Source organism: Tamandua tetradactyla, chromosome 17, assembly GCF_023851605.1.
Source record: "Tamandua tetradactyla isolate mTamTet1 chromosome 17, mTamTet1.pri, whole genome shotgun sequence".
NCBI lineage: Eukaryota > Metazoa > Chordata > Mammalia > Pilosa > Myrmecophagidae > Tamandua > Tamandua tetradactyla.
This window is the reverse complement of record NC_135343.1, coordinates 75,538,793-75,610,092: the sequence shown is the minus strand read 5'-3', so window position 1 is coordinate 75,610,092 and position 71,300 is coordinate 75,538,793. Positions and strand designations below refer to the sequence as shown.

Genomic DNA, 71,300 nt, shown 5'->3' with positions numbered 1-71,300 from the left:
ATGTTAGAGACAGAAAAGCAGGAGGGGCAGAGTCCTGAAGGATGGAGACAAGGATGAAGAGGGCCACAAGAGCCAGGGCTGTTCTATCCCGTGAGGCAAAGAACAGGGTTCAGGGTTCAGGGCACAACATTTCTGTAATGGTTAGTCATTTTAGGCAATGTTTCTCCAAAGTTAGATTTTGGGATCCCACATCAAAGAACTCTCCCTAAAACCAGCTCCTCTTGACGAAGCATGGAAATTATCAGGTAAGTGATGGTAGCGTGGTCCAAAAGGATCAGAGTGACTCTCCCACATAGAGTTAGATAGATCTAGGATAGGTGAGGGTCCTCAGCTGGATGCCTTATTTCTCTCCCTCCCCCACTGTTTCTTCTAGAAAAGAGCACTTACCCCACAGGCCACCAGACAAGGACTCCAAAGTCACCTGAACATCTCAACTTCACCCAGAGTAGGCCTTAGCTGCCAAACAGACCTTCTGTCTGGAGCCTCCATTCTTTCACTTCTACCCCTCTACCTAGCTGCAAGAATTATCTTCCTATAAATCACAGCTCCTTGTCATCACAGAACAAAATCCATATTCTTCAGCTTAGATTGCTCCAGCAATCTTTATTTTTACCATAAATGACATGTATTTATATCTCTTTCCCTACTAGACTGCTTTAGCCTAGGTGGCCCAGAAAGTGGAGTCCAAGGTACAAGTTGATATGCTGCTGCTTAAATGGGACATACAATTCTTGGGGAGCAAGAGTGCATGGAAATGGGAGTGAGGTAGGAAGTCAGACGAGTCAATAGGAGGTATGCTACTGAGCTGGCCACCACTTAGATCGAATACAACTGATTGCTTGATATTGTGGGGCCATCTTCCAAGACACTATATGAGGAAGGGGAAAGAATATGTCAGTTGTCTCCTGTCCCCATAAGTCATGGGGAAGCCCCAAGGTGGGAAGAAGAGGTGGGCCATGTGAAGAAGAGATATGGGGAGTCCTAGTTTGCTAGCTGCCAGAATGCAGTATGGAATGCTGCATTCCATACCAGAAAAGGAATGGCTTTTTAAAAGGGAAATTTAATAAGTTGCCAGCTACAGTTCTAAGGCTGTGAAAATGTCCCAATTAAAGCAAGTCTATAAAAATGTCCAAGAGGTTACTTTCACTCAAGAAAGGCCAAGGAGGGCGGGCCGCGGTGGCTCAGCGGGCAAGAGTGCTTGCCTGCCGTGCCGGAGGACCCTGGTTCGATTCCCGGCCCCAGCCCATGTAAAAAACAAACAAACAAACAAAATATAATAAAACAAGAAAATGTTTAAAAATGTTTCCCTTTCTTCCTCACTTCCTTCCTTCCATCCTTCCTTCTTTCTCTGTCTTTAAAAAAAAAAAAAAAAAAAAAAAAAAAAGAAAGGCCAAGGAAGTTCAGGGTTTCTCTCTCAACTGGAAGCGCATATGGTGAACATGGCAATGTCTTCTAGCTTTCTCTCCAGGCCTCTTGCTTCATAAAGCTCCCCCAGAGGCATTCTCCATCATCTCCAAAGGTCGCTGGTTGGTGGACTCAGTAGTTCTTGTATCTCTGTTGCTCTTGTCATCCTCATGACTCTGCTCTGTTGCTCTCCTCTCACTCTTGTGGCTCTCTCATCATTCTGTCACTTTGTCTCCAAAATGCTTCCTTCTTAAAAGGATTTCAGTAAGCTGATCAACACCCACCTAGAATGGGTGGAGTCACATCTCCCTCTAGGAGAAGGTTAATATCCACAACTGGGTGAGTCACATCTCCATGGAGATAATCTAATCAAGTTTCCAACCTACATTATTGAATAGGGATTAAAAGAAAGGGTTGCTCCCAAAGATTGGATTGGATTTAAGCCATGGGTTTTCTAGGGTACATAAATCCTTTCAAACTGGCATACGGGGCTTGTTGGGTTGTATCTGCTGGAAGTCTTCCAGAGCTGCTGCTGAGATGTCCACCTGAGAGGCAGCTGGAGCAGTACAAGTGATCAAGGGCCCAGAAACCATGAGGCAGGAGGGTCTGAGGTGGGTCAGCAGGGGTGTCTCACATACATCTTAGTCATGTGTCCACCCCCTGTGAAGGGTTCTCAGAAAACATTTGAGGAGTTGTAGGGGAAATTGAGAGGCATGTATAGCTAGGTTCTTCAAGAGGACAATTTGGCTGGAGTGCTTGGCCTGGGATCAGGAGATGTTCAATAGATGTTAGCTTCCACTTTTACTATTATCACCCATGGTGTCAACCTGCCTCTATCTCTCTACCTGAAGAGGTGTTCCTTGCCCACCTGGCTCTGTTCCTGACACACAGCAGGGGGTTTGTTTCCATAACCCCATTCTCCACAGCCATGTCACCCATGTAAGTAAGGCAATGGAGTCTTGCAAGGGAAGAGAAAGTGAGCTCGCAGGCAGTCAGGGTGGAGCTGCACTGAGGGTGCCCTCAGCTGTATCGCCCCAGATGACTTCCTCCGGCTCTGCCCAGCCGTGCCCAGCTCTGCGAAGGCTCTGCTTCTGCTTCTCTCCACTTGGTCAGCAGACATGAACCACTGCAGCAGGCCTCCAGCCAAGCTGCCCAGGGCTAGGATCCACCAATACACAGGAGGCAGGCTGAGTGCCTCAGGCAGGAGAGAGCAGCTGCTCGCTGGGTTAGTGGCCAGCTCCAATCAGGTGTGGAAAATAACAGGGACTCCCATTTTATGGCAATTGACACCTGGCCATGAAGCCTCTCTTCCTCATTACCTCATTGCTGACACAGATCCTTCTGTTCTTTACTCCATCCTGGCCTTGGTTTTCACCCCCTGCCCCATCCTTCATGGAGTCTGGCACTAAGCCCTCCTGCCCTTGAACAATTCCATGGTTGTAAGTTGGGACCTAAAAGCAGAGTCAGGCTCCTCCAGGAGAACTGCTTTCCTGTAATTCAGCAGAGGAGTGGGCCTGGGAGACTGCACATTTCCCCCAGGAGCAGAGTTCTAAGATCCTACCCTCTCTAGAGTCCCTCCTGCATCAAAGGATGGCCCCTGACATGCCCAGAGAGATCCAAGAATAAAAACTAGAAAACTCTGGCCAGAGGAGGTGCAGCACAGAACTTTTTGTGTGACCCAAGAATTTAGTACATATGCCATGGGGCAATCCATTTGTACATTCATTAGTTTAGAGCTGCAGTTATGTGTAACGCAATTCCCATTAGCTGATTTATTTGTTCATTCATCCAGAAAGTAAATTTTCAACCCTGGAAAGAAGAGAGATGACCATGAGGTCCAGCTGCTGCTGAAAGAGTTGGGAGGGCTTCACCACGGGTGGGAAAAGGCTATGGGTTTGCCAAGAAGGTAAAACTAACTCTGTCTAATGGAACCAAGAAGGAATTGTAGAGAAGGGTCTGTTTAACTAGGCTATGAAGCACAAGTAGAAGTTTGCCAGGGGAAAATGGGGAGGGTTTGAACAGGGTTAATGCATTCCCAGCAGAAGGAAAAATGGGCCAAGTTGGGGTGAGTGAAGGAACCTATGTTTGTTCATTTATCATTCAGCAAAATGTTATTGAGTACCTGTTGGGTGCAGGTACAGGGATAAGTGCCAGGGATACAGGCAAGAGCAAGGCAGACATGATTTCTCTCTTTCGAAGGGGAAAACAGAAGTTAAAGAAACAAACAAATCACAAAGATAAGTGTTTAGTTAAGTTATGCCAAGTCTGTGAAGGGAAAGAGAAACGTGCTGTGGGAACATGAATGAGGTGGTGGTGGTTGGGGGCGGGGGGCATCTGGTCTGGGAAGTCAGGAATGGCCTCCCTGAGAAACAGACAGTTCAGCTGACTCCCGGAGGATGATTGGGATCAGTCAGGCAAGGAACACCAGGAAGAGGGAAACAGCAAGTGTGACAGCCCTGAAGTAGAAGGAGTACGGGGTACAGAACATCTGGAAAAGTGAGACGCTGCGTTACCCAAAGGCTGTGACCTTTGTCCTGAGAGCAAGGGGAGTGATGGATGAGATTTGCATTTTAAAAAAGACCTTTCTGAATGTTGTGTGGCAAATGGAATGGAACAATATGGGACATAGGAAGACCAGGTAGACTGGTGATTCTCAATCCTAGCTGAAAGTTAGCATTACCTGAGGAGCTTTTACAAGGATGATTGGTTTCCATTCCCTGTTTTATTTGATCTGATATAAGGTTGAGCCTTAGTAATTTTCTAAAGCTCTGCAGGTAATTCTAATGTGTAGCCAGCCAGGCTTGAGAACCCTTGAGTTAGAACAATAGTGCTTCTACTCCAGGCCATGGGAGAAGGTTCCTTTGCCTTGGGTAATGGTGTTGGAGATGGACAGCAAGTGGTGGATGCTTTTAGGAGGCAAAATAAATAGTAGGAACCAAGAACAGCTGTCAGATTTTGGTTTGGGAAATTTGCCAAGAAATAAAATACTGGAGAAGGACCAATTGTGAGGTTCATGGCATGAATTCAAATTTGGACATGCTGAGTGTAAGGTATCTGTGAGCCAAGTAAATGGGAAGCAGACAGTTGGATATATAGACCTGGAGCTCAGAGAAGTCTGGGATTGAGAGTTATAGATTTACAAATAATACTGGAGATGTAGACAGGATTGCCTAATAAGAGGGTAAAGTGTAGTGTGGGAGAGGGGGGAGAGAAGAGGGCCTAGGACCTAGCCTGAGATGCTCTAGCATTGGAGGGTGAGCAGAGGAGAAGGGGCTGCTGACAGAGACTATAAAGAAGAGGTTGGTGAGGGCCTTGAAAAGGCAAAGGTGAGTCAGAGACCCAGAGCATTCAATGGTTTCAAACATTACTGAAAGTCAAAAGAGATGAGATCTGAAAAACACGTATTGGCCTAAAGAACCTCTAGGTCATTAATGACTTTAGAGAGAGAGGTTTTCATGTAGGAGTTGGTGCAAAAGCCAGATCGAAGTGAATGGGTAGGGAAGGAAAGCAGAGGACACATTCAGACATTTGGTTGTATTTATAAGGTAGAAGCACATCAGTTGGTGCAGCTCATTCTCAAGGGGAAGCGATTACCCAAGGGCATGAGTCCCAGGAGGCAGGCATTGTTGGGGCCATTTCAGAAGCTGTCTTCTACACTGCATTACAGGAGATAAGGCTGGAGAAAGGTTTTGGCCAAACTGTGAAGGGCCATGCCTGTCAGACTGAAAAATTTAAGTTTTATCTGGTAGACTATTTGGAGTCATAGGTGATTTTTTAAGTACAAGGGTGGTTTATTTGTTTTCAGAAGGTTCACTCTGAAGACAGGGTGGATGATGGCTTGTTGTGAGGAAACAAAAGATGCTCGGGCAGAAGAGTTAGGAGACTGTGGTAGTAGTCTTGGGGAGAGGATCGTGACCTAAATTGGATCTGACATCAAAACAGAGGAGCAAATGGATTCAAGAGACAGCTGAGCAATGTTACGGTTCTCTCAGCTAGCCTCCTTGAGTGTGGGCCACTCCTCATGGGGAGTCCAGATGGAGTCTTGGGCATTTTAAACATTGGAAGGAAGGACAGTGTGGGGTTTCCAGGATATGAGATGGCAGCTGTTTCCATCTTTGTCACAGGGGTGAAGGAAACCCCTGAGAGGGAAGGAGGGGTTATAGATGGGCTAAGTCCTTCAGGGAAAGTACAGGTTTTTATAGAGCAAAGGAGCTTTTGGAAAAAATGCAGATTTGAGGGAAGCCAATGATGGGTGGGCTGATTCAGAGTAATCAGCCCTTTAGGAAAACTTGAAAGGTAAGAGAAGAGGGAAAAAGGAAGAAGAGAGCTGTTAGGTGGGACCAGGCTGGCAGACTGAGGTGGAGGGTGAGCCGCAGGCTAAGTGCCAGGGACACGGAGGCCAGGGAAGCCAGCTAAGTCATGGGCTTGTGGAAGAGGGGGTCAGTGTAGCAGCCACTTGCATTTGTATAGCATTTGACGACTTGTAGAACACTTCCAGAGAAGCTCTAGTGTTATCATTTCACCGCATCTTGGAGAGGCAGATAGGGTTGGGGTTGTAGTGCTTACTTCAGAGGAGAAGAAAGAGAGGCTCAAGGAATTCAAATGACTTATTCAACGTCACGAGGGTAACCCAGGCATCAGTCTCCAGATCCAGTACCATCTCCTTTCCCAATGCAGCCTAAAGTTGAGGGCATAAGCAATGAAGAAGCCATTTCTCTGGGAATGCAGACGGCCCAAAGGAAGAGCTTCATCTAGGTCTCCAGAAGGAGCTGCAAGAAGAATCTTGGGACTCAGTCTCTGGGACTCACTTAAGAGAAATAAGGGGGAGGTGTGTAAAGGGATATCCCATGGAACCTAAGGAAGGAACCCAGTGGGGCCTCGCAAGAGTGAAATGGGAACCGGAAACATGAAGCTATTAGGAACCCAAAAAAGAGGTCTCTCTCCCAATACTGTGCTCCCCCATCTCTTTCTTTTTGTGTCAGTCTCTCTGATCTCTCTGGCCTGTGTCTGCCTCTGCCTTTGTCTCGGGCCTTACCCCCTCCCCTCTGTATATCTCTTTGCCAATAGTTTTCTCAGTGGTGAATGAATAGGGACATCCCTTGGTGCTAGAGGCCGCAACACAGCTCTACTTGAGAACAGAACAGACCACGACAGAATCTCCTAAAAGACAGGATCAGATAGAAACACAACTGCCAGGCCCAGCACTCTTAGAAAAGTAATATACTATGAGCTAGGACCTGAGAACTAGAGTCCTCAGGAGGCAGTGGAAGAGATGTTTGGTGTTTGGGGCTTTCAGGAGGAATCAATAGGGACCCAATAGGGACTCATCTCAATCAAGCAAGTTCCAACCAGCCTCAGGGCCTTTGTACTCACCAAGAAGCACACTTTCCAGATTTCTGCATGGCTTGCTCTCTCACACCCTTCAGATCTTTGCTAAAATGTAACCTGCTCCATGAGAACTTCTCTGGCCACCAATTTAAAATTGGCTCACAAACTTTCTGTCCCCATTTGGTATTTCTTATCCCTGCTGTTTTTCTTTTAACACATTACTATCAGGCCCTCTCTATATATATAAATATATATATATTATATATATACATTAAATTATTAAAATTAAATTTTAATAATTTTTAAAATATTTAATAAAATATAAATTTAATAAAATATAAATTTAATAAAATATAATATAAATTTAATAAAATAAATTAAAATTTTATTTTAAAAATTTATTATAAATTTAATTAAACAATTTAATAAAATAATAAAATATTTAATAAAATATTAAATTTAATATATATTATAATATATAATATATAAAATTATATATAATATTTATTATAATATATAATATGTATAATTATATATATTAATATATATTATATATTATAAATTTAATATATATATTAAATTATCTGTCTCTCTCCCACCAGGATGTAAGCTCCACAAAGGCAGGGATTTTCTTTTTACTGTTTTGTTCATTTTTGTATTTGCAGCACCTAAGCATAGAGTAGGTGTTCAATGAAGCTTTGCTGAGTGAATTAATTAATAAGTAAATATCTTGTTTCCTCAGTGCCCTCCCACTGCAGGTCTGAATGTGCAGGAACTGGGCCCATGCTGGGAGGGGGTGGCAGGAGGGCTAGTGGGGTCCTCTGAAGTAGATGGAAAAATAAAGACTCTGAACCAAGAGGCAGAACTTTAGAAAGGAAATCTTTCTTCCTGTGGGTTTTAAGGATTGGCAGAATTAACCAATGGCTTGGGAATGAATACCAACAGAGTTTCTAGGTACAACAAGTGATAGATGTGCCTAACTCTATGAAATGTAATAAACGGTGTGTGTTCCTAGTGAGGGTTGCCGTGGGGTGGGGTCACCGTGGTCCCTCCAGTGACACCCCATGGACACATGTACTGGCTTCCCTCGGCCTGGCTCCGTCCCTTACTGACACATAGCTTGCTACCAAATAGGGGACTCTTGGCCCAAGGCTGTTCTGCCCATTGTACGAGGAGGAAGCAACCAGCTGGTCATGGTACAAGCCTGGGGTGAGGCGACCCAGGCAGCTAGCATGCAGGATTTAAGGAGGCACTCTCTCTCAGGTTCGTCTCACTGCAGGCTTGGCACTTGCTCAGACCTGAAAGTGAGAGCCTCCTTAAATCATGAGTCCCTGGGGCCTCACGCATAAGAGGGTGCTTTCTATTAGGGCAGGGACCTTGGCAACTCTGAGGGTGATGGGAAGGGGGGTGTCTCTAGGCACTTTGCCTTTGGGGGCACCTTCCTCAGGAAAGAATTAAAGGGCGGGCCACGAGGGCTCAGCAGGCAGAGTTCTCACCTGCCACGCCGGAGACCCGGGTGCCTGCCCATGCAAAAAAAAAAAAAAAAAAAGAATTAAAAATTATATTTTACAGCTGCATTGGTATAAATATGAATATAATCTAGGCTGAATTGTATTCATTTCTTTTCATCTGCTTTTATAATCAGTTAAAACTTTTTTCCCCTGAAAACGCCATGGGCCCCAGACACTGGGCCTGTGGTGCCTTGTTAGAGAAGTTGGCCCTGGCTGGACCTGAGACCAGAGCCTTCTTAAATTCTGCACCCTAGAAGCCTCGCTAGCCCAGCGCTGAGCATACGTATAGTTACAGTCCTGAAATTAGCAGCCTTCATTTACCAAATTCTCTCCCTTCACTTCTCTGAGCTTCAGCATCCTCATCCTGATAATAAAGTAGAACTGCTTTATTGCAATAAAATCAGAGAATATATGCGTAAGTACTTTACACAGAGTAGCATGTCAGTCGAATATAAGGAATTATGATCATTATTGATAATCATTGCACAGCAGTGGTGGCTGAGAATTCACAGGTGGGCAGGTAGGCAGAGAGCAGCTGTGGACCCATGTCCCCAGCTCCAGCCTGGCCCCTGCTCGCCGCCCACTGCAGCCCCCAGATCTGATGACTGTGTCCAAGAATCCTGGAGACCTGTCATTCCAATGGCAATCCCTCTTGGTCCCAGGGCCTTGAGGCTTGGCCAAGAGATCTAAGACAGCCCTTGCGCTGGGGGTGCAGGGTGTGACCGCAAGGGGCCAGCTTGCCAGCCAGGCCCCAGGGTGGGCGCCGTGGGCTGAGGTTGGCCCAGTCTGGTTTCCCAGCTTGGAAAGAATGTCCTGATATCTGCAGGAGCTGAGAAGGGGGCTCCAGGGCCAGTGTGCACCTGGACAGAGGCTCACCGTAGAGGAGCTGCCCCCTTTTTCCACAGCAAATCCTACCTGCGAAGATTAAACCTAACAAACACACATGGGGATGAGGTGGACGGGGGATTCCTGCCTCAGAAGGGTGTTTGCCAACAAAATCTGAAAACCATGGGCTTTCTTTCAGATGACAAGGCCATCTGGGGCAAAGTGAGCTCCAGGGATGCCCTGTCTCTCAGGGGTGGCTGTGGATTTCCTGGAATTTGTAAGAGACATATTGGTATTTGTGAGGAGAACGTGTGTCGCTTCCCTCAGATTCTCAAAGGGGTGCGTGACCCAAAAAAAGGCTTAAAACCACCATTCCCATGGACTGAAAACGTGATGTTAGAGATCAGAATTTCAGTTACTTTTGGCGTTTCTGCAGGGCACCCGTGGACAGGAGGCCTCATCTGGGGAGCTGCTGCCCAGCCCTCGTCTCCTCGTCTTCCAGGATTGCTATTCACCTCTGAACAAGCAGCAGTGACCGCAGGGCCACCACCTAGCCCGTGACAGCAGACGCTCCCTGATGACTGCAGCGTCTCTCATTCCTCTCACGTGTGTACGTGTGTGTAAGCGACATGCCCAAGTCCAGTCCAGAACACTGAGCAATTATCCATAAAAGAATGAGCCTTGAAAACCCCACCGATCCCTTTAATAATTCCCCATGGCCTATGGCAAGCCCCACACAGAGTCTTGGGCCGCCTGCAGGGTCCTTTGGCCGAGCTGGCATGCATCGGGCAGATGGCAGCGTGCAGGGCCCTGCTACTCTCCTGGGCAGGGGCGGGAAGCAGGAAGGAGAAGGGTCATAACGAATGGGTAATTTAAGGGCTCTGGAGAGTGACTCAGATATTCCAGCGGGGCTTTTATTTTTCCTTTTTGTTGATGTGTGAAATGTAGCCAGAGTCATTTTTTCCAACGAGTTGATAAACAGCGATTATCCATGGCAGCCTGGGAGCCAGGGCCATCTCGAACCAGTCCCTGTGCCAATATTTTTCTCTTTCCATCACCTGAGCCTGCGGTCAGAAGTTTCTGGATCCCAGGAGCTTTGACAAAGGGGCCGGCTGCAGCGCGTCAGAGAAGGCCGTCTGGAAAGGGGAGAAATAGTGGGGCTCTGGGAAGTAGTGGGGCTCTGGTCTGACCCCCAGCCTACCCCACACTCGTTTGTCACCTGGGATGAAGGGAGAGCAGAGAGGAGGCTTTTATTCTGTCTCAGAGAGATGGCCATCCAGGGAGGGAGAGAAGCTGCAGGTTCTCCAACCCCTTCCACGGAACCCTCCAGCAGTCTTGTTTAAGCCCAAGTGCGTACTGAATGCCACGCCTTATATAACCCTGATCTTGCAATAATGACCTAATGCAATATATATCCCTGATATATATATATATATATATATATATATATACCCCTAATATATATACCCCTAATGACCTAATGCAATAATGACCTAAATCGTTATTATCCCCCCAACACCAACTTACAGATGAGGAAACCAAAGTCCAGAGAGTGAAGCCACATGTCCAACTGATGAGCTGTGGAGGAAACAGGACTTGACCCCAGGTCTGCCTGACTGTAAAATCCTTGCTTTCATCACCATGCAAGTTCGTCTCCCGTCAGAGGTGCATGGGCAGGAAGGCCATCCCCTGTGCCCAGCTCTGAGGACGCAGGGAGCGCCTCCCAGGTATATCGGAGCCCACCCCGGGGGGCAGCCGCCAGTGAGAACGTGCTTTCGTCCCCTCCTGCTTGTCGGCCCTTGGACCTGCTGGTGGGCGCGACGAGCAGAGCTGGCCGGGAAACCCTGCAGGGTGTCACTGGTGCCTGTGTCATCTGCCCTTTCCTGGGCAAAGGGGCAGGTGGGCAGCTCCTCTGAGTGGCACTGCAGTTCCAAGGGTGGAGTCTTCACCTCTGCCGGGAAGTTCTCTTTTTCAGGAGCAGCGGTGGGCCAGCGTCCCCTAGCATGGCGGTGTTGGATCGAGGCTGTACAAGTGAGCCAGCCTGGGGTGGCTCTGGGTGGGGCTGTTCTAGGGGTGTTCTAGCCAGACGGCTCTTGCTCCCCCATCCTCGTGAGAACCACCCCATGTGCCAGGTGTGTGCTGATGGGGTGGGGGCCAGCCTGGGAAGGGGCCGCAGCAGCGGTGAGAGATGAAAGGAGCTTGGGGGAGGAGGTTTTGGTGAAGGGTTCGCCTGGGCAAGGCAAGGAATTAGGAGAATCAGAATTCCCTAATTCTCTAATTCAGCTCCTAACAGAAGTTAAGACAGAGAGATGAGAAAAATGGCAGAACCTTCTTCTAATTAAGTTCATAATAAAGGCTAGGAGGGGGTTAGACCTCCGAGCAAAAAACTTAATTAGATTCCAAAGCTTCACACTCACTATTTTTAAAATGGATGGGGTGGGGCGGGGCATGCGGTTTAGTGAAAAGAACGTTGCAGCCTTGGAGTGAAAATTTCCACTCCCTCCCGTGGACCCCTGATCCCCCAAATAGGAGTTCTCAGCCCTTGAAATTGTTGAAGATAATGTCAGGCACGTAGAAAGCCTGTGTTAAAGGCGGATAAGCGCATACTTCTCTGGGTGGGTGGAGAGACATGCGGAAAGACAAATTGAAAAAATTAAATCATTGCAAAATGAATTTCTAGGCAGATTTAGGGTGCAGAGGATGGGGTCAGAATAGTCTTCTCCACCCTGGCTTCTCCAAGTGGGGTCCAAGGCCCAGCAGTGCCGCAGCACCTGGCAGCTCAGCAGGCATGCAGAGGCCACTCCAGGCTCCTGAAACAGGCTCTACTTTCCCAGCAATGCCCCAGGGGATTCGCTTACACTTAAAGTTGCAGAAGCATTTTGGTTTTATGCAGCCCTGGCACTCAAGGCTAGATATGAGCACACTGGGATCGCCTAAGGAGTTTTCAAACCTCCGAGCACCTGAGTCTCACTCCCAGAGATAATGGTTTCCTTGGTACGGGGTGAGGGGCCGGCACAGTGACTGTTCAAAGCTCCCCAGGGACTCTAACATGCAGCGGGGGTTGAGAACTGGCGCTCGGCAGCACACTCCAGAAGATGCTCTGCCCTCTCAGCCTGTCCTGGGCACAAACCTCCCAGCCAGCAGAGTAGCTGGCTTTTGCCAAAAGGACCCTTTGAGGAGGGTTCAAAGCAAGGAGACGGCCCTGGGATTCTGGGTTCCAATCTCAATTCTGCTTCCCTCGCCGGCCATGGGGTCCCAGTGCACTGGGCCAATCTAAGTCTGTTGTCCCTCCTGGGCCCTCGATCTCCTCACTTGAAAACGAGGCTATTTATTCCCTGCAGCCATAACGTTCCACACTCCCCACCTTCTCTGCCTGCTTCATGGCCCCCCACCCCCAACCGCAGGCTGTCAGCACCTGAGCGCGTCCAGCGGCTGAGCAGGGCTCCCAAATGTCCACACTGCTCGATCCCATCCCATCTACCAGGCAGCAGAACTGACTTACAGTGACGGAGGTCAGAACGGGACTCACCTGGGTGGGGGTGGGGAGCGATTGACAGTGAAGGGGCTCGGGGAACCCCCTGAGGTGCCTTGGTCTGGAGGTGGTTTTATGGGAGGACGCATGCTCAAAGCTTCTCTGAGCTGTTCTCCTGGGACTTGTGCCTTTGGGGAAATTACACCTCAGTTATAAACAGAGCGAGTAGCTCAGTAGGCCTCCGGGGAAATAGGAGTCCTCAAACCAGCAGGAGCTAGAGCAGAATTTGGGGAGGGAGAGAGAGAAAGAGAGCGAGACCCAGGCAGACAGGCATGGACAGAGATGCTCAAATAGAGAAGGTGCTTCGGGAATAACTTGACCCAAGTTCCAGGCAGTCGAATTGGTCTTAGGGAAGTGGGGGGGCTGGGTTCCCGCGTAGGGTGGCCCACCCCACTGTGGGCCCGTGATGTCCCGGTTTTAGCCCTGAAAGTTCGGTGTCCCAGGAAGCGTGCACAATTCGTCATTCCACTCCCACGCCCCGGGCTGGGTCGGGGGACTGCTGGGGAGAAGCTGCGCCACCCAGAGCCCCAGCTCCTCCGGAGGAGCTCAGCTTGGTTTAGGTGGATGGACTCTCTCGTTTCCTGCCAGACGCTGGGCCGCTGAGAGGATAAAATGAGGCAGTGGCTGCCCATTTCTCTGCTCTCTGAATCCCACTGAAGCCCTCAGAGGCTCCCCCTACTCTGCCTTCTGTCCCTCAGATCTGCACACCCCCGCCCCCAGGGCACCCATCCCCTTGATTTGCAGTTGCCTATTTGCTTGCGGGTATTTCCATCCAGCTCTGAGCCCCTGGGGGTATGAGTGAGGCTTCCCTCACCTTGGGTCAGCCCCTCTGCTCTGGGCTGCCGCAGGTCTTTCTGACGGGGGTCTCGATCTTTTTGTGCCATGGAGCCCTTCCTTTAAAGCTTCAAGATTATTTTTCCTGCTTTTACTTCTAGTAGACTTTATTCATTAGAGCAGTTTTAGGTTTGCAAAATAATTGCGCAGAAAGTATAGAGAGTTCTCATATGCCCCTTATCCTCCGCCCCCATAATTTTCCCCTTATTAACACATTGCATGAGTGCATTGCATCTGTCACAACCGTTAACCAAATATCGATATGCTAATCTATCGATATAACTGAAGTCCGTCATTGCCGTAAGGGTTCACTTTTGTGTGGTATAGTTCTCTGGGTTTTGGCAAATGCTTAATGCCACGCATCCAGCATTACAGTGTCATGCAGCATAGTTTCACAACCCTAAATATCCCCTATCCACACCTGTTCATCCACCCCCTTTCCTGAGCCTATGGCAGCAGCTGATCCTTTGACTCTCCCTATCATTTTGCCCTTTCCAGAATGTCATCATTGGAATTATAGTATGTAGCCTTCTCAGACTGATTTTCTCCACTTAGCAAAAGGGATTTAAGGCTCATCCATGTCTTTTTGTGGCTTGATAGTGCATTTCTTTTTATCACTGAATAATATACTTCATTGCAAGGGTGTATTCCAGCTTGTCCATCCGTTCACCCATTGAAGGACATCTTGGTTGCTTCCAATGTGGGGTAATTATGAATAAAACTGTTATAAATGTTCATGTGCATATTTTTGTGCGGACGTCTTTTCAGCTCATATGGGCAGATACGGAAGAGCACGGTTGCTGGATGGTGTTGTAAACCTACGTTTAGCTTTGTAAGAAACTGCCAGTCTGTCTTCCAAAGCAGCTGTACCATTTTGCATTTCTTCCAGGAATGGATGAGAGTCCCTGTTGGTCCACCTCCTGCCAGCAATGAATGTTGTCAGTGTTTTGGATTTAGCCACTCTAACATGTACATAGTGATATCTGATTGTTGTTTTAATTTGCAGGTCTCTAATGCTCTATGATAGTGTGCATCTTCTCATGTGCTTATTTGCCATCTGCACATCTTCTTTGGTGAGTTGTCTGTTCAGATCTTTTGCCTAGTTTTTATTGGGTTGTTTGCTCTCCTACTGTTGACTTGTAAGACTTCTTCATATATTTTGGATAGAAGTCCTTTATAAGATATGTATTTTGCAAATATTTTCTCCTAGTCTGTGGCTTGCCTTTTCATTCTCTTAATAGAGTCTTTCACAGAGCAGAAGTTTTTCATTTTAATGATGCTCAATTTATCAATTTCTCTCGGTAGCTTGAACTTTTAATCCCCTTCTCAGATATTTAAAAAGATTTTGTTGTGGCAACATGTATACAACCTAAAATTTTCCATTTTAACTCCTTTCAAGTATACAGTCCAGTGATATTAGGGTGCATGGGTGGTTCAGTGGTAGAATGCTACTGTCCATGCGGGAGACCCAGGTTTGATTGCTGGACCATGCACCCCTCGCCAAAAAAAAAAAAAATCCAATGTTTTTTGCAATGCTGTGCTCCCATCATCACTATCCACTATCGAAGCTTTTCCATCACTCCACACAGAAACTCTGGACCCATTAAACATCAACTGACCATCAGACTAATGTTTTAAATGCATAAAGTAAAATCCGTATGGTTGGAAAGACAATTATAGTGAGATACAGTATTGAAATATATATATTTTTAATTGTGATAAAGTCCTAAATGCCCAGTTTTATTAATGCTTTGCAGATCAAGATCTTGTTGCTGGTGTAATTTCGAGGTGGCCATGACTAAAATGATATTTCATGATTCCTGCAACAAATGTATTGTGGAAACGAAAATACCTGTGATATCTATTGGTGAGAAATCACAGATCCCAGCTGATTTTCCTGTGATTTGTTGTCTATATTTATGATATCAATAAATGCTAAATAAAGGATCATTTTCTGCCATCCCACGTTTGCTTTCGTGGTCTATCCACGGCCTCTTGGGAGTCCGCAGACCCCACGGTAAGAAGCCTACATAAGGGAGTGAAAAGTCAGAAACGCATCTCGTAGAGCGTGGTGTTCTTGGGAATCTTGTGGGTCCTTGGGGGATGTGGATGCTCCTGGGATTGGCAGGGGAGATTGAGAAAGAGGCAAAACCTAGTTATTAGCCAGGGCACCATGAGTCCAGTAGCAAACGAAGGAACCCATCGCTGTGTTTCCGAGTGGGCTGCTGATCCCCATGGGCTTGGCTGTAGTCAAATAATATTGGGTGCGACTCTGGCCTCATCCCCCATCCATTGGCCCCCAGGCACGGCTCCAGCACTGAGGGGAACCCAGAGCCTGTCTCTTAGTCTGCAGAGAGGCCTTGGGGAAACAGCAGGAGGTGCCTTTGGGTGGGATCCAGTGGTAGCCAAGGGAGAGGCTTGGCGGGCTGCTGGGAGGTCTTCGCGCCCTCACAGTTCCTTGAAAATGCCCTGGTGGGAGGCAGCCTTTGGGTTAGCCCTGCTGGGGCCCCCTTTTACCACAAAAGTCCCTGTGGGAGAGACGGTGCCTAGGACCTTAAGAACTTAGCACGGGTGAATCTTTACACCACCCAAGAGCGTAGAGGAGCAGAGGTAGCCGAGCCCAGTGGCCTCATTACTGACCCTGGTCCAAACGACCCTGGAATGGGAAGCCATGACACGGAGGCCCCGCATGGGGTCAAGCAGAGTGACCCCAGACCTCGCCTGGTGACCTATTAGCCCTCAAGACAGCAGGTCTCTGCCCCTGCATGGCAAGGCTGCAGAGCTCATGGGTTATTTTGATCTGATGGTGCTATTGTTGGCCAGCTGGAAGCTGCTGCAGTGGGTTCCAGCAGCGGAGAGCATGCAGCGAGGGCTCCTGTGCAGCTTCTTCCTCCTTCCTCGTGCATGATGCCCGCTGCCTCCTGTGCTCTGTGGCAATCTGCAGTCTGCTCAGGGCCTCTGCCCAGGGCCTCTCCAGTCTGACCTTGGAGAAGGTCCAAGGGCGAAGTGACCTGCCCTAGCTTGTCCCCGAGACACCGGCAACCCAGGCCCTGCCCTTGGGTGTCCCAGCCCCATTTTTTCTGCAGAGAGCTGTATGGAGCTACTTTTTCTAGTTACCTCCTTCCCACTCCGTTTTCTAGAAAGCCAGATTCATCAGGTCAATGAATTTCAAACTCTTTATGCCTACAGCTCACAGCAAGAACAGTAAGTCCCTGCATGACTCAGTACATATTCATACACATGTGGGAGCGAAACAAAAGTTCCAGGGAACAACCCTCTCGCTCCCACTTGGATTTTTTCTGTTCTATTCATCTTTCTTATTTCTCTCTTTCCTCTTTTAGCGCTGGTTGTAATCCACACACAAATTGACTTCACAACCCAATAATGAGTCATGATTCCATTAGAAAAATCCCACACCAGATAACTCTTTCCGGAGCTATTTCTCTTTTCTAAACGAAGGAAGGACCCTGGAGTTCCTGGAGCCCCTCTGAACTAGGCGCTGTTCTGAGGGTTGAGTTTATATCCATTTTGCAGAAAAGGAAGCTGAGGCTCAGACAGGCTGAGTGTCTCAGCCACATTCTCATAGTTGGGAATTGGCGGAGCAGGGAGTCTAAAGCTGTAGTAGAGAGGATCTGACTGGCTTGCATCCTGCCTCTTTATCCAAACTTCAGAATCAGCCATGGCGGGAGCATTTAAACCATGGCAATTGGCAAACACTGCAGAACAAGTTTTTCTGAGAGTCGCTGTTACACATTTACCAGCACACCACTGATGTGAGCTCCACTGTTTCTGGTGCCAAAGTCAATATATCTCAAAGCTGTCTGACCTCAGCTTCCTCATTTGGAAACTAACAGTAAAAATGTGTACTTCATAGGAAAAAAAAATCATATTCATTGAGTATATTCTGGTAAGTATGAGGGCCAATGACTGAAAGGAAACAAAAATGCAAACAACTGATTTGCTACTGTGATGGAATTTGAAAGATAAGATTCCCAGATTACACCATCCTTTCTACTTTCCTTAATTGCAAAACATACTTTGTACAAAAAAAAAACAAAAGAATATTTTCTGTGCGTATGTGCATGGAACATGAAAACCTCACTTAGGCAAGTACTCTGTAAATAGCAGCCAATATTAGCAATGAGTGTATTCGTGTTTTTCTGATTGAAAACAGCAAAGGAAATATTGCAAATGACTGCACTTTGAATGAGAACGTCAATCCAGGTAAAGGGAGGGAAGGGAGAATTGTAATGAATATTCTGATTTATTGACTATACTGATTAACATATCACATGCAAATCATTAATATTCAGATTCTAGAATAAGGGCTTCACAGCCTCAAATTCATCCGGTCCTAACTCCTTCCCTGTGCATCCCCTCTGTCTGACAGATACCTCCAGCTGGTGACACCCAGAGGAGACTCTGGATCTTAAGAAGATCCGGGCTCCAATGCTGGAAGGTGACCTCAGCCTTTCCCCAACCCCCTCCTGTTCATTGTCCCCCTGCTCTCTGAGGCCACACAGGAAGAGTGCATCTTATCATCATCATCGTTATAATAATAATCGCATATTTATTTCTTATTGCATCTGTATTGTGTAATAATCGCCACAAATTTAGTGGCTTAAAACTATGCAAATGTATTATCTTACAGTTCAGGAGGGCGGAAGTCTGATGTGAATCTCACTGTGTAAATTATCAAGGTGCTGGGAGGGCTGTTTTCCTTCCATGGACTCACGGGGAGAACCTACTTCATTGCTTTTTCCACCTTCTAGAGAGGGGTCTGTCTTCCTTGACTTGTGACCCTTTTCATCTTCAAAGCCAGCAGCATCACATCTTCAAATCTCTCAGACTCTGGTACTCTTCTGCCTTCCTCTTCCATCTGTAAGCCCCTTTGCAATTACATTAGGCCCACCCAGATAATCTGGGAGAATCTCCCATCGCAAGTCCAGCTGATGAGCAACCTTAATTCCATTTGCAACCTTAATCCCCCTTTGCCATATAACATAACATAGTCACAAGTTCCTGGGATGAGGATATCTCTGGGGGGCACTATCCTGCCTATAACTATAATGACTAACATTTCTTGAGGACTTACTATGTGCATGTTACTTGCAATAATACATTTAAATCTCACCACAACCCTGTGAGATAGGTATTATTTTTATACCCAGTTTACAGACAAGAAAAGAGGCAGCACAGAGAAGGAAAGTAACTAACAAGAAGCAAGAAGCAAGAATTAGCAAGAAGCAAGGCTGAGCTGCAGACCCAGGAGTCTGGCATCCGAGCCCGTACTTTCAGCCACGACCACCCTTCGGGAATTCGAAGACGGATGTACAAACTGAATTCTGCCTAATTTAATCCTCTGATGATGATCCAGAAGCCTCTGCAGGATGTGAGAGTGCCTCAGGTCTCTTAATACCAGCCACCATTTGCCCCTGGCCAGACAGTTTTGGAGGACTTGACCAGTGGATTTCCAGGTACATTCCAGGCACTGGGATACCTGACAACACGCTTCCTTGTCCAAGGGCTTCTCACATGGGCAAGAGCAATTTAAGAACCCATCCATTGTAACTGTTGATGCTAAATTCTGAGCTACTTGGCTGCTTGTGTATAACATGGTCTTTCTCAGAAACTTCAGATATTTATGTGACACCTGAGTCTCAGAGTTAGAGCTCTGAAGCTGTGAGGATCAGCAGTACCCCATACAGGAACCATCTGAAGGGTTGAGGAAGTGGTCAGACATCGAGTAGAGATATGAATGAAGCTGATCTGGATAGGACTAAGGTATATCAGAGGACTGGGTAAAGAATGATATAGTCCATATTTTGAAATTTCAACTTCTGTGTGAGACTAAAAGGAGAGATGTTTATTTGGTGCAAAATTTATATTTTGGGTAGTGCATTTCCTAATTTAACTTGTATGGTCAGTTTAGTTGAACACCATAAGTACATGGAATCTTGAATAGGGCATGAGCTTTTGTTGGTTTGTCCAGGTTAGTGTGATGCCCCGATAAATCCCAGAGTGATTTCAGTGAACAAAGAAGCATTTGCAGAGTTCCTTTGGGGGAATGGGGAGAAAGGAGGAAATATTCAACTTCCCTATTTGGAGAATTTCTGATATTCTCGCACACAGTGGGGACAACAAAATTAATAGGCCAAGCCCTCGATCTTGGGGTTTGTTCATATGAAACTTATTCCTGCAAAGAATAGGCTAAGCCTACTTAAAATTAAGCCTGAGAGTCACCCCCAGAGAACCTCTTTTGTTGCTCAGACGTGGCCTCTCTCTCTGAGCCCACCTGGCAGGAGCACTCACTGCCCTCCCTCCTATGTGGGCATGACTCCCAGGGTTGTAAATCTCCTTGGCAACGTGGGACAGAAAGCCTGAGATAAGCCGGAACTCAGCATCAAGAGATAGAGAAAGCCTTCTTGACCAAAAGGGGGAGGAGAGAAATGAAACGAAGTAGTGTTTCAGTGGCTGAGAGATTTCAAACTGAGTCAAGAGGTTTCCCTGGAGGTTATTCTTATACATTATATAGATAACCCTTTTTAGTTTATGGTGTATTGGAGCGGCTAGAGGGAAGTACCTGAAACTGTTGAACTGTATTCCAGTAGCCTAGATTCTTGAAGATGATTGTATAAAGATATAATGTTTACAATGTGGCTGTGTGATTGGGAAAACCTTGTGTCTGATGCTCCTTATATCCATGGTATGGACAGATGAATAAAAACTATGGATAAAAATAAATAAATAAGTGGGGGGCAAAGGGTAAAATAAACCGAGTGGATGGAAACACTAGTGGTCATTGAAAGGGAGGGGTGAGGTGTATGGTATGCATGGGGTTTTTTTTTATTTCTTTTTCTGGAGTGATATAAATGTTCTAAAAAATGTTCATGGTGATGAATAGACAGCTATGTGGTGATATTGTGAGCCATCAATTGTACACCTTGTGTAGAATGTATTATGTGAAGATGCCTCAATAAAAAAACAAAAACAAAAACAAACAAAATAACATCCATACTAAGGCCACAAAGCACTGGCCTTCGGTATTGCTTTTTCTCTCTACTCTAGACATGCTAGTTTCAGAGACATTCCTCAAAAAGCCTGAGTCGATTTCCATCTCAGGGCTTTTGTACTTTCTCCCACACCTAGAATCTCTGCCCAATCTATGCAAAGCGCAACCATCATTTCAAACAGGTCTCTATCTAAATATCACCTCTTCAAAAAGATGTCAGGCAGAACCTAACTCCCATCTTCATGAAAGAACTCAGCTTCCTCTCCAATTTTTTTTGCTGGGCAGGTGTTAAAGTTCTCTTCTCCTTGTTTTCCCCTCAGGATGAAAAACAAAAGGGGGCAGATTACAGGAGTTGCACTTAGGGTGAAGGGCAATTTCATCTTGAAACCACTTTTGACTCTGGGGTACACAAAGGATGCAACACAAAAAGTAGGGGAGAGGGGTGTGAGGGTAGTTCAGTGGTAGAATTCTCACCTGCCATGCGGGAGACCTGGGTTCGATTCCCAGCACGTGCACTTCCTAAAACAAACAAACAAAAAAACCAACAAAACAAACAACCAAAAATTCAACAAATGGTGCTGCAATGACAGGATACTCACATGGAAAAGGACTGAAGTGTGACCCCCCCCCCATACAGCATACAAAAAAAAGTAGGGGACAGAAGGCAGGAGCTTGTTCCTCACCCACCAGATCTTCGAGGGAAGGAGAGAAAAACCCTAATTTGAGGAGTACCGACCGAGAGTTCAGTCCTTACAACCCTGTGCAGGAGGTACCAGAATCATTTCCATTTACTACACAAGAACACTGGGCATCCTGGAAATTAAGAAACTGGCCCCAAACTATATACGGAGGGCCAGCCAGGACTGGAATTCAAGTCTGCTTGGCTAACTCAGCAAAGTTCAGAGAGAAGGGGGGCAACTGGGAGTGACAAGGCAGAACGGAAATCATTGGTCAACCATGAAAAAGGATGGAGTTAGTTAAAGGTCTTTTTTTTTTTTTCTAAAAGAAGAATTATTCTGTTTAGAGGCCACCCAGAGCTAGTGGGAGACAGACATGGAGATTTGTGTTTCCATCCCCAGGAGATATTTGCATATGAAGATACATTTCCTTCCAGCACCATCCATTGAAAAGACTGTCCTTTCTCCATGGAATTGCCTTGGCACCTTTGTCAAAGCCAAACGGCCACACACGGCTGGTTCTATTTCTCTAATTCATTCATTAATCCATTTGTCTAATCTTGATCCTGTTTTGATTACTGTAGCTTTGCTATGAGTTTTGAAATTGGCAAGTGTGAATCTTCTGACTTCGTTCTTTTTTTTCAAAATTGTTTTGGCTAGTTTAGATCCCGTATATTGCCATTTGAATTTTAGAATCAGTCCGGTAGTTAGATTCAGTTGTCAACTTGGCCAGGTGAAGGCACCTAGTTCTGTTGCTGTGGACATGAGCCAATGGTACGTGAACCTCAACTGTTGCTGATTTACATCTGCAGTTGGCTAGGAGGCTTGCTGGCTGCAATGAATGACGTTTGACTTAACTGGCTGGTGCTTAAATGAGAGAGCGCAACTTAGCACAGCCCAAGCAGCTCGGCATACCTTATCTCAGCACTCCCAGCTCAGCCCAGGCCTTTGGAGATGCAGAAAGGAATCACCCCGGGGAAAGTTGTTGGAACCCAGAGGCCTGGAGAGGCCAGCAGAGATTACCCTGTGCCTTCCCAAGTAAGAAAGAACCTCAGTGGAAAGTTAGCTGCCTTTCCTCTGAAGAACTAACAAAATAAATCCCCTTTTATTAAAAGTCAATCTGTCTCTGGTGTGTTGTTGCATTCCGGCAGCTAGCAAACTAGAACAATCAGATTATAAATTCCCATGTGCAAAAAATTTGCTGAGATTTTGATTGAGATTACACTGTATCTATAGGTCAGTTTGGTGAGAATTGACATCTTAGCAACACTGAGTCTTCAGATCTATGAACACATTTCATCTCTTTAATTTTTCACAGCAGCATTTTGTGGTTTTCATTGAACAGGTATTACACAACTTTTGTCAGATTCATCCCTAAGTAGTCTATATTTTTGGTGCTAATGTAAATAGTATTTTAAATTTCAATTTCCCAATGCTCATTGCTAGTGCGATTGATTTTTGTATATTGATCTTGTATCCTGCAACCTTGCTAAACTCACGTATTAGTTCTAGTAGCTCTCTTTTGTAGACTTCATTGAATTTTCCACATAGATGAAGTCATCTGTGAACTAAGACAGTTTTCAAGGAGGCTGCATTTGAATAAATTCCATCCTCAGACCGTTGGACGGAAACTGAGAGTCAATATGGAGATTCTCAAGCCCTGAAAGTTACCCTCAGGTTGCATTCCAGGTTTCATAGGCCAAATGGTTTCACATGGACTTATGTTAAATGTTAAATGCACTGATGTTCTAACGCTGGCTGACACCCTCAGCACAGATCTCTGGATCAACTACAGTTGCCATGGTTAGAAGATGTGGACTGAGTAAAAGCAAAAACATCCAGCCTCCGGTTAGCAAAATGCCATGAAAATCCAATCCCAGACCCCCTTCTCCCCCCTTTCACCACAAGCCTTCCTCCTGGTCTCCGGCCTCCCACTTTGCCTCCTCCAATACCATGCCTGGAGCCAGAGATTGTCCGAAACTGTATGTCCTGTTGTGCCAGGTGCTGCCCCTCCCTTGACAGCCAAGCTGTTCTCTGCAGACTGTTCTCTACCAGGAGCATTGTCTCAGGCACCTCACTCTCCCCTGTCCCCACCACTCACTACCTAGCCGACTCTTGCTCCTCACTTCTTCAGAGGCCTCTCCTGACCCTCCCAACTGATATCTGCTCTTATGGCAGCAACCTGGTTTTTTCCTGCTTTGCACTCACCACACTTGTCATTTGGTTTTATCCTAAAGCAGGACTCTGGGGGCTGGAGGAACAACTGCTATTTTGTTTACCCCACCACCTTAGCAACGTTGGATGAGCAGGCGCTCAGTGTGAACGAGCTTCCTCTCTCTTTAGCTGTCTGCCCACCCCAGACTTTACACAAAAATAGTGAGTGGCTTTGTGAGCTGTGTTCAGTCTTTGGCTTTCTTTGCCCTTTGGAAGGTGGTTCAGAAACCTTGGCTGCAGTTCGAATTACCTGGGTATTATTTTTAAAAATAATACCACCGGGACCCCACTGCAGACCACATAAATCCACATCGCTAGGAGTAAGGCCTGGGTATCTGTTATCTTTTGAAGGCTCTCCAGGTGATTCTGATGTGCATTGAGATTCACCGACGTGGAGGCAAAGGCTGCCTTTTATTCAGCTCGGTATTAAAAACCATGGATGTGTGCCAGTTTGAAAGGATGAAGCGCCCTACAAAAGCCGTATTTTAATCCTGATCTGTCTTCTGGAGGCAGCTTTCCTTTTAATCCCTACTCAAAAATGTAGGTTGGAATCTTTTGATTAGATTCTCCCCATGGAGATGTGACACACCCAATTGTGGGTATTAACTTTTTGATTAGATGGAGCTATGACTCCACCCATTCCAGGTGGGGCTTGATTAGTTTACTGGCATCCTTTAAAAGAGGAAGCATTTTGGAGAAAGCCACGGAGCCATGAGACTGCCACAAGAACAGGAGAGCCCCTGCAGCCAGAGACCCTTCGAGATGAAGAAGGAAAACGCCCCCAGGGGAGCTTCATGAAACAAGAAGCCTGGAGAGAAAGCTAGCAGACGTCGCCATGTTCGCTATGTGCCCTTCCAGTTGAGAGAGAAACCTTGAACGTCATCAGCTTTCCTTGAGTGAAGATAACCTCTTGTTGGTGCCTTAATTTGGACACTTTTATAGACTTGTTTTAATTGGGACATTTTCACAGCCTTAGAACTGTAAACTTGCAACTTAATAAATTATCCCTTTTAAAAGCCCTTCTGTTTCTGGTATATTTCATTCTGACAGCATGCAAACTGAAACAGATGACGTGATGGTTAGTCCAATGGGTCAATGTAGCTCGGCTGTCGAACCCAGTTCTTCAGTCAAATACTAGCCGAGGTGTTGCCGTGAAAGCATTTTGCAGGTGTGGTCAGCATTTACAACCAGCTGACTTGAAGTCAAGGAGGTTACTCTCCATGCTGTGGGTGGGCCTCACCCAATCAGCTGGAGAGCCTTTAAAGCAAAACTTGAGGTTTCCCTGAAGCTGAAATTCTGCCTCGAGCCTGCAGCACCGGCTCCTGCCCAAGAATGTGTTACAGACTGGTGCAACCTAAAGGGCCAGCGGTGAGCTCTGTAGGGGACCTCATTCAACACAGGCGAGAGACTGGGGCTCACTCGGTGCAGGAAGAAAGAAGGAAACCAGTCCAGAGTGGAAAGCATTTTCAAACTTTATTTACAACTGTCACAGTGACAAAAAGTAGTTTGGAAAAAAAAAAAATGCTAGTTTCTCCCTGAGCCTCAAAAAAGAACAGATAGAAGTTACAGGAGGTTCATCTTACAACAGGCATTTTGACTGAAATACTAGGATTTTTTTTCCAATATGATCAGTTAGAAATACACACAAATTACATCAAAAAAAAAAAGAGGAGGCCAGACAGGAGCTCAGCCACTTGTCCAAGAGCAGCTGCGTACCCACCCCCAAGCTAAATGGCTGAGGGTCCCGACTTCAGTGTCAGCCCCTGGCCTCACATCACACACCAAATGGGCGTACAAAGTGGGCTGGCAGAAAAATAACGAACCACCGCCATGAACACACACAGACACGAAGCAGATTTTTTTAATCAGTTTGCAAGCACATTCCCATCACACGACAAGAGTGGGGCGGATGATGGAAGGTAGGAGATGAGAGGGAGACACCGAAACACAGATTTTAAAAGGCAAGACCCCAACTGCAATAGGAGGCGAGGGGCAAGAGACAGCAAGGACGCAAGGCTCTTCGCAGCCAAACCAGAATGCAGGGGGGAGAAAAGCCCTCGCTGTGGATGCTGCAGGCCTCTCCCCCTGCAGCAGGGAGCTGAAAGAAGTTATTGCCATTGGTGTGTATGTAATGCGAGCAGACAACATAGAAGGAGGAAGCAGAGAGGGAATGAGTCGGCTTCCCAGCGCCAAATCCTGCTGGCATATCACAAGCCCTCCCTGCCTCAATGTCCCCCCACCCCCACCCCCTGCAGAGGCACACTGGCCCTGTAGAAAATGCAACCAGACCAATGAGTCCCAAACCAGGGGGTCTGCCTGGACTGGGGACGAGCTGCGGGGCCACGGGGAGTGGCAGGCTGGCCAGGTGTGGCCAAGGAAAGCTCTGCGGTCCACCTCCCAGCCACGCTGTCCTGCTGGAGGAGTCTGGCCTGCAGCGTGCGGCTCCCAAAGGTTCTTGGCCTTCAGGGGACAGGCGGGAGGTGCTGAGGGACCAGGAGCGCAATTCATGGAAGGTCACCAGAGTCCCTCACCAGGCCCTCTGCCCACGTGCATCCAGCACAACTTGGGGAGGAGTCAGGGATCTCGGGACACACGACTCGATGCCAAGGCTGCTGCACAAAAGCCCCATCCGTTGATCCCCAAGCTTTACCAGCCCTTGGGTCTGGCATTAGGACCACACCTCCCCAAGGGGAAACAGAGAACTCTCCTCTGCTCCCTACTCCAGCTCCTACAGGCAAAACGGGCTGAGAGCCCACAACGGTGCATCTGCCCGACTAGACTCCCTGGGGACTGAGCGGGGCTGAGGAGGGAGGTACAAGGAGAAGGAAGGATGCATCTGGGAGAGCTGGCCTGCTGGGTGCCCAGCTCAGACCCTGAGCACAGCAAGCTGGGGTGGAGGGCAGCTGGAAAGGGAGGGACCTTTGTGCCCAGGTATCTGCCTCGAGGTCTCTGGCAAGGGGAGCCACTGTTTCTGCAACCACCAAGAGGGCTGGGAAGCACAAAGGGGCCCACCAGGGAAGAGAAGCTCAAAAGCACTGCCTCTCCATCACCTGGGGCAGGTGAGCCCTGGCATGGCTGGGAGCCGAGAAGCGGTGAAGGAACAGGCTACACACCTCTCCTTTCCCTCACATCACCTCCAGCTGACTTTGCAAGTAGCCAGTTTCTACTGCTCTCCTCTCCCCTCTTCCCACACTAGACCAGCACACCTGAAATAAAAGCAAAGGTGGGGGGTGAAAGCGGAGAGAGATGAAGGCTTTGTTTTCTGACACCCCCAGCAGCCAGAGAGAATGCTCCCCAAGTACTTCCTGGCTGCAGTTCTCTGCTCAGTGTTTTCTTAAAACATGTGTTTTCTCTTTCTTCTTAGGTTTTGTTTTCTCACCCCAGATGTTCCTTGCTCGCTCTGCACATCCCACTCTCTGCCCGCCGCCCTCTGCCCCCAGCGCCAGCGGCACCCCAGCCTGCTCGAGTTCAGACAGCAATCTGAGAAACAGCCCGGGCCTCCCCACTCCCGGAGCCCTGACCTAAGCAGCTTCCTTTTGCTCATTGTCACAGAGGGCTCCCGCCACTTGACGCATTTCAGAAAGAGAAAAGAAAAGGCAAGAAAACCAACTCGTGATTTGCAGGTGCAAGACGGAAGCCATCGTTTGACATTTTCCGAACTACGGTGGCTCGCGCCCTTCTTCCGTGGTGATGGGGAAAAGCACAGCTGAGGTCCAGAGGCTGGCTGGGAGGGCCCGGGGGCGCCGGCCGGGGCTCTACTGCTCCTCGGTTTCCTTCGCCGTCTCTTCACAGTTGTCCTGCTCATCCTCCTGGACCAAGAACTCCTCGGGGGGCCACCGGAGCTCCCCGCTCTCCACCTCCCCCTCCGTGGGCTCCACCACGATGGAGGGCAGGCGGTCCTTCAGCTTGCAGCAGCGGTCAAAGTCGGACGGGTCCGGGAAGATCTGCAACGAGAGCAGCGGGACTGCCGTCAGGTACCCACGTGGGCGCTCGCTCCACCTCCACGGCTCGCGGGCATGGGGTGTCCGGGGCCCCACCATGTGGGGGACGCCCTGGGGGTCCTAGAGGGCCAGGGGTGGGGGCTATAAGCCTAGGACAACCAAGGAAGCCATCCTCAGCTGGCCTTTGCTTCCACTCCTGAAGTGGAAAGTTGTGGGGGCAGGGCCGCAGAGTCTAAACGACAGCCCTGTTTTAACTCTTTCTATTTCCTTTCCAGGTAAAAGAATCCAAAATCATGGCAGCCGCGGTAAGCCGCGTCCTCAGTTGCAGGGAGCATCTTACCCGGGTGGTCCAAAGCACACAATGGGTACCCCACGGTGTTACATTCCTCCCAGAATAATCACTGGCTTCTAGGCTGGGTAAGGGCCCCAGGGGCTTTATATAGTTAGCTTAGAGCCAACACAGCCATGCTGGAAAACAGGTATTGCCAACACCGTCCTGTTCAGAGTCTCGGGCTCAGAGATGCCCTCAGGGGAGTGGTGGGATGAAATGCAAAGCCTCATCTGCCTGATGCCTTTGCCTGGGCCCGGGGGCCACCCTCCCACTCAAGGGGATGGGCCCTGCACCCCCCAGCAGCTCACCTGCCAAATCAAAGCCAGTTCGGGGTTGAGGGCCTGGCCCAAGCCACAGACAAGCTGGGAACAAAACCCAAGCTCCTTTCTCACCTGCGAACAAGTCGTGGCTCCTTGACAGCTCTGCAGTGAATGAGTCTACTTCCTCCCCAGAGCCCCAACCACAAGGCTTGGGTGTCTCTGCCTGCTGTGTGCCCTGCCCAGGGCTGGCAGGAACCCACAGGCCAGCTAACAAATCGAGGGCCAAGCCTGGCTCCACGGACCCCCTCAGCTCACAGTGCCCCGGGAGCACAGCTGACCCAATTCTCTGGGTCATTAAGCCCTTAATCCAACTGGTGCTGGGCCCCCTCCCACCCCGCTGCCCGGGGCACCGGGGCTCACAGGACTCCCAGGTGACGAGACCCCATGGCACCTTCCAGGTACTCCCAAATGCTCTGTTTGACAGATGGGAAAACAAGGCCCAGAGGGGTCAGGAGACCTGCTCAAGGTCACCCACTTGTTAAAGGCAAATGAAAGGAAAGTGGGGTGGGGGCAGGCACACACTGGAAGAGGCCAGGCGAGCAGAGGCCAGCAGATGCACGCCTCTGTCCCCAGGAGGGAGGAGAAATGCTCTCCTGGGATCTCAAGCCTTTTCGATGTTCCGTCGTGGCACCAGGATGCACAATCCTACTGCACCCCAACTCCGACTGCTGCCATCCCAGGCAAGCCACACTCTGCCCATGTTATGGACAACGTGGGGCCTCCGCAAACCACGGGCCCCGGAGGTGTGACTATTATCCCATAAAGACGGATGGCTGGGCACTGAGCCTGAAGCCGCACAACCAAGCGCCACCAAAGACTCAGCGGGCTCATTAAAGTTCCATAACAGCAGCCGGAGGAAAACAAGGCAGGGGAGGGGCCAGGCTCGCATGGGTCCTGGTTGGACGTGGAGATGCTGAGCCCCGCTCCTGGCTCTCTGAAGGGCGGCAGCCTGCGGGTACACTCGGTGACTTGGCTGGCCCCGAAATTTTGCCCGCCCCCCGACACTGCAGGGCACAGAGGGCCTGATGTGGCCCCTTGTCACTTCTCACTGGAGCTGGGGCCCCTCCCTGGGGGTGACAGAGGGGAACCGCAAGGAATGGAAAGCACACCATAGCTTACAAAGCATTTCTGGGCTCAAAGAGTCAGAATTCGAACCCAGAGCTGCTGCTGCAATCACCTGCACCTTCTGAAAATCAGACTAAGATGCCACCGGGTCAACATCCTCACCTCATGGATGGAAAACTGACGGGGTGGGATGCGGGACTGCGGGCTCTGCTCGCTCCCTCCACTGCTGGGGGGCTGCAGGCTGACCGTCTGGGCCACCAGAACCAGAAGATGAGCTGCCCGGTTCACACTATGTGGTTGTCCTAAACCTTGCGGTCCCTGGACAGGGCTGTGACAGTGGAGGTCAGACCCTGGGCCCCAGGCCACGACCCTCTGACCCTCCACGTGAAGCCCAGGGCTGTGTGTCCCCCATGACACGGCCATGACTCCCCACCCAAGGGAGGTGGCTACCTGGCTCTGATCACAGTCACCAAGACCAAGGACGAGCAAAGGTGACAAGGAGGGTGAGGACAGCACAAGAGTCGGGAGGACAAAGGGCCAGCGATGACCGTGTGCTTTTGTTTCAAGCTGGGAATAGGTCTGCAGCTGATGGATGATATGCCAGGCTCATCTGCTGAGAAGAATTTCAGTTTATCTCCATCATAACCCTAGGAGCTATGTAGTGGAATTATCCCTATTTTACAGATGAGGAAGCACAGAGAGGGCAAGTAACTTGCTTAAGGCCACACAGCAAGAATATGGCCAAACTGGGAACCCAGACCCAACGGAGTTCAAATGAGGGGGTTCATTTGGTACCAAACTGGGCCAAGCCACAGAACCCAGATTCTGATTATGTCCTGGATATAGCTTGTGTAATACCAATCGTGTCCTCTCAAACCCCATGTGCCTCAGTTTCTCCTTTGAGAAATAATGTGACCTTCTTGTCTCACTAGACGAGTATAAGCTCTTGGAAAGTACACAATGGTAAAATACTTTTGATGACATATGCTAAACTCAAACTCAAATTGCAGTGTCTTCTCTGGAGCAGTTTCTACAGGGCTACATTCAGTATCCAACCTCCAAGCAAGAGGCAGTAATACTAACACAGTAATTAAAATAATTCCAAACAATGCCTTTTATACCAGCAGCTACACAATTAAGTCTTTTAAGTCCTTGGGCAGTTTGAGCATTGAACTTCTGATACTGCTTCATTGCCAGAGAACTTTGCTCCCTGAATTGTCCAAAGCAGGCGCCGTAAAAAAATTTCTGTTTTAAAAGCAACAAAGCCTGTAAACCGCATTTGAAAAAAAAATCACTATAAAAATTAATCTAACCCTCTTATCAGAGATTTTATTTTATTATCAAACTATACCAATTTCTGCCTCTGAGAACTGCAGCTCTCTTCAAAAACAAACACCGCGGCTTCTCATTTCCTTACAGACAGAAAGTTATGCTGTGCAAAGTGCTGCTGAGTATTTTGCCAGCACAATCTTATCTCCGACAGCTGCTTAAGAGGCTGACCCCATGGAGGTCAAGATTTTTCCACTAAGTCATGCTTTTTAATCATCTAGGCTGCAAAAAAATTGAGGGGTTGCAACTGCAATTTGAAGGGGTGGGGAAGGCAGTGGAAAAAAGACTCAAGTCAGACTTGCCAAGCACATGACAGGTAGGGCTGGGGTGGCAGGCCAGCCTGGCACGATGTCTGCCTGCAGGAACTGGCAGAGGGTAAAGAGCTGCCCCGTTCCAAAAAGAATCTGCTTCTGGTTAAACTACTTACCAAAAGAGCCCCTTCTCTCCAGATTGGGAAAAGGCAAAAGTCCTTTTCCCTTTCCTCTGCAGCAGAGGCTCGTTTCAGAGAGGACCAGAAAGGAAGGTAAGGATGCTTGGAGAGGCATTTCCAAACCTCGCCCTCGCTGCAGATCTAGAAGCATCCATGCCCAGATGTGGTTCTCTTGCCTGCACCTTCCCTCCCTCTGCCAACACTAGACTCCACATCCAGCTGTCAGACCCACGTCCCAGTGCTGGGGCCTTGGGTGAAACCACACCTGCCCGTTCACTTCTTTGTAGGTGGCATGAGGTCTTAAAGCTCACACGCAGAATAGCCTGAGGCTGCCTAGAAGGGGGAGGAGGCATTCAGACTTGGGAGCAGTGAATTTTACAGGGGGCCCTCTGCAGAGCCACTTTCGCCAGGTGGCCTCCCATCCCAACAGACCCCAAGGCTCCAGGACTCACATGGATTCCCCTGAAAGGGCGCTGTAGCACCTTCTGGGGGGAAGAAGCGGCCTGGGAGATGTAGTTTGGATGTCAATATATTAGAATTTCTGGTTGTACAAGTCAAGACCGTGCAATGGAACTTTTCTTGATGATGCAAATGTGCTAATACGGTAGCCACTAACCACATGTGTGGCTGCCAAGCACTTGAAACATGGCTAAATTTTAAATTTTTATTAATATTTTAAACATATAATATAAATAAATATAAACTTCTTGTAAATTTAAATAGCCACATGAGGCTGGTGGCAACCGCTTTGGACGGTGCAGATATCGACAATTAAATATGAGGACAACAGAGCACAACTGTCCAGACAAATACAGGGCGTTTGGTTGATTGACCAACCTGGGAAGCCTCGGGGTAGGGGATTCTGAGTTTGAGGGTGTTCTGGAGGTGAGGGATTAGGTCAGCAAGCTCTTTGCTCATGTGTAAAAGTGGCCAGCCGGCCAGTTCCTTCTCACCCGTGGAAGAGAACTGAAAGGCAAAGCACCTTTTCCAAAGGCCCCAAATCTGGGGTCCCAGCTATCAACTGGCTGCCTGCAGGCCAGGTGACCTACACCTGGCTGTCTCTGGGGTGGTGAGAGGAGAGAGATGCTTGGCACCCAGAACGGAAAATGCGAGCGTGGCTGGCTGCAGCTGCCCCCGCGCGGGTGCCTGCCTCAGCCACCATCCCCAACAGGCCACCCGAGCTGGCCACAGAAGGGGGCCAGGGGGCTCAGCAGAGAGCTGAGATGCCGAGGGGGAAAGCGGACACCAGCAGGTGGAGGAGATGAAAGGTGGTCAACTGGACACAAAGGGCTCATTACCAGCTCTGCAAGCTGAGCCCCCGGAGGCTGGACGTCCTGCTAGGCTTTGCCGGGGTGGGGTGGAGAGCGGAGGGCGGGCAGCGGGTCTGAGAGAAACATCAGGCCGGCTGGTGGAGGCGAGGACGGAGATCTGCTCTCAGCGTACAAAACCACACAGTAAGCCACTCCCCTCTCTGGTCCCAGAAGGGGAAAAATGTTAGCCCCAAACCTGCAGTGGAAAATCACCACTCCCGCAGGCAGACCGGGGTTTTCAGAGCTCAAGCGTCTCCCTTGTCCTCGCCTCTTATGACCTCCGTGAGAGCCTCTCCAAGCCTTTGGTCAAGTCGTGTGAACTTCTCTGAGCCTCAGCTGCCTCCACTCTAAGGACTGTTGTGATGTCCACGGTGCCATATGTGGATTCCCCAGCCTAGAGCCCACTCAGAAGGCTTGAAGCCCACCCTCTGCTTCTGTAAGTTAGAAATAAGCAAATTCCTATCTCAGAGGGCTTTGGAGAGCATGAGACGCAGGCCTGTGTGAAGGCACACCAATAACTCTAAATTCTTATTCGGTAAAGTCGGGGGCCTTGAGGAGCATTTAGGGTGAGGGGCTGGAAAGGCGGGAAGTGTAGCCTGGGACAGGAGCACGTTAGCAGCCCTCCTGGGCATGTGCCCACACATCCTGGGCCAAGTTCTTTGGAGAAATGGTTGTGACTTTATCACTTGTCTCCCAGTGCCCTTGTTTCCCCAAGGCCTGGGCCAGGCGGGCCCAAATGGAAGCCACTGGGTTGTCCAGACGCTGGCCTCTTGGTGGGGGCCTCTGCGGCCAGAGGTGGTTCTGTTCCACAGCCCCTGCCTACTCCAGAGGCCTGCACGAGTAAGTTAGACCCCTCCTGCTCCCGCGCCCCAGGGTCCACATTTCTCATTTTTTCCTGGAGAACAACAATGGATCAGCCTGGTGTTCCTTCCTTCCTAGGAGGGGCTGGTTTATGACAATGGACAGATCTCTACCAGCGTCCTCACGGCTAAGGGCTGGATGAGCCAGGAGCAGCTAATTGAAATGACAAGCACACCCTGCCTTGTGCCCCCTAACAATATGCAGAGGCAAAAAAAAATGCTCTTTGAAATACTTGCATCCTGTTGGCATTACCATTTGCATTTTACTGACTTCTTAAAGTGAAATGTGGTGTTGAGAACCTATAAGAACCAAAAAGAAGGGCCCAAGGGGCTACCGAGGGCTTCAGGGAGAGAAGAACATTCTCAGGTCCTATTGGGATGCTTGTCACCTGATTCTCCATCCCTGAGACTCTCACCTCATGCAAATAACCCCTGGACTGAAATCTGAACTCTCCATCTCTTCCTCTCCTATCCTTCTCTGGTGCCTCGAATCTTGTAGGAGATGTGAGCGGAGATTTGGGGCTTTATAACAACTGCTGGGCCTCCTTCCTTTGGATCAAAGATGTTTAAGCCTCCAGGCTTGAAACTTAAAAGAAAAGGAAATCCTTTGGATAAACACCATCTTTCATAAACATCTCTCGAACACACACCCATCCTGCAAGTCAAAAGTGCCAAATCCAATTAATTAGCACTAATGGCTACTGATAAATCTAGGTCCAGTGAACTGACCAAGGGTTTTGCAATGGCAGAGAATTTTTCTCAAAGTTCTCTGGGGCTGTGAGGAAAGACTGCAGTACGCTGGCATATGTCAAATCCCAGCTGTCTTATCCATTGAGCTATCATTGCCCTCCTGAAAGTAAACAGGCCTTCCCATCACCTCCAGGCCTCTGGGGATGACAGAGCCCTCCCTCTAACTTCTTCCATTTGTGCTACCCAAATATCTCTCAAATGCTGTTTCCAACCATTCCCTCATTCTTCATTTTGGAGACAACATCCTTGAATGTGCGGCCTTCCCATCCTTGTCTGGAATTCCCTTCTTAACCCCTACCGTAAGGCTCCTAAACCCATCCCACTATTGACACTGCTCTTTGAAGCCTCTAAGACTTCCTCATAGTCATGTCCCAGGGCCTTTGCTCAGCCTTTGGTCACCCTTCCCTCTCTATAGCGCGCGGCAGGCCAAGCCTGCCTGCCTCAGATGTCATACTCTCTTGATTTTCACAGGCCTGCCCAGGTACACCTGAGCTGTCAAACCACATCTTCACTGTGCCCTCCTGGGACTCAAGCAGCTTGCTAAACTTGGCCTCTGGGTGGCCTTCTCTAGACTCAAGGCTCAGAGAGCTCAGGCAGCTTCCTGATTTCACCTGTCCCTCCTGGGCCAAGGACTCCCAACTCTGCGACTGCACTTCCATCTTCTCACCCATCCACTCAATGTCTCTGCTTGGACGACATCTGTCACCTGCAACTCACCTTGTCCCAAATGGAGGTGACCAGCTAATTACTGGCCTTTCTTTAAATTAAACGCTTTTTGGAGGAGGGAAGCCTTTCTTGACAGTAGGTCCTGTAAAAGAGGCCTAAAGATTTTAGTGGATCACAACTGCGATATTGAAGCTAAAACCAGGGCTACAGTCCCACAGGTAAACTCATGGAAGCCATCAACAGTAACAAGGGAGGTGACGTCCTACTGTGCTCTGATCACAACACATTCTATTTAGGCTAGAATGGCACATCTCAGAGATCAAATCCCAGCAGACTTTCAGGAGCAGGGAAAGCAGGGTCAATGGAGTCAAAATATTTTCAAAATTATGCTAAGATGTTATTTGTCTTTCTCACTGCACTGACACTTGCACTAAAGGTGTAAAATACAACAGTGGGGGCGAGCCACAGTGGCTCAGTGGCAGAGTTCTTGCCTGCCATGCCAGAGACCCGGGTTCGATTCCTGGTGCTGCCCATGCAAAAGAAAAAAAGCAATGCTGGGTAAAACCTGGCAGTTCAGCAAGAATTAAGACAGTGGCAGCAAAGTGCACTAGTAGTTATTAAATTCTTCACCACCACATGCACGCAATGAAAAAAAGTTTAAAAAAAAACTTCATGACCTTAATGAGACAGTAAAAATTAATTTTTATTGAATCTTGACTCTTAAAGACATGGTGTTTTAATATTCTGTGTGATGAAACGGGATGTACGCAGAAAGCCATTCTGCAGCATGCCACGATTTGAGTTCCAAGCTGAAGCAGTCACTTTTTCCATGGAACACCATTTTTACTTGAAAGAACAACCGATCAACAAACTATGGTCATTCAGTCTTGGGTATCTGGCAAATATTTTCTCAAAAATGAACAAAGTGAGCCATCACTTCGAGGAAAATAAATGATAGTATTTGTTACCAGTGATAAAAATTGAGCTCTCGAGCAAAAATGAGAATTTTGGAAAATTTCAGTCACTGTGCACTTGACAGCTTCCTGCTACTTTCTGATGAAGTCAGTGGAGATACTAACGAATGTGATTTTTTGATGTTATGCAATGAAATGTGTCAATATTTGGAAGATCTGCATAACTCAGTGAATCTGTATTTTCCAAACGACAAAGCATTACATTACAAAACCATGAACGGGTACAAAATTCATTCAGGGTGTAAGACAGACTAATGGAGTTTAACGTTAAGAATACAAAAAGTAATTACAAGGTTTCAGATTCTACACTGCCACTAAGCATTAAGAGTTTTGGTGATATGTCAAAGAAAAATATCTGAAAGGCCATTAAAATATGTTTTCTTTTTCCAAATTTTAAAGTGTAAAAGGGACCAAACCCAAAAAGTATAAGAAATCTCTGACCTAGAGAATGGTTGGGAAGATGACCATGTAAACCAAGGTTGAAGGACAGTGTATACTTTTAAACTAGAGAAGAGTTTAGGGGGAAACGAATAGAAGAGAGAGGAGATTTTTATTCTCTAGTGGGCAGATCTAGGATCAAGATGGAGGATTTCACCTCATTATATAGCTTTCTAGCAAAAACAAAAGACTCTGCTCTTTCACTTATAGAGGGGAAAAGCAAAACCCAAGAATTGATATGAATTGTCCTAGAAAACACAAATGTGGCAAAGTAGTTGTCTAAGTTCCTAGTCACTATATAATCCCGCCACCCTGAGAGGTTCTGAGCCCCCCATGACTGGCAATGTCCAAACAGGATCTAGGGGACCAAATGTCATTCGACTGCAGAGTGCATTTCCATATCTGAGATGAGACTGAACCAGGCAACTGAACCAGCCTCAAAGGTGCCCTCCCACCCGAGATGCTATCATGCTATGGTGGTTGTTTTTTTTTTTTTTCATGGGCAGGCACCAGAAATCGAACCCAGGTCTCTGGCACAGCAGGCGAGAACTCTGCCACTCGAGCCACCATTGCCCACCCCATGCTATGGTTTTGGGTTCCAAGGATCTCTACGTGTCAGCGGTCCCCAAACTTTCTGTCTGGATATTCCCTAAAAAAACCATATATGCTTTTGCATATTTTTAAAACTGACATCTAAACCTTCTGAGTTTTATAAATATTTATAAATATGAACATTTTAAAATAATACTTTCATACTACTCTTTTAGATGTATTCAATGGATTATAAATACTGTAGCGATTTGATATTAACCATCACCCTTTAAAAAACTCATCAAGTTCTTAAACAAAATCTTATCTATTATTTTCTTCTCTACCTGAAATTATATTCATATTCCACTCTTCCACAGAATTTTATCCTCATATAGTATTTTTACACTTGAAAGTTTTTAGTTATGAAAACTTCATATTTCTCTGCAATAAAAATATGCAAATAAATTGACATTTAATTTTCATGTCCTGTGCCCTAAAGGTTTTGTGGATTAAAATAAATTCTGATTGACTTATTGCAGTGATTACTACATAACTGATCAATAAAATACTGCAATTTTAAGCACAGAGGTGAAATTTTATTTGATTGCTAACTCTTAATGTGACAGATTGGTGGGTGCTATGGGTTTCCCGGATAGCGGCATTTTGAAGGTACATTTGTTTGATGCTCCTGGGGTTGCTATACCCTGGGGAAAGGTCCCTTACAAGATTCAAGAGGGGGAGAGGTAGGCCCTTTTCTTATAAAGGGCATAAGAGCAGTCTTCACAGGAAAGGTAGGAAAACTGGTGTAGCCTGTCTTCAGGAAATTCGGTTTCAGAAAAGCAACAGAAGGAAGCTGAAGACATGGAAGCTGATTTCCTGAAAATGCTTCCTACTAAGGGTTCTATGAACCCCAGGGACATATATATATATATATATAGTGTATATACATATACACAAAAGCATGTTTAAGACTAATTTGGGGTGAACACCTCCAATTTTAAGGTGCCAAAGAAAACAAGGAAGGGTTCTGATACTTCTTCAACTACCATAGGACAGTGGACAAATGCCCAAAGAAATACAGCTATCATAATTTAGTCATCATAAATTAGCTAAGAAGACTCACTAATTTCTTAAAAACAAAAAATAGCTTCCTTCCTGGTAACAATAGGGCCAGCTGTGCAAGTCCACCCTGACATGGGCCAGTGTCCCTCAGCTCCAGAATGCCGAGTGACCTTCGTCATTCCTGTCTGCTTCACATACACATTACAGCATGCCTCGACTTTCTCTTTACATTGGTCACTTATTCAGGACATATTTGCTTTAAAATGAAATGCTATCACTACTAAATGAGAAGACCAGTATTACCTGTCATAGGAAGTAACCCTCAAAACAAATCCAGGAACAGTTTTCTTAAGGTATTTGAATGAATGAATGAATGAACATGTTCATTAACGTAATTTAAATCTACTTCTTAGACCACCAGGAAAATGTGCACCAAAACTCAGAGCTGGCCTGGGCCATTTGCTGAGTGTAAGACCTCTGGAGCCTTGGGGTTCAGAGGTGCTGGGTAGGAGGCCCTTGGGCCCAGGGCACAGGACTTCCACAATGCTGAGACCCATGTCTGTGAAGTCTAGTCCATCCCTGACTCCAGGGAAGCAATATATCTAAACCATGAGTGTTTGAATCTCAGGAAAACCAAGATGGCACATGGGAATGAGGTCCGTTCCTGCCCAAACCTCATGGGTCCTCAGGCTAAGGCAATTTCACTGGCCTTCCCCAAGGCCACCTGGGGCTCCAGTGTTATTAATAGAATAAAGGGAATAAGCAGGGCCATCGCCAGCCCATGAACACTTAATAATCCAGGCAGCAGGTCAATATGCCCATGACGGGACAAGACAACGATCACCAGCTATTTGTCAATGCTCTAACTAAACGCTGCAAAGACACCATCAATTGTTATCACGTCTGCTCAAAATAAGTAATTCTAAACTAGAGGAAGATGGAGAACATCTCATAACACATTAAAATAACCAAACACCTTTCTGACTATCCAAAAAACTTTCTCCTTATCCCATCTCTACAGATTTTACCCAGAAAGCATACAAATAAAATACACCTCTGAGATTCTATTTCCTTGAGATGTCAATGCTGGAAGCTTATATTCTGATCAACTCTTTTATTATTATTTTTTGTTTGTAAGGTAACTTATAATCAAGAGGCTAAATGATGTGGAATCTCTTTGAATTAGTAATTCTACTTCCAGGAATTTATTCCAAAGAAGTAATCAGCCCTGTGCAGAGATGCATATGAAATGCTTTTCAGAGCAGTGTTCTTTGTAAGAGTAAAATATACCACAGTCTAAATGCCCAGTGATAGGAGATGGTACATAACAAAATGAAATACTATTTTACAAAGAAAGCTGGATAACAAGAACACAGTCACAATGTTATATTAAACCAAAGATCCACTACAGTATATTATCTTGATTTTTTTTAAAAAATATAAATGCATAGAAAAATACGGGGCATATATAAACCAAAATGTTTTGGTGATAGGAATATGGACAGTTTCTATTTTTTCCTATTTACTTCTCTGTGTTTTCCTAAATTTCTACAAAGAATGAACATTCCCTATAATGATAACACACACACACACACACACACACACACACACACACTCTTATACCTTTGACTCAGAAATTCTATTCCTAAGACTCTATTCTAAGGAAATAGTATTAATTATGGACAAAGATTTACATACAAAATTATAACATTATTTATAAGAGAACCTAAAAATTTCCAACAATTGAAGGATGGTAAAATAAATCGTGCTTTACCTTTAGGATATAATACTATGCAGTTAAAAAAAATGGTGGCTTCAAAGCATTTTTATGTTAAGTGGTAATGACATGGTGCTGATGACTTCCATATCGTTAGGTAAAAATGCAAAATAGCTATGTGTGATGTTGGTCACATAGAAATTGAAGTGCGATGGAAAAGAAGACAAAATATGCTAAATGTTAACTGTTATGATTAATACATGGTGAACCTATGGTTATTGGAAACAAAAAGTTTAAAGGAGAAGCTAACATTTCTTAATGGGCAGATGTTACCTTTATAATTTGAAAAATAAATAAAATGCAAAACATACTTTATTCATGAAAATCAGAACTACTAAAAAAAAAAAAAGGAAAAGGGGAAGAAAATTTGCCTAGGATTACAGCACTCTAATATAAAACAACCAGCATTACCATTTTGCAGTTGACCTTTTCGGTCATGAGTGTGTGAGTGTGTGCATCAGAGAGTGAGCATGTGCAAGCGTACGGAGTCTCGAGAGACATCATTCAACTCTGTCCACAGGGATCGGTGGTGACTTTAATGCCACCAACATATCTTGGGTTGAGGGTCACTAGCTAAATTAGATTTTGGATGTAGGGCTGTGTCTAGAGAAAGAGCTTAGGAATTTTTCTTTCTTTCTTTTTTTGCATGGGCAGCACTGGGAATCGAACCCGGGTCTCCGGCATGGCAGGTGTGAACTCTGCCACTAAGCCACCATGGCCTGCCCAACACTTAGGAATTTAAGAAAGCCATGCATGCCTCTCTCATGGAACCTAACAAGTGCTTCAGGCTCTCCAAAATAAAGAAATAAGGTGGATTCAAGCTATCCTAGTAACTTTATCTGGAACCACCCTGAAGCAAGTTGGGAGAAGTTCGGGACTAGAAACCAGCCAACTCTAGACCAAGTTTGTGAACCACCCCCTTGCCCAAACAACTTCTCCTCTGTGTGAAAGATCCAGGACCTTTCCTTCCCTCAGTGACAAAAGAAGCTCTGCCCTAGAAGCGAGTACTTGAAGCTGCTTCAGCCACATTCTCAGGGCCCTCTGGCTCTCAGTTTACCTGAAGGAGCCTCGGATAGTTCCAGGCAATTAAATCCCACAGGAAGGGGGGACATGAGTCCCCAAGCTCCCTTCACGTCAAAGTGCAAGCTGGACCACAGTTTGGAAAAACCTGAGCAAGTCTTAAGTTTTTTTCAAGGAGGATCCACGCAATGAGGGGCCAAGGCATGAAGCAGTGGAGCTGGGATTTGCTTTAATGGTGACAAACCCCGCCACCGCCCCCAGACAGGCTCGGGGACCAGGGAAAGGCAGGGCAAGAGCCAGAGAAGCAGCAGAGGCAGCACGGCGGCTCAGCAAACCCTGAGCACAGCTGGGATGCGCGCCTGTTGTCAGAGCCTCCGAGGGGCATCTCAGGACATTCACTAGACACCCAGAAATAGCTCTTGGCTACATTCACAAGATTTGCCACCCAAATGCATCCCCCTCCCAGATGGTATAATCCTCCTTTCTGTCCAATTTGGGAGACTGGACTAACTTGGAGAAAATGCTAAAAACAAAAAACAAAAACCCTAAGCCATAGGGTTGCCTAGGTGGCTGGATAACTCCCAGTGCAGGCAGGGGAGAGGGGCCCAGGCGCCCTACGTGCCTCCCTGGACAGTGGCCAGGGCTTTTGGGACAAAGAAGGGTCTAAGGCACAGACCCTGGCTCTGGGGCTGAGAGGCGTCAGGCTCACACAGGCCCTTTGAGAGGAGCCGGGGCTGTATGGTCTCAGTGTGTGAGGTGCTGGCTGGGAAAGCGAGGAAAGCTTGTTCTCTTCTCTGACTGGGCTATAGATGCACAGGAAATAACTCCAGCTCCCTGCAAGCCCAAACCCAGAGGCATTACAGACCAGTGAGTGAGCACTGTGCCGGGGCTTTGAGCATGGAAGGAAGGTTCTGGATACCCTGTTGCAAAGGAGACTTGATCTGCATGAGGCCAGCCTAAACTCAGAAAGAAGCAGTAATGCAGGCGCCGTCAGCGTGCCTCCCCTAGGTATGGGCTCCTGGTTCCTTTGAAACAGGTGGACCCAACAGCCTGTTTTGCATTGCATTATTATGATATTTTTACCAAGGAGGGAGTGGAGTGGAGGGGGTCAGGAGAGGAGAAAGAAAACTTGCAGCAATTCAAGTCACATGCTGTGTCCACTGCTGGACGTCTCCTGCCAAGTGTTCTGGAATTTTAGCTTAATATCTCTCCAGGGACCATAGAGGCTTTTTGAGTCTGATGTTGGGAAAGATGATTTCCTGGTGACCACGGGGCTTCGTGCGGCCACTCAGCAGAGCCTTCAAAATCCCAAGAGTATGTTGGGGACCTTGGCTGGGGGAACCAGTGAGACAGGAGAACGAGGGGTGCAGTCGAGCTGTTAAGACAACTTCAGTTGAAAAGTTATGCCCGGAACGGCCCTTTGGGCAGCACTTTGTGGTAGAGAGAGGGAGGGACACTGAACCAGAATCTTTTGGAGGGGAGTTCAGGGAAGAAGCTTAACGCAGGACTTCCGTCAGCACCCGTATTTTACCTGGGGTGGGGAAAAAGGCAGAGTCAAAACCAGGGCCAGGAAAGGCTGTGTAGACATGAGTGCGTTTTTGACCCGTGGCCTGACTGCAGTGAATAAACTGAGGCTGTTTAACGAGGGAGGGAGGACTTGCTGCCTCTGATGAAGTGTGGAGAACGGGGGAAGGAAAGGGATGGCTATTGTCGGGGCTCTGAGAGCAAAGAGACCAAGGGCTCCTGGCCAGTAAAAGGTGGGCTCTCGGCCAGAGCGAGTCCTCTGACCTCTCCTTAAGGCAGGGGCTAGAACTGAGGTTCTCCAGCTGCATGAAGGAAGCAGCAAGGCTGTGACCAGGAAAGCTCAGCCCACTGGCATACCTCTCCCAACAACACAGAGAGCCATGCTGCCACCCCCTTCTGTCCTGGGAAATGAAGAAGAAGATGCAGGGGAACTGGAGTTCTAGAGATCAAAGAGAGAGAGAGCACGGGGACTGGGGGCATTGCAGAGGGTGGGGAAAGAGTTCCTTCTGTCTTATGAGAATGCTTAGCTTCCCCGAGCAGAGGCGGTGTTGGGTTGGCCGGGAGGTAAATGCCAAAGGCCTTGGTGATCAAGAATAGCTGCAGAAGGGATACAGGCAGCAGCCAGGAAGAGACACGTGCAGATCAGAGAGGAATTCACAGAGCTTAGGGAAGGATGAAGCTATCAGCTCTTGGTCCGGATGCTTTAGAAGGGACCGTGTCTGATGACCACCAAGGAGCCACACTTGGTCGGACCTTTGCCAGCACAAGAGGAAACGGAGGAGGCCTCGGCACGCTGCGCTGGGAGAGCGCGGAGGCCTGGTGGGCCCTGGGGTTGTGTGTGGTAGCTTGAGTGCCCCCAGGCTGATGCCCACAACCCGTCCCCAGACGGGACCCAGGCCAACGCGGGTGGGCGCAGTCAGGGGACATTCCAGAAACTTCATGATCTTAGAGCCCCTGGAGCCAAGGAGGTGGCGGGCGCCATCAAGCACCACTGACTTGCCTCCCCGGATAGGGAAAAGCAGGTGCCAGGCAGCTGACGTCCCTGTGCCCCTGGGAGAACGTGAGACCCACAGACACTGACGGGGCCGCACCCATCGCGGACAAAACATCCTCGCAGACCCTTCCGCTCTCCCCAGCCGGCTGGCTGCCTCCCAAGCCCGCCCCAAACGCCCTCAGACTTTCTAGTAACCACTTACTCGCCTACCCCGCAGGGTGTAGTAATTCACGCCAAGCGAGTATGCAGGCATGGATTTCATTCATTCAGTTTCCATTCTAAATAAATGTTAAGAGAAAACAGGGCACCAGGCTGTTGATTTTTTTTTTTTTTTTGGTATGGGCAGGCACCGGGAATCGAACCCGGGTCTCCAGCATGGCGGGTGAGAACTCTGCCTGCTGAGCCACCGTGGCCCACCCCAGGCTGTTGATTTTTATACAGTATCACAAAATGGCACTAACTTCCTAAAAGCAACAGCGAGGCGCATCCCCCCTCCAAGTCTTCAAGGAGATAAAAAGGCATCGATCGGAAGGTTTTATAAAGCACAGTCTTATAAAGGGGGCCCTTTAAAGATTTTAAAGCCAAAACAAATGTGGCCAGTTTTAGAAGCAGGAGGCTCAAATGTATTCAAACCGCCACCATTCATTTAGCACCTGCTCTGTGAAGGCTCTGAGCATCTGGTGAGGACAGTGTGGAGGCTGGTGGGTACAGAGATGACAGTAAGTCACCCCTGCCCTCACAGACCTGGGAGATGCGAAGGAAAGAGGATCTGTGCCCTCAAAGCCCAGTGCAATATCCTTTGAAAGTCCAACCTGATACAGGTGGTGAGAGAAGCCAGCGGTCACATCTGGTGTGAGGAAATCAGGGAAGGTTGGCTCTCGGGAGGGCAGAGGGCGGAGCTGACTGACCAAGCCCACGCTGCCTATTAATTTCCCGACCTTGTTTCAAGGTCCTATCGCAGGCCTGTGATTTGATTTCATCTGCCAAGTCAGGACTGATGTCTCCTTTCCACTTTCAGTTCCTTGGAAAAGCAGGTTTCGGTAAAAGCCATGTACTATTATTATCCTTGGGAGGGATGCCAAGGACAGAGCCGGGAGAGACCCCACCCCCAGCTCTGAGCCTGAGCATGCATGGCGGGGGGACGGGCCTCGGCCAAGTGCCAGGCCCCATCGATCCCAACAGCTCCGGTGGGAGTTTGTTTAATTGGATGGCACCAGCTTTGCATGGGCCCAGAGCAGGCCAGACACACAAAACTTTTCAGATCAGCTCACTGCAGAGCCCTGCACCTGGCATAAACAGGAGAGAGCCAAGGGGTATCTGAATTAGATTAGAGATGGAGTAGCCCTCTCAAAATCCCAATTTTCTTTCAGTCTGAACTTCCTCTTCTGGCAGCATCAGATTTCATCACTGCTGCCCCATCCCTAATGGGCGGTAGCTTTGGTAACCTTGTGCCACGCTGCCTTGGGCTACAGTTGTCACAAACATGCTGGTTTCCCACACTAGCCCTCAGTCCTCCTAGCAGGACCCAGCACAGTACTCAGTGCACAGTACTTAGCCCACAGCAAGTGCTCAATCAATGGTGCTTGGTTAACTCGTATGACTTCCCTTCTTTCTCTGCAGCAGGCAACCAGGAGACTTTTCAGAAACCATCTTATGACAAGAGTTCTTTGAAGTTCCAAGTAGAAGATTCTGGAATGAAGCTGTAGCTCCAACCCAGGCAGCAGGGGCAGATTCCCCAAGGGGCTCTGAGAACGGGGCCCTCGGTCACAAGGGGTCATCTGAGGGTCCTTTCCTCAGGTAGCACTGAGCTACCTCGGGAGCTCAGAGACAAATTTTATTTTCCTCCTGCCGTTCTCGGCACAGGTCAGGCCTCTTCGCCCAGCGCTGCTGTCCCTTTCCACCATCACCTGCCCTGACCCTCAGATACAGGAGAACGGCCTGAACAACTCTAGGCTGCTGTGGGGCCTGGTCCTTTCACCTGGTGCATGTTTAAAGGGAGAATGTTAAAACCACATGCAAGACAGACCGATGACTGTATCTGGGAAGGTTCTGTGATGGAAATTCAAAACCCAGAACTGAAAGAAAACCTCACCTGCAACCACAAAAAGATTCAGTCTGACTCAGTAGCTTGGAAACTGGTATCCAAAAACACCCCAGCCGGTGGGCTAGGAAACTTCTCCCCTAGGCTGTGGGGCCCTCAATTGTCTTCCTTTGACCCACTTGGGGGTGGCGAGGGAAAGCAGAGAGTATAAAATCAGCCCAGGAACGAGCATTCCACTTCCCCACACACACACCTGCAATGGCTGACTGAATACCTATTTCCAGCCAGCAAAAGGGGCCTGGCGATGTAGCACAAAACCAAGGGACCTTCTGGAACCCCCCAGGTACGTCTGAAGAGATTCTGCTTTCCCCTGCCAACTTCTGTTACCCAACCTTAGCTTTCATCTCAGCTCCCAGAGCTGCACCTCCCTCCACCTCCCGCAGCCTTCTGTCTGTTTCTTCCTCCACTAAATCAGCGCCTCTGCAGCTGTTCTAAGGAACACGAGCCACAGAAAGGTAAGACCAGCTCTCGCCCCCTCCAGTGCAGACACATGGCACAATCAAAGAACAAGGTCTGGAAGTCGAGAACCCCAGAGGGGCTCAGACTCAGCCAGAGCCAGTTTCCTCCCCTGGGAAACAGGGTTCTCAGGGCATGGCGAAGAGTGACTGAGACGAGACCTGTAAAGAGCTTGGTACATAGTGGCACTCAATTAATGTCTATCTCGCCACCATCTGTCTTCATCGGGCCAGCCACCCTACACAATTTCCCTGGCCCCGAGGTCCCCCTTAGGGGCAAACACGGCCCTCCTCCAAACTCCAGAACAGCCTGCGGCCCCAAAGGCAACTTAAGGCTCACCAGGGGCAGAGGACAAGCAGCCCAGCAAGGCAGAAAGGTCAGAAGCCCAGGGCGTCACCGAACCCATCGCTAGCTTTTCTGGGTCATGATGCATTCTGGATCCACCAGACAGGATATTCTCCCAGCGAGCTTCAGCAGGGGGACGCTCCACTATCACTACATACTAGGTCCCTGAGAGAGCTTCTCTGTGGGGGGCCCTTCTCCTCAGCTCTAAGCAGTTCGCACATTCGCTCTCAATCAGCTGCTCAAACGTTAACCTAAAGCGTTGGACACAGCGCTCCTCCCACCGGCACCCCCTCCCCAGAAGCCACCCCTCCCAGCAGTGTCTCTACTGCCCAAGGCATGGCTGGGAGGGGAAGTTGTCATCTGAGTTGTCCACAAAAATCACCTGTCCCTTTGGGAGTGGGAGAGTTGACAACGGCAGGCATGGCCAACCAGTACCAATGGCTACCATCTTTGGAACCAGGTCTTCTCCTCATCCTCTCACCGCCCTCTACGGTAAAGACCGCTGTCATCCCCATCTTACAGATGAGGAAACCAAGGCTTCCTGGCTTAGGGGGCTTCCCCGAGGTCACTCTGCTCTTATAAGCGGCACCGGGACTCAAAGCCAAGTCTGCCCCCAGCCCCAGGGACCCCTCAAGAGCCGGGGCTCTTGACCTCTCCAGGACTTGACTCACCTGATAGGAAAGGCCATCCTTCCGGGGGCTGAGCCCCATTTCCTCCATGGACGGTGTGTTCATCATCACCTCAGTCATCTCAGCCAAGCTCAGACGGTCAGGGCTGCCAAGAAACCCGGGAAAAGTCAGCACGCATGCATGCACGCCTTCTGGCTCCCGCCCTCGGGGTGCCTGCTGCTGTCACATCAGAGGGCTGTCTGGGGGCAGGATGAGAGGTGTTCAAAACAGAACTCACGGAAAAACAAGCTCCCGCCCCGAGAAGCACCTCACCAGCCCGCAGCATCGGGGCCCGCCACTGCCACCAGCCAAGCCCATTGTCTGGAAAATTCTCTGGCAAACTCCCCTCCCCTTCTCTCCGGGTCACCAGTCCCTATTGGCACAGAGGAACTTGGGATTTTCTTTTAAATGACAGAACTAGACAAAACAAACGGTAGGCAGCTGAGCCCATCTGTCTATATTAAAAGCAATACAACCCGGTCTCCTCACCTTTCCAACCAAGAACAAAAATGCCCCTCGCGTGAATCTTGTTCCAAGGGGATCTGTGCATTATTATCACATAATAACAATAACAGCCCCTCTCAGAAACAAAGTCCAATCGTACTGTCTTCTTTGCAAAATGTCCCGTTTACAGCCCCAAGGGGTCAGCTTCTCTGCAAGCTTCACATCTGCCATCCAACCCCCTTCTTCGGCCCCAGCCACAGCAGCTGCAAGCTCACAGCTTGAAAAACATCCTCTGGATTAAAAGCCTTAAGGACGCCTGGACTCTGATTGCAAAGGAAATTTCCAGAGGGGCCAAGCTGGCCCACCAATAGCTGACATGTGAAAGTGCTTTGTACTCTACAAGCAGGATACAAATGTTCCATTATCCTCCCACGTTCTTACACAAGCTATGGTCACACACAGGGTCCCCTATGCATAATGGCAAACAGTATACACCAAGGTCCACGACTCCCCATACAACACCCAATATTTCCACCATCATGTGTTTACATCTGAGGAGTGGGGGGGAGAGAAAGGGGGGCAGGCTTAGAGGGAATATATGTGAGGAAAAGGGGATACCAAACGCCTCTGCATTTTATGGTCACTATATAGAGTAGAGATTGCACTGGATGTGGAAGCAGAAGCAAAGGGGCTCTGGCTGAAGTCCTGCCGCTGGAGGGCTCTGTGATCTGCAGTAAGGCACACAACCTCTCTGAGCCACAGGTGCCCCGTTTGTCACTGTGATGCTAATAACTGTTACGTGCAACGGTTAATGTTTGGGAAAAAAGCTTCGCCAGCTATGGAGTGCTAACCAACCAGAAAATAATCCTAAACCTTAATTTCTTGGGGACATAATGACATCTCCAACAGTCTCCAGAGTGTTGCCATAAGGCACCAGGGGGCTCCCACAAGACAGGCCTGGGAGGAAAGGGGAGCCCTGGAGAGGGGTACACAAGCCTCGGGGGGTGGGGGGTGTTCACTTTCTTCTGAGAGTCTGGTGCCCACTCTAACCAGGGCCAGGCTGGGAGGGCCGGGGGAGAGAGGCGAAGGTGCTGGGCGAGAGGCCCCGCAGGTTTAGGGTCAGGAACCCGGACTTCCAAAGGGAGTTTCCTCTCGAGTCATGGAACGGCTGCTGCTGACCCCCAAAGAAGAAGGCCCACGGCAGTCTCGCCAGGCCCCTGGCCTGGAGTGGGGGCGCGCTGTCCTCGCGCGGGGTTGGTGCGCGGGCCCGAAAAGTTGAGGCTAGAGGAAGGGAACTTCGTGGTTTGGGGGCTGGGAGGAACCGGGCCGAGGCTCCGGCCGGCTTCTCCCTCGCTGGGCACCTGTCCCTCCGGCCGGGGCTGGGCAGTGGGCGCCCGCACCCAGGGGCGCTCCGGGGCTGTTCCTCCGGTGCCCCAGGGCAGGAAGGAAGAAGCTGCGGGCGCGCACGTCCTGGCCGCCGAGGGCTCGCTCCGCATCCAGCTCCGAGCCCGCCGCGCAGCCCCTCCGGGCCCCCGAGCCCCGCGGGGTGCAGACCTCCACCGGTCCCAGCGCCGCCCCGGCGCCCTCCAGCCCAGCCGCGGCCCCGCATGGGCGTGCTGGTTTTTAAGGGCTCGGAAGGGAGAAGGGGTCGAGAAGGCGCAGCGTGTGGGCCGCTGCGCGTGGCTGTAGGTGCGAGGCGCCGCGGCCTTCCCCACGTCCCCGAGGTCTGCCCAACGCCGCGGCTGCACCAGCTCAGCTCCGCTGCCGCGGGCCTCGACGCCGAGCTTTGCATGCAAACAAAAAGGAAAAGGGGAGGGGCCCAGGGAGAGCAGGAGTGTCCCCCCGACACACACACCCGGCACCGGACAGGATGCGCGCCCCCAGCAGCCCTCCGCAGTGGGGGGACTTATCGGGGAGTTTCAAGCGTGACCTCTGGTTTCCCGAACCTTCCCCCCGTCCCCGCCCCCGCCCAGACGCACTCTCCAGCCGTCGCTGGGGTGAGGGCTCCGAGTTCACTTCCTTTGTCTCCAGCACCACCTTCCCCCGCCCCCTCCTTTGCAACCTTGACGCTGACTCCTGCACCGGCTGGGGCGGGGAGCGGGGGCGGGTGCGCCGGGGACCCGCACCCCGAGCCCGCACGAGCAGCCACGGGCGCTAGACCGACGCCCGCCGAGGGCGCAGAATACTCACCAGTGAATGGGGAAATATATAGACATGAAGTCCTAGGGGAGGCTGACCCACGCCCTTGGGATTTAAAAACGGTCACCGCGTCGCGAGCAAGGAGGACCCGGGCGCAGCCAGGCTGGCGGGGCGGGTGCTGGGCGTCCGCGGGTCCGCCTTCCCGAGACAGCCCCACGGCCGGCTGCGAAGAACAGAACCGACAGCGCTAGCCACTCTCCACCCAGTTCCCGGCCCCACAAAGAGCCCAGGAAGCCGTATTTATAGGGGCGGGGGGGCGGGGCTCCGGGAGGCCCCGCCTCCCCGCGCCCACTCCTGGAATAACGTCACCAAAATCATGAATGGCTTCGGCGCTCGCAGCCCAGTGCGGGCGGCGGCTCGGGGGCGCGCTCTGCACCGCTCCCCGGAGGGCTGCGTTCTGCGGCGGCTCCTGGCCCGGCCCCCTCCCCACGGTTCTTACACGCGCACACACGCGCGTGCTCCCCCGCGCGCACACGTAGCGCAAGTCCCCGGGCTCGAGCTCAATGTCACCGCCGCTTCCCGCTCACCAACCGCAGTCGCTCCCTGTGCTTGGCCCCGGGGACTTCGGGGCCGAGGGGGTGGGCGTGAGGAGGGGGCTGCGGCCGGGTCCGGACGTGACCGCTCCGGCGGCCAGTCCGCGACCCTGCTCGCCCGGCGTCAGCGCCCCACTTCGCGCTCGGCTCCCTGTCCCCAGCCCACAGCTCTGGACCCCCTCGTCAGCGCTCATCACTCCGGGACCTCCACCCCAATCTGGGCCTTTCCCTGGAATCCTCACCCGGATCCCCTCGATCGCGGCGTCCGAGGCACGGCCCTTCTAACCCCAGCCCGAACGACAGCCCGGCTCGAAAAGAAGCGGTGGGAAGGTGGGAGGAGACGCGGAACTGGGGGCCCGGGCGCCCGTGGATGCGGGGTGGCTTGCGAGGGCCTCGGCTGCAGCCCTGAGATCCGTAGGAGGCTTTATTTGTGGGAGAAGGGATGTGGTGTCGTGCTAGGGTTTTCCATTGAGCGCAGAACGCGCACGCCAGCGGCGGGGACGGGGTGCGGGTGGGCAGCTGGCAAGCGCAACCCACCGGCTTTGGCTCGCAAATCTGCTTGAAGGAGTGGATCCAGGACAGAAGAAACAAAGAGCTGGCAATTTAGCTGACGCCCCCTCTCCCGCCCGGGAACTGCGGCTCGGGGGGTCTGTCCCGGTGGTCAGGCTGCGCAGCCCCCGGAGCCCGGACGCGAGTCTGACTCCGCACCCAGCGCTGCCCCTCAGTGGCTGGAGCGCGTTGCTTCACTTCTCGGCTTCAGTGATTCCTGTGTGTGAATAACCCCGATCTATAGGTGAATGGGGAACGGGCAGCGAGGAAAGCAATCAAAAACGAAGCAAAATTAATGTGCTATAAAGTCCGCCAGCTCTTTGGATGAAAGGCCGTGATGCATTGAATGCATGCATATGTACCTAAAAATGGAAATGCATCAACATATCTCAGGTAAAAGGGTGATGGGATTGATGGCGCTGGTTTAACCGCTGGCCCATGAGGCTGGGAGAGGGCCCTTAAAACTCATAATTTTCATCAACCCTCCCCAAACGAATCCAAATAAAAATGATCGATAAAAGTTTATGTAAATGACTAAATTAAAAAAACAACTTTGCTGTTTTAAATCATTCATATATACGTCTTGAGTAAAAACCATGTGCTTCCTATGAAAATGCAGCTTCTAGAAAAGTTTGCTAGCTGCCCCCTCCAACCAGACCGCACTCCTAAATGCCTCCTTTAGAGAAATTACAGTGCCTTTCCCCACCCTTTATCCAGTCCCCCCACCCCCCCCAAGATAAATGAGAAACTGATTCATGCTGCAAAGCGCCACCTCCATTCTGCCCCTCTTGGGGTGGTGTCCTGGCAGAGGGCCAAGCTTCTATGGCCAGGTGCTTACAGAGGGGTGATGACTATAGAGCAGTCACTGCTCCCAGCGGCAGTTGGCACCTTCGCCATAGGGCACAATGGCTTCTCAGTCGCTGGCTGTCATCCTTATGGCCAAAAAAGTCCATGCTTGGAGAGCGGGTGACCAGGCTGGAACTTCATGAGACACTCAGAAGGGGAAATTTGAGCTACGCCCAGTGGAGCAGGACATTTTGCCACTTCTCCCAGAGTGCTGCTTCCTCGGGTGCCTAAGAACCAACTCACACAGTTGCAGAACAATAGCCATGCTTTACAGTATTTGTGAACAATTGCCTTGTGAACCTTTGAAAACTCTCAGAAAGTTCAAGTCCGCCCTTATCCCACCCTGATGATCCAGAAGCCCTCTTTTGGAGTGGAGGGAGAAATAAGGCTTTCACACGCAGGTATCTGGCCTCTAGAAAAATCCCCTAGATTGGGGAACACTGAAATAATTATCTGGTGCCTGCTCTTTTTTTTAAATGCCAATTTAAATTAAACTTCACCTCTTTCAGTATGTTGGAGTGAAAAGTAAGCCTTGGCTTGTGACTCCCAATCTATACTTTTTCTGTTTCCCCTCTGGGACCTCAATTCACTCATGTGAAAAATATGGGAGAGACATGGTGCTAAACTTTAATACAACTGTAACAAGTAAATTATTTGCATCCGTTTCTCAACAATAATACTTTATATAGTGCCTTGTAGTTTTTCAAAGCATTTTTATTATCTCGGCCTTCAAAAGAAAGTGATTAAGATTATCAAAGCACAGTTTACAGCTCCCAGTTTACAGATATGCAAACAGAGGCTGATATAAACTAGGGGACTTGGCAAAGATCACACAATTAAAAAGTGGTTGGGTTGGGCCTGGAACTCAAGTATGAAGGTCCACGCTCATCTTTCCACTGTGGTGCATGGCTCCTTCTTATCTCTAGAGACACAGCGTGTTGGAACATGCAGACTATTTCCTTCTAATACCCTATGAGAGAGGTTTGTAACCCTGCTGCCTTGGAATGAATGAAGGAAACAGAAACACAAGCAAATGAAGTTACTTAGAGCCCCAGAATCTTAGAGCTGCAAGGAATCTTTTAAGTCACCTAGTCCAGTCTCCTCAATTTACAGGTGAGAAGACACTTAAAAGATTAAGTGGCATGTCCAAGGTTTCCAGGGTATTAGGTGGTGTAGATGGAACCTGAATGCAGCCTTCAGACGGCTGGTCAAATGTTCTTTCCACTACAATGCTATGCCTGGGACCACATTTGCCAAGAAGTCAAGAGAAAAGGTCAAACACAAGACCTGGACTCTGTCCATCTCCAGCTCTTACAGAGCAGGTATTATATGCAGATCAGTAAAAACACCCTGTGAGATCCACCCACACTCACTCCCTCCCTGTTCCTGCCTTTTGACTCCAGGAATTGAGGGTCTGAATTGCAATTCTGCTTCCATAAAAATTCAGGTATTTAATTCAGGTAACCAGATCATCTTGCTTTCCAATGTTAAGTCCAGTTTCCCAGCTCCTTTTCTCCCCCATCTAAAATATGTTTTTAAAAAGTTAACGAACAGGCGTGCAGGGGTCGTTCAGTGGTAGAATGCGTGCCTGCCCTTGCAGGAAGCCTGGGTTCACTTCTTAGCCTACGCATCCCCTAAAAGTTAATGAATTAGATCCTGGTAGAGTGACCTCAGTTGCAAGATATCATGACTTTAAGCACTCATGACGAGTGATAAAGGATCTCCATCTTAAACTCATTTAGCAACATATTCCCACAATTTTTCTCTCTTCTGGCTTGCAAAAAACAGTGTTTGCACTCAATTTGCCTGGCCATGGTGACACTGGTCCCTTGGTTAGCTATAAGGGACTTCAATGAAGGAACAGTCTGTCCTTGAACAAAGGAAGTGTCAACATGTGTTGAGATACACTTAAATCTCTTCCCACATTTATTCCTTACAACAACCTTAAGACATAAGGGCTATTTTCCCCATTTTACAGATGAAAACACAGAGGCTCCGAGGGGCTAAATAACTTGGACAAGTCCATATGGTACTCAAGTGATGGATGCAGACTCCAAAACCTGTATTTTCCCCACAATCCTATACTTAGCATGGCCCCTGCGGCCTCGTTTGTTTGAATAGCTTAACTATAAACTAAACACAGCACAGAAGCACTGATTGGTTCCAATAGCAAAAAACAGAGCTACTGGTGTCCATCCAGTAGGGCAGAATAAACAAATATCCCACCTTGGGAATCTGGGAATTTCTTAAAGGATGTTAGTCAAAGGCTTGGGGTAAAAAAGGAAAAAATGAGTGGGAGAAGGGGAGTTTCTAGCCAATTTTTTGGTGAAACTCATTTGAGTACATAACAAATCTGCAAGGCAAGAATGTGTGGGCTGATGTGAGGATGAAATGAGATAATGTTATGAAAACACTTGGTAAATTGGAAAGCACTGAGCAGACACAGGGCTTGTTTTCACAGTGTTTGGGGGAAAGAGGGGGTTAAGCAGAGCTGAAAGCATCTGCTTCAGTTCTTTACTCATTTCACCCACAGGCCACCCCATTTTCCTCCTTGAGCTCCTACATTGGAGTTTCCAGCTTCTTTAGGGCAGGCATCTAGCTAAGTGGTAAAGCTAGGGTACCAGTCCAAACCTCTCCCCTCACATCTCAGTGTCTCCCGTGCCCGTCCAAAAGAGCCCAGTGTGGCACTGAACCCAAGGGGAACAAATGAGACCTTCCGAGGGGGAGCTCGTCTCCCCACAGTGGCCACTGCAGAATTGACAATAAACAGCACAATGCTAACCTCAGACCAAACCCTCCAGATTTTGACCTAGATTTTGACTTAGTTTGCTGTGAGTCCTTGGGTAAATTGCTTGCCCTCTCTGTGTTTCAGGCTCCTAAGTAATTTAAAGCAGTCAATAAAGTCTCTTTTTACTTCACAGGGCTAAAACAATTGTTTCTCTAAATGCTCAAGAGAAAAGCCAGTGTTGTCACCAGGGCTCTGAGACTCAATACGAAGGGTGTGGGGACCTTGCCATGTGCCATCACTGGAGGAGCCTCCCTTCTCTTTCCATCCAGAGCCCTCTCCCCACCAAAAGAAACCTGGGGTCCGCCAGCCCATGAACTCTTACCTTTCTAAATATCAAAGGGATTCAGGCCTGGCTTTTTCTTTATTTCTATCAAGGGGCCTTTGAACCAAAAGGGATTATGATTATTATTTTTTGTTGTTCTGCGAAGAAAAACTCTATGGAATCTTTAGGATCCAAGCCCTAAAAGAAAACACTGAAACTGGAACCAGTTCAAGGCTCTCATATCCAATTAAGTTTCCTTACATTCCCGTCCTAGCTCGGTGTGTAGCGTGCTCTCTCTCTTTCCAAATATACTCAGGAATGCACGTTAGCAGCCAGAAAAGAGAGGTTACTATCACCCAGACGTGCATCATAGAGTAAGTACAGTGTTCCCTGCAGCCTGCTCGGGCAAGCTGACACCTTCCCCGTGGTAGACAAGGAGCCCCAACCATGGAACAATCCAAGCTCCCTTCAGGCCCACCCCCACCCCCCAACACACACACGCGTGCACACCTTTCCCTATTTCACCCACAGTTCTGGACCAGAGACTCCGTGGTAAATGGGGGGTTACAAAGAGAGGGCAACACTTACGGTCGTTTCTTGCAAAGGAAAGCACTTTCAGTTTTCTTTTCAAGTATACAGGATGCCAGTCTGCTCCCCCCAGGGGCAGCTGTGTCCCTGCTGGTTTCACACCCACCGCCCCTCCTTGGAGGAGCTAACCGTGAGCTACCAGGGAGCAGCTCCTTCGGAAAGCAACCCCCCCTCACCCCAACTCTGTAACCCGAACTAACTCAAGCCCCGCTGGAGTCCCTGGTGTACTTCACAGTCACAGGGTGCCCAGCCGTGAGATCAGATAACCGGGTTCATAGCACACTTAGCTGCCCTTTCCAGCACAATTCTACCAGCAGGCAGTAAGCACCTACTATGTGCCAGGCAGTTGGAGGAGTTCTAAAGAATCGCCTAGAGAACTTCAGCCCTCCTCCATTCACATCACGCTCAAAACCATCCCTAATGAACACATATTCTAAGCAAACATAGTGTGCCTGCCGGGAAAATGCAGATTTAGACAAATGCCTTGAATGGCATTAGTGAGCCCTCCACAAATGAGGAAGCTAAGTAAAGACAGCACGCATGCTATGCAAATGCATTTTCCAGAAAAGTCCCCTAGGCGTCCCCCTTCCTACCATTTGCTGTCCCTGAGATGCTCTCATAAAGAAAGTAGGGGCTGCCTCTGGTGCTGGGCACAGTGTTGTCACTGGAAGAATGAGAGGTCGGGGTGCCAGCTCCTTCTCATACCATACGGCACCCGCTGCAGCAGAGACTTGGGACCAAGGAAGGTGATAAGATTGATTTTTGTCTTGGGGAGGGGGCCAGAGAGTTGAGTGCTGACTACCAGAACACACGCTCTGTGCAGACAGGGATTGTTCTCGTTTGTTTACTGCTGGGCCTCTGCCACCTGGAAACGTCCAGGGCCCACAGTTAGTTATTCAAGCAGTACTTGTAGGGCGAATGAATGAATGACACCACAAAAAGCCAAGGGGAAAGGATGGCCGCTGAGTTGGCTTGAGGGCTGGGTAGAAACCAGGGATGGGCTGTCCTAGTAATAAGAGCAGCAGAAGCAGAGTTGCAGAGGGGACAAAGGCTGGGTGTGTGCTGGGAGCCAGGAGAGAGCCGAGGAAGTGCCTGGAAAGAGGGAGGGGGCTTGGGGTGGGGGTGGGGGGACCCTGGGGCCTCCCTCCAAGTCTTCATGCTAAATGGAATAATTATTCGTTCGTAAAAGGGCTTGTGCCCTGCAGAAAGAGAGACTGCTGTGCACAGAATTTCTAACAGGAAAAAGCTCATCGCTTCTCAGAGCCAAATCAATCCAGTTTCCCTGAGCTTTTACGTTATTTGAACTCGTGTTAGCATTTCTCTTTCCACTTAGGTGGGGCCTAAGCAGAAGTGTTAAGTAGGTCAAATGTAGTCTATGCGAAGATATCTCCTGAGACTTCCCCTCTCCATCCCCTCTTGTTTCACACCTCTCTTCCCCGCCCCACCCTCCCCAGCCCCAAGCACCCTTGGAGCTCAGAAAGCTCAGCGCCCTCTTCATTCCAGCCTCTCAAGCTCCAAAACCACCCTTTTCTTTTTCCATTGGAATTTCCACCCTTCAGTCTCTAATCCCAGGCACCTGCCGGCAAGAGACCTGATCTGACAAATAAATTCACACTTACTGTGGGAATGCCATGCTTGCAATATTTCAAAGGATTCAGTCAAATGGTGGCATTTCGGGCCGGCTCAGTGGGTCAGAGGAAAGATGCCTCCTGTTTAGGGGGCTTATTGATTGCTGATGGTAGAGACCAGGCCATGATGGGGCAGAGAGAGAGAGAAGTGAATCACTCAGAAGGGCCCAGAAGGGCGAAATCGTGGATAAACCATATATAAAATGACACTTCTTGTTGGTCACAGCCCATCTGGGGCGATCTGATCGAATCCTTGAGCCTAGCTTCAGTGACATTTTCAGGGATTGAGCTGTGCTCCCCCAGAGAAGCAAGTAAAGGCCTGGGCAGATCAGTAGGGCATCCTGCCTTCCTCCCGGAAGGGACAGACATTGGGGCAGAAGGGGTTCCTGCCAGCAGGCCAGGCCGTGCCACATAGCTGTGCACGGGCAGGATGCCCCATCTCACTGCCAGTGCCACGTGTGAGCCAGAGGGACAGATGGCGACAAGTCAGGACAGCAAGGACAGGCCAGGTGCCTTTGAAAACACTTAATGAAGCCCTCAGGGACGGAGAGTTTCAAAGCCTTCTGAGCAGGTGCAGTGGCACTTTTTGGGCTCTGGCAGAGCCCACGACACTGCTGCGTGCCAGCCACTGCAGCCAGTGGGGCAGCTCTGACTTGGGAGGCTGCTCCCATGGACAGGTGCTGTGGGCGCATCCTGAGGCACGGCCACCGAGGGACACAGGCCTTGCCCTTTCCAGTTGCCCTGCCCATGAACGTCTGATTTTTCTCCTTCCTCATCCAGCTGGCCTCTTAGGAAAAGAAAACTGTAAAAGTGGAAGGCCATTTTCCCGAGGCTGTTTTCTGACCTCACTCTTTAATGCCCCTGATGTTATTAGCCAGAGAAGCCGGATGTCTTTTGGGGGAACGTTTCCTACTCCTAGCCACTGAGTTCTTTTTATTGGGGGGGGGGGTGGTTAGAGAGTATATGCCCTCCTTTCCAGTTTCACCCTAGACAAGCTCCCTTCACATGCTCCCCAGGGCTATTCTTATCTGATTTCCTCATCTCCAAGACCCTGATTTCTCACAATGCGTATTTAGTCCTCTACTAAAAAAAAAAAAAAAAAAAAAAAAGATTAGAAAAAATAGAAAGACTGAGTTACACACCAGATATGATAATGCCCGTCATTCTTAGTTAGGAATAAACGCATGTCTTCACTAAGCTGGCCTCAGTTTACTCATCTGATAAAATGGGCCTGGTCCCCCCTGCCCTCGGCTCCTGCAGGAAGGTGCAGGAGGGACGTGTCCTCTGTTGGACCCACGTGGAGACGTACAGCAAAAAGAAAGGAAAGTGAAAGCCACACCGATTATTTAATTTTGCTGCTTGTTAACAGGAAAGTGCAGCGAAAGCAACCACCCTCTCGGTTTCTGGGAAAGAGAGGTCAAGCCATTTCTCTCAGAAGAGAATGGTGTCAGGTAGAATGGTTGCTATTCCAGTTCCTCTCCTTTCCGGCACATTAGCTGGAGGATCTGTGGCTGAGTCTCCCACTTGCTGCCACCTTGGCTGGGAGCACACAATGCATGAGCTATTGCACTAGCGTGGAGGTAGGTGGTAGGTGAGACATCCCATTTACAGATGGGGCATTTCCTTCAGTATTTTACATCTATTTGTTCAAGAAGAACATAAATACCCTGGTATCGTGCGCCAGCAAGTCACCCGGCACTTCTTTTGTCCTTGGGACCTCCACATGTCCGCACAAGCACGTACACTGCGTGCCAGGGGCATCTCGGCAGTTGAACAAAGCACTGTGTTTTCTGGATTTAAGCTAAGGGAACAAGACTGACCTCAATCCAAACAGAAACTTATTGTCCAATTCACATTGCTTTACCACTTTTGTTTGGGTTTGGGTATTTCTCCCAAGCAGCAACCGACACCCCCCAGTGACTTCAGAGGAGGCAGGAGTTTGGGACTGGTGTCACACTAGGACACCATTCCCTTTTCCCCCGTGGAAGGATGCGGCGTCTGTTAGGAAGCCCCCGGAAGGCATCGTAGTGGTGGGACCCCTGCGCCAGAGATAATCATCTGATTAGAGAAAGGGGGGACAGACGTGAAAGTGGAGGGTAGCAGGGATGGCTCTGGAGGGAGGCAGTATTAATGGGAGGTGCAGAGGATGACGAGAGGCAAGGCAAAAAGACAGAAGCTTCAGAACTTAGTAACTATTTGGAGGTGGGAGCAGGAAAAGCTTGAACTTCTTGAGCTTGAGTAACTAGAAGGACAGGGTCATCTGCTGGAAAAGCAAAGTCAAGAGGGAGAAGAGGGTCCTATCTAGAAAGTTGGTGCTTCCATGCAATGACTGTTCAAGGAGTTGCAGCTTTGGCTCCCTGTGCTGTCACGCAGTGCTTGCTAGTTGTTTCTCTAGCTCCTGGGCTCATGATGGCTGTAACTTCTGTTCTGAGGGTTAGAAGTATCATGGGTGTTTGGACCCCACTTCAGGTTGGGTTCTTCAGGAGCAGATGCTGAGATAGGGTCTGGGATCTACATTCTGTAGGGAACATTGGGGCAAATATTGCCTGCCAGAGTGTACTGCATCAGGACAAAATGCCTAACCTCACTCAGTTCAAGATGGTGGGGAAGACACCGTCTTGGGTGAGGCGCTCTCTGCAGTACAGGCCAGCTGTGATGGAGCTGACAGCTGGAGGCCCTCTGCTCAGGCACTTCCTGCAGCTGGGCAGCAGGTCTTTCCTTGAAGGGAAATCTGAACAGCTCAGTCCCATGCCCACCACAGATCCCAAAGCTTGCAACTGCTTCACTTCCTGTCTTCAGTTTGCCATGCATTACAGACCACCGGAGGTGGCAGAATCCTCAGGGAAATGACGGATTAGACCCTAGCCTGTCTTCTCCATTTTGCAGGGACAGAAATAAGACCCATAGAGAAGAGTTGCCTGTCCTAAGTTCCGAAAGTGGGTCGTGATGGACAGCCGTGGCTCCCAAGCCTGTGGCTAGGCTACATTGCTGTGACCTTGTCTTGTCCCATAAAGCCTGCAGGTTTGCGGGGAGCGCTAGGGACTCACTCCTCAAAGGAACCAAGGCTTGGAGAATGAGGCCAGCAGACGATCTGGGGAGAAAACAGGATTCAGAGTCCCGGAGCGGCCTTAGAGATTGACCCATCAGATTTTCCAAAGCAATGTCTTTCCTCTGACTTCTATCCTGGGATTGAGCCAGCTCAGCAGGCATCTTCTTGGAATACACCATAACTGTTCTCGCTAGTCTTCGCATTGGCCCAGCCATCAGCCTGCCTTTGGGGATGCTACAGCACACACCCTCCCCAAACTCTGCAGTCACGTGACCAAGGCTGCTCTTCATCAGATTCCATCATGTCTTCTGATTCTCCCTTAGGAGGCCCCATGGGAGCGTCAGCCTCAGGCACAGACATGCATTTCTCCAACTAACCGCTTTCAGTTTTATAGCATGAGCCCAGTGAATTCTGTAGGTCTGTTCTTGCACTTTTGCTTTGCAGGTTCAGAGATCTGAGCTTGATTTGCAGGTAACTTAGCCCAAGGAAACTTACGGCACACAATAAGTGTTAACCATACCGGGTATTACTGCTTTCATCTTTTCTTTTCTCTTCCGTCTATATTCTCTCTCATTATTTTTAAACTTTATTTTATGTGATTTTTGTAAACTACCTCAAATACTTTCTGGAAAGATGTACTATATAACCAACAACATTAAATATGACCTCTTCACCCCCAGAGAACTCTTTTCTTTCTCAGATGTGGCCTCTCTCTCTCTCAGCCAACACGGCAACTGAATTCACTGCCCTCCACCCTATGTGAGGCATGACTCAGAGTGTAAACCTCCCTGGCAACATGGGACAGAAATCCTGGGATGAGCTGGGACTTGGCATCAAGGGATTGAGAAGACCTTATCGACCAAAAAGGGAAAGAGAGAAATGAGACAAAATAAAGTGGCGGTGGCTGAGCGATTTCAAACAGAGCTGCGAGGTTATCCTGGAGGTTATTCTTACACATTATACAGATATCTCTGTTTTAGTTTATAGTGTATTAGAGTGGCTAGAGGGAACTACCTGAAACTGTAGAGCTGTGTTCCAGTAGCCATGTTTCTTGAAGATGATTTCATAATGATATAATTTTATATTGTGACTTTGTGATTGTGAAAACCTTGTGTCTGATGTTCCTGTTATATATGGAATGGACAGATGAGTGAAAAATGTGGATGAAAATAAACAAATAGTTCTCACCTGCCATGCCAGAGACTCTACTTCGATTCCCGGTGCCTGCCCATGCGAAATAAATAAATAAATAAATAAATAATAAATAAATAAATAAATTATAGGGAGAACAAAGGTTAAAATAAGTTGAGTAGATTGAAATACTAGTGGTCAATGAGAGGGAGGGGTACGGAGTATGGCGTATATGAGTTTTTTCTTTTTTCTTTTCTATTTCCTTTGCTGGACAGATGCAAATGTTCTAAAAAAAAATGATCATGGTGATGAATCCATGAATCCATGGTGATGATGTGTGATGATATCGTGAGCCATTGATTGTACACCATGTATTGAATGTATGTCAAGGATGTTTGTATGCGATTCCCGGTGACTGCCCGTGCAAAAAACAAAAACAAAAACATAAAAACCAAACTGAAACAAGCAGAATGTTTGTATGTTTGTTTGCTGTTTACAATAAAAATATTTTAAAGTATTTTAAAAATATATTACATTTAAATAGTATTTAAATACAATTTTAAAATTATTAATTTATAATTAATATATTATTTATTTAAAATATATATGTATGTCCTCTTTAGGGGCCTTTGATCTGTCTTAACACTTGCTGCTGTGTTTTACTCCATGTAAGAACTTTCTGGGGATGGAAAAGTCGCTGTGGCTCTCGAGAAGGGCTGGCCCTGGTCTACTGGCCCTGGGAGACAAATCACCCACCGCGACTTGGCCTGTTTGGACGCTGGGACCAGTGTGGGTGAGTTTAGAACGTTAATGAACACGGAGCAACCTGACCCACTGAGCAGCCGCAAGGTCAGGTCTTCCGACGGCCTGGGGGTGGGGGTGGCGGTGGGGGAAGTCTCACACTGCTCCCCCTTTCCCTGCACATCGCGTGGCCAGGCTGTGCCTGTAGGGCCACCTTGGTCGCTGCAATCCAGAGGCGATGCAAACCTGTACCTGGAAGCTGCCTGGTGTTGCGAGGGCAAATCGGAGTTCTTTGAGGCGTTTGAATATCTCTAGCTGGGTGGGTCGGGTTATAATTGCCTTCGCTTCGGGGTTTCTGCAAGCTGGGGCGCTTTCTCCCTCCTGCAGTCCTGAGGGGCGCTTAGGGGCATTCTTTCCCAGCTGACACATCAGAGCATCTCTTCTGGGTATTGAGTTTTCTCAAATTGCATGTTCCAGGGGATTTGAAAATCAGACAATCTCAGCCGAGTTTCTGGGTGACTCTGTCTGCTGAGGGCAGGGGGTCCGGGGTCAAACACGGGTTCCTGGATTCCTGTGCTTGGCCTTGATGATTCTGTACAGAAGGAATTACTCATTCACAGGTGCCAAGGGGGGCACGCCCCTCTCCACCACAGGTTGCATATTACCTTTTGTCTTTGGGTTATTTCCCTGAAGGGAAATAATATTTCACAGGGAAGGGGAGAGAAGGTAGCAAAGAAGTCGCTCTGAAAAGGCATGTCTACGGCATGAATTAACCCCTCTTGACTGCAGTTTCCTTGGCTGCAAAGGAGGAGGGCAGGGATAATTACACCTGCCTTGCAGAGTTAGTATGAGAAGGAAAAGAGGGAGCAAGCAGAAAATGCCCAGTACAGCTCCTGTAGCAGAGTGAGTGCTCATGAAATGGTCATTTTGACCATGTAAAATACACACGGTTGCCTGAACCCTGAAACTTCACAGCTCAGAGTGTGATCTAGGGACAAACAGCCTCCACATCAACTGAGCATTTTAGAAGTGCAGTTTCCAGGCCCTGAATCAGCATCTGTATCTTAAGGAGACTTCGGATGACATCAGGCACATCACAGTTTGAGGGTCATTGAATTAAGGGACGTGGATTTTACCTTTGAATTTGGTGGGTTTGATGGCATTTCTTTTGTCAACCAACCATCACTAAAAGATTCTGTCAATCAAATTCAGGCAGTATTTACCCACCGCAGCCTGCTCGCTGGCCAGATGGACCCTGCCATGGCTCTGGCCAGCCCAGGGCTCGCCCTAGCTCACCTGCGTCTTGGGTTACCTGCCCAGCGGCCAAGCCTCCGGGAAGATTGAGGGCTCCTTGTTTACTGGGCAAGCACAGATAAGGTTTCTCACAGCCCCACCTGAGCCCCTGTGCCAAGGTAAACTGGCTCTCCAGCATCACTCCCTGACTGGAAAATGTGTCAGTCTATTTATTTCTCACTCCCACTGGAAAAAAAGGCGGGGCGCGGTGGGGGGGAGAGCGGTTGATCATGATGTCATTCTTTCCGCGGAACTTCTCAAAAGTATCACATTTCACGGTGACTTCCAAGACCGCTTGGGTTTTGCGGCACAGCATGGAACAGAGCCGGCTAAGAGTACCAGTTTCCCTTGCTTCGTCCACCCCTCTGCCCTTCTCCCCACCTCTTTCTGGGGGGGTTTAATCCAGGAGGGTCTTGCAGGGAGCTCTGAGAAGGAACCTGGGAGCCAAGAGCTGTGGGAAAGTTCTCCTGACTCTCCTACGGGAGGTGAACTGCAGCTGGAGAAATCCTTGCTGGTTGGTGGGGGTGAAGGGCAGGTGCTATTTCTAAGCGGTTAGGGAAGTGTCTCCCTGGGACACGGGCTACCCTTTAAGATGCCTTAGGGAACCAAGAACGAGTCTTTCTTTCTGAAGGCCGTAGAGTCTGCAATGATCGGAACCCATTACATTCATCACAGTTCTTGTTGCCGTGATTCTGGAGAAGAGCTAAGCCTTTCTAATGAGGTTTCGAGCACCCACAAGTTGATGGAGGGAAGCATATACAGTGCTGCGGGAAATCTGGGCTCATGCTGGGAATGTGAGCCCATCATTTATCTCCTTACCAGGATGTTCTATCCCAAGTGTGACAAAATTGTTTTTTAAAATGTATATGATGAGCAAGGAGCCTTGCACAGACCAGTAATAGTGAATCATGAGCTGAGAAATATTAACACAGCCCAATTTATGAATTGTTTTTGGAATTTATTTGTAATGCTTCTACATATAGGTAAGATCAGGGGAGACTGATACAGTAACCACCTGTGGATGCACTTCCCAGCTGTAGCAATCAGGACAGACATGGTGGGCTGCAATAACAAACATCCCCAAATATCAGTGGCAGAAAGCAACAAGGACTTACTTTCTCACTCATGCACCTTCCTCCCTGGGTGGACTCGCATTGTCTGCTCTGCATGGTACTTGCTCAGCGACCAGGGAGGAGGGAAGCTTTGTCTCTGGGTTTCCATGGTAGCCAAGGCTTTTGTGCCAAAAACACAAGTCGCTTTTCTTCACATTTTCTTGGCCACACCTAACTTCAAAGTAGATGGGGACATGCAATCTGACTGTGGCCCTGGGTAGGCCAAGAGATTTTTGGTAGTCAGCATTAATGCTAGCCACATCAGCTTTAGCAAATATTAACATATGGCCTTATTTGCTTCGGGTCTTTCCACCTCAAAGAAACTCCACGGTGGAGACACAACTGAGCTCCCCTCTTTCCCCGTCCCCCCTTCCCTGCTGTCTTAGAGCAAAGCACTACTTTGAATGCAACGCGAATCATTCTCATAAGGACTTTTATATTGTATTACATTTTTATATATCCATAAACATTATCAAGTATTACTGTGCAGGCTTTTAAAATTTCTATGTGCAGTAACATAATCTTCTGACACTTGCTTTTCTCACTCAGCACTAAGTTTGTGACTTTTATCTATGCAGACACAAGCTGTATTGTATTCCATCGTGTGATTTCAACACAATTCAGTTATCCGAATCCCCACTGGTGGACATGTAGGCTGTCTCTGGTGCTGCAGTGAATAGCTTAATACACGTCTTCTTGTGTACACGTGCAAGACTATATGCCAAAGAGTGGGATTTCTGGATATGTTACTAGTTTTTGCTAAATCGCTCTTGAAGTGTTTGTATCAATTTCCAGCCCCACTATCAGTGAATGAAGCTTCATGATTTAACGTCATTAACCGACGTCCACATTTTTACCGATGTAATGGGTGTGAACTCATTGTTATTTTGATTTGCATTTTTCTGATTAATAGAGCGAGTAAGCAGCTTTTGCAGTTTTTTGTGTGGTTTTTTTTTCCCTTTTGGGGTTATTCTTCTGTGACTCGATCATTCACATTATTTGTCCCTCCCATATCTTATTTGTGTTTTTCTTGTTGATTGGAGGAAGTTCTTACATGTTGTGTTCATTTCTAGTATCTTCTTCCAGGCGGTAGCTTTTCACTTTCTTTATGTTGTCCTTTGTTGTGCAAAAGTTCAGTGTGATGTAGTCAAAATCACCCCTTTTTTATCTTTTAATTTCTGTTCTGTCTAAAATCTCCTTTAACTTAAGGTCATAAAGAAATTTTCTATATTTTCATGGTGCGTTTTAAAGTTTTGCTTTTTGTTTTCAGGGATTGATTTAACACAGAAATCTAATTTTCCATTCGCCATAGGGATAAAAGTTGTTGCCAGCACTCATTTATTGAAGAGTTCAGCCTCTCCACTCTGATGTGTGGCATCATCACTGCCATGTACGGCTTTCAAACACATGTGGGCCAGTTGCCAGGATCTCTTCTGCCCAGTCTACGTTGTCATAACTCCTAAGTATTTTTCTAATAATCTTGCTATCTGGTAGGGCACATTCTTCCACCGTCTCCTTTTTCAAAATTGGTCCTCAGTTATTCTTGGCCTTTTGCTCTTCCAAATGAAGTTTAGGATCAGATTGCCTGATTCCTCAAAAAACGAACCAAAACAAGCCCCTGTTGGACCTCAGTTGAAATTCTATTGGATTTATAGATTAATTTGGGGAGAACTGGTATCCTTAACGGCACTGAATCTTCATTCATTTTCTTTTGTGTTGCATGTGCTTAAGATTTCCAATCACTCCATAAGACCCCTCGTTTTAGCCTCTTCTATTTGCTCTCCTCTCTTCAACCTTTCTTACTATCACTGAAACATAACTTACCTGTTATGTAGCTTTGGTGCCTTCACTTGTAGTACACATTTCTTTGAAAGGTCTTCTAATTCCTTCAAACCTTCTCAGTGGGCAAAAGGTGAAGCCCAGACACAATGATAGGGAAGAAGGGTGAGTGGCTTAGCAGTGATTCTGGGTCTCCCATAGGGTGGCAGATTGGCATAATTATACACAGGTGGGGTGCAATAAACTTTCCTGTGCCTTGGGGGTTAGTATGCATGGCAGGTAGGAGCCCAGGTGGCTGGGTTTGAACCCCCCTCTATCCTTTACTCACTCTCATCTTGGATCTCTTGAAACCTCTTAAATACAGCTTCTATAGGAAAGAGAGATTTGTAGGAAAGAAGATCAGAAAGGCAGGAGGATTGGAAGGACATGAGACCTACTTAAACATACAAACAAAGGAGATGATAGAAAATAGCCCTAATTGATCAAGGTTCAGAGTTTGGTGGGAATGTCCTTTGAGAGAAGCTGAAAGTGGGGGGATAATTCTGGTGACCCCATAGACCAGGTCCAGGAGAGAAATGCTCATCCAGGAAAATGCCTGAGACTTGGAAACCACAGGAATACTTCTCAATGTTCTATATCACTGCCAAAGGGGGCTATTTAAAGGGTTTGGAACATACCCCTTCCCTCCCTTTCCACCAAGCTGCCTGGAGACCTGACATTTCCACCACTGGTGACTCCTTTGAATTAAGACTTTGGATGCCCCTGTTGAAAGGCAGAAATATAACTTAGGAGAAGCAGGTCTATATCATCCAGGAGAACTTTAGATCGAATCCCCCAGCTTGGGCTTAGTCAAATGAAGTTTGGAATATAGAAAGGAAGTTTTGCTGGACAAAGGGAGAAAGGACATATTCAGGGTCTGAAGCCCTGTCACAAGCAGGGAAGGCCGGAAGTGGGACTCAATATGGCTAGAGTGGAGAAATACAGTATAAGGACATGGGATTGGGTGAGGGTGTGGGAGGAAAGGCCAGAGAATGGACGGAATCACCAAAATAGAGTTTCTTCTCCGTCTAGCTGCAAACCAGCCCTGGGCCCCAGAAATTCCACTCCAGTGATCTTAATAGCCACAGACAGACCTGGGCAATCCTGGCCCTTGCTGAAGAAACAGGGTTAAATCAAGGACTCCACGTCACCACCTGGGATTTCCCTTCAGAACCTCAAGCTCTGGGGCTAGAAGTTCTCAAGCACACCATGATATATCACTAATGATAGCAGCATCAGATAAACCTGAGTGTTGGCAGTTTGGGAGAACATATGCACTTCTACTGGGAATGGAGAGTGGTGTTGCCAATCTAGAACGCATCCTGAGGGGGTGCAAGGGTGGATCAGTGGTAGAATTCTCGCCTGCCATGCGGGAGAACCGGGTTCGATTCCTGGTCCATGCACTTCCCAAAACAAACAAATGAGCAAAACAAACAAACAAACAAAAATCAACAAATGGTGCTGCAGTAATGGGATATTCACATGGAAAAATAATGAAATGTGGCGCTGCCACACAACATACTAAAAAAATTTAAAAAAAAAAAAAGCAACCTGGCCAACTTTGATTAAATCACCCTTGCATACATCATTGGACCCAGCAATCTCACTCCTGGGTATGTGCCACACACACAAAAAAAACCTGTACACAGGATCATAAAGGAACGTGTACAAGAATGCTTTGGTCAATAAGGAATTGAGGAAAATTAGGGGCCCACTGCAAGGGAACGGGTTCAGTAAAAAAGGGTGGATTTATGTCACGGCTTACTAAGCAGCAACCGGAGCCAGGACTAGGGGCCCACAACTCAACATGACTAGATAGTAAAAACAAGGTACTTGAGAGGGAAAGTAAGAGAGAGGCATTCTAGAGCACAATACCACTGAGTGAACATAGAACACACACCCACACCAAATGGCCCTCTGTTTCAAGGGTTTGTAAGTATTCTAAAGGCATGCACCAGACAAATGGGAGTGGGTGCCCACTCTGGGATCATATTGGGAGTACTGACAATCACATAGCGTACAGTCATGTACATTGTACAACATTTTTGGAGGCTCTGCTTTTGCAGGGCTGAAATAAATTAAACAAAACAAAACAAGAGGGGGGCCTTACACAGTCTGGCAATGATAGTGTGTCATAAATCAAGAAGCTTATTTTTTATACTGGAAGTTAAAATAAAGAGAGAATGGATAGGAGAACATCTCTGCTGGTGGAAGCATGAATACAAACTAATGTCTTTAGGTCTTTAGAATTGGGGGAGTTGAATTTTTTTTCCAGCCTCTATGTGACTTTGGGTAGATTACTTAACCTTGCTGAGAGTTTTTTTCATCTTAAAAAGAAAAGAAAACAACACTGGGGTTAAAGTGATATCTCTCCTATCAGCTTTTCAGGACTGCTGGCCTGATGAACAAAATAGCAAACATAAAAGTGAATGGCACCCCATGCAGAACTGTAAAATGCGGGCCCCATGTAACTTGTCAAATCCTAACCAAAACCATTCCAGCCAATCCTAAAGAACACCTAGGGCAATACATAAGACTCCACAAAGAGTAACTTGCCAGAAACCTGCAACCTCTAGGGGTCCAGATAAGTCCTGAAACCTAGAGGGCCCAGCCTCTCCAGAACATCAGATAGTCCCATCTCCCTACCCCATATTAGTGACAGGCCCTTCCAATGTGAAAAATTTAGAAGGGCCATAGTCCAAATACCCCTAAAGAGTGGGATAGAAAGATCAAAGGTGATGATGGCGCATGGTTGCGGAATCATTACACTGATAGTTCCTTTAGTCTCCAGTATCTTAGAGCAGCTAGAAGTAAAATCCTAAACTGGTGGAATTAGTAACCCATACCAAACTCTGAAACCTGTTCTAGAACTAATTGTTGTGCTTTGAAATTTATTGTTTTTTAGTATATATGTTATTTTTCCCATACAAAAAAATAAGTGATGATAAAAATATTTGTTCCTTCTAGCCTCCAATGTTCTGGATCAGCTAGAAGGGAAAATCTGAGATGGTATGGTAGCCCATGACAAACTCTGGGATCTGTCCTGTAATTACTTGTTGAAGAGTGCTTTGAGAACTATTGCTTTTTTCTTTCTTTGCTATGTATGTATGTTATATTATACAATAAAAGAAGTTAAAAAAAAATGCAGGTCCCCAGGGTAAGTGCTCCCAAGGTGGGGTGATGAGCAGCGAGAGGGCTCTGGGGTCTTGGGGTCTCTCCTGGTTCAGCCTCCCCAACTGCATGTTCAGTTCCAAGTTTGCAGATCTTGGAGGGGGTTCTGCCCATGGATCCGGGGACCACGGGAGGGCAGTCGCTGAGCTGCTGCCCAGGGAGATTCCGGGCCCTTCTCTGAGGCCAGAGACCCCCAGGGGCCAAGAAGCCCATCTGAAGTATGCCAAGCTTACCAGCCCGAGGCACAGTGCCTAGAGGTCAGGGTGACCCCAGACAGAGAACGGGGGTAGTGACATTTCTTTCTCTCTTGTCCCCGTGCCACAGGTGCCCTAGCCAGGCTCAGCGCCAGGCGCGTACCATAGCACCCTCAGCATGGGCTTTAAATGGCCACCTTGCCTCCCGTGTCCATGCTATTGACGGACGCTGGAATTGGCAGTCTGAGAATGCAACTAACTTTCACGTGTACTTAACAGTTTGCCACGTGCTTTTACCTTGATTATTCCAACACTCCTAACGAGGCAGTTATTACCATCTTTTAGTAGGTGCAGAAGTGGAGGCAGAGAAGGAAATCAAATCCCAAGCAAGAAAATGGCAGAAGGAGGACCTGAATCTTGGATGACGTGTAAACAAATCCTGTGTGTGTTCCAATGTCTTGGGCTGCCACTTGGCCTTCTGAGGTCCAGACCATGAAGAAAAAAGCTTTTATTTCCATGCCCCCCACTCTCGGATGCACCCTGCCTGAAAGCAGTCCCCACAGCAGACCACACTGGCTCGTGTTCTGCTCCTTTGTTGGGTTTCATTCCAGAAAAGAGAAAGAATGGCTTCTGGCCCCCAGACAGCTCGCGAGGAAAAGAACTTCTTCCCAGCCCTGTATTATAAGGGCTTTGAAAGGATGCAGTCCAGAACGGCGGGTCTCTGCCCCCTGCTGGTGACCGCTCAGCACTGCCCTGGTAGCTGATCCATCCATGGAATTGCACCACGTCCCTATCAGCTTCTTTGAGATCATTTTCTTCCTTGAGGATAGGGATTCAGTGGATTTTTTCAGTTCTTACTGTATCTGAACAGAATATAAATTGTGAGATCATATTGTGAATCTTGTCAGACTAGAAGTCAGGGAAGTTGGGTTGGAGCCATTTGTCCTTTGTGGGATGTTAGGCAAGTCGTGCTGCATTTTGCAGCCTCCATTTCCTCACCTGTAAAATGGCCATAGTGTCTCTACCCCTTGGAGGGGTCGTGAGGATGCAGTGATTTGAAAGTGTCACAGAGCCTGGACCCAGGGGAGTTGGGTTCCAATGGGTTGATACTAGTTGCTGCCTAGGAGGTCAGGTTCCCACTTTGCAGGGTTGGAGCTGCTCCCCTGCCGGCAGGGGACCCCCTAAATTCAATTCAAAAGAATCCAAGAACTGGAAGGTATTTAAAAGCGGAACACAACGTGCTTTTTAGAGGCTCCCCATAAAACCCATTAAACGGAGCCCAACACTGTAGAGATGGCTCGGACATCCCCACCCCAAACCCTATATCCTTGCAATGTGTCTCCATTGGGAAACTCATCATCTCTGGAGCACTCCCCAATCCCTCTCTCTGTGGGAGGTGATCTCCATTTTACCAAATCAGAGTGTGGTAAGGGGACAGTTTGGGGAATATGCTATTTTCTGCCAAACTCCATTTGCTTTACTCTTCAGTGGGTTAATTCAGGTGGGAGGCTGCCTAGTTTTGCATTTGTTAAAGTATCTCATTCATGAATCCCCCCTCCCTGCCCCGCTACTGGAAGGCTTTTGGATTAATAAACTGCTCTGTGACAATGCAAGTGTTCTTGTGCAATCATACGTTGGTATCAAGGCCAGCCCTTGGCGACGGCGGCGCGAGGGTAAGCACTGTCATTTGTGAGAAGTAATTTGGGGGCAAGTAAGCCTGGGTGGGGTGAGGGACTTAGAGCAGCCAGGGGCATCTGAAAGGGGGGGTGCCCCAAGCTGGAGGCTGGAGAAATGCTCAGAAAGGGAGGTGCCAGGAGGGTTGGAGAAGACCGACATTAGTCACTTGACAGTGTTGGCAGAGGAGCTGCTGAAAACCATTGCCTGCTCAGCCTTTGCTACCTGTGGGGCAGGTTTTGCATCCTTTACATTAAGAAATCACCCCCGTCTGGGAAGCTATACGCCTCAGCCTCCCACAACCCTGCCCTTCTTCCCAGAACACAAATCTGTGAGCCAAGCGTCTGTTCTGCCCCGCAGCACAATGTGTTTCTATTTAATCCCTGTCCTATACCCACTAGGAGGAAGGGGGCAGAGGAAGTGACGATGATGGGGTTGTGTGCAGGCTCCCCCAACACTTCTTCTTTGATTCCTATATGCAGAGGCAACATTTCCCTGTTTCACTATGTGTGGGTCCTCTCAATATATTTAATTCTGCGTGCTTTTTCTCGCCTGGTAGACTGTAAGTGCCTTGAAGGCCGAAATTGATTCATCCTCCTTTCTCCAGAGCCTCATATGATGCTCAAAAATGCGGGTTGAATTTAAAAGTACAGGATGTCAAAGTTGAAAACTTGGCGTCATTTAGTTGGGTGCTTCTCAAGCCTGGATCTTGGGAGCTTTTAAAATAGTCTTGGTACCCTATTCCTTTCTAAGACCAATTGCATTAGAATTGCTCATAGGTTTGCATAGTTAAATGCCCAGAGAGAGCTCATCACTAAGGTAGGCTGCAGTGAGTCCTTTTATAAAACCCGGATCACTTTCTGACACACAATACTCATCTATTGTATTAAGTCTGTGTTTTCACATAAAGCATTTTCTTAAAGTTGACCCTATGTACATGAAATACATAGAACTTGCATTTTTTTTAAAAAAAGGAACTAGAAAATATAGAAGGTCATTTTCATGGGATGTTCAGAGATTTGTCCGTTCGTGAAATGGCAAAAGAGTTAGC

At 48.4% G+C, this 71,300-nt stretch overlaps 1 protein-coding gene across 2 annotated transcripts; it reads right to left on the bottom strand.

Moving 5' to 3' along the window:
* Nucleotides 1-24,791: 24,791 nt before the first annotated feature.
* LBH (LBH regulator of Wnt signaling pathway) lies at nucleotides 24,792-49,079 on the bottom strand. Of its 2 annotated transcripts, none has more exons than XM_077134973.1 (3): nucleotides 48,864-49,079; nucleotides 46,233-46,335; nucleotides 24,792-27,281 (listed from the first exon to the last, which is right to left on the bottom strand). In XM_077134973.1, exons 1-3 carry the CDS (start codon nucleotides 48,887-48,889, stop codon nucleotides 27,093-27,095), a joined length of 318 nt encoding a protein of 105 aa, XP_076991088.1. In that variant the 5' UTR covers nucleotides 48,890-49,079; the 3' UTR covers nucleotides 24,792-27,092. The 2 variants fall into 2 exon arrangements, with proteins under 2 accessions (XP_076991088.1, XP_076991089.1); XM_077134974.1 differs by lacking the exon at nucleotides 48,864-49,079 and adding an exon at nucleotides 46,719-47,943.
* Between the last annotated feature and the right edge of the window lie 22,221 nt (nucleotides 49,080-71,300).

Excerpts from the sequence above, each read along its gene's own strand:
- LBH (XM_077134973.1), bottom strand. The coding sequence starts at position 48,889 with ATGTCTATATATTTCCCCATTCACTG. Across the intron at positions 46,336-48,863 it reads ATATATTTCCCCATTCACTG|CCCTGACCGTCTGAGCTTGG; the intron begins GTGAGTATTCTG and ends GTTTCTTGGCAG. Across the intron at positions 27,282-46,232 it reads AGGATGGCCTTTCCTATCAG|ATCTTCCCGGACCCGTCCGA; the intron begins GTGAGTCAAGTC and ends CTCTCGTTGCAG.